Genomic DNA, 72089 nt, shown 5'->3' with positions numbered 1-72089 from the left:
GGAAATGAATCACACCAAGTCATGGTTTATAGAAGGATCTACCCTGAATTGGTAATAAAAGATTTGAAAAAGATCAAAGGGTTGTTAAATCTTTTGGAACGTTTTTTTTTTCCGGTATTCCTATGGTAAAAGGTATTTTTCTAAAAGTTTAGAGATACTTCGTACCTTTGATCCCTAAGGTATTTTAATCGCTTGTTTGTTTTTTATAATTTTTCCAGCTCAGAATTAGGAACTCATATGAAAACGCTCCGTATATGATATTGATGTGTGTCAATTCCATCAAATTAAGAGACTAATCAGTCATTTTTGTTTTTATCATATGCATAACATAAGTACTTTTAGAACCAACGATTGCAACAAGCACGAAGTCATTCTAGATAACACTTCAATTGCATGTCTATGACAAAGGCAAATAAAAATCATCCCCTGATGCAATTAAACTATGAGATCTTAGCCATCTTTAGAGACGAACACTAGTTTTATCTTATTGGTAAGCTAGATTTCATTCCACATTAGAAGCAAGCTGTTTTTTACATGCATGCTAGCTACTACCAAACTGACAAACTTAACAAAACCATTTCCTTTGACAAAAGTTTATTTGATCATTAGTTGATAACGGGAAATTTTGGCGATAACATGCCTCCCAAACTAACAAACGTCAAATTTTTGATCCATTGACCCCCCCTACATCGTGCAACAGATCAAAGTATAAGGGGAATTAGGTAAACATGGGAAGATAAAGATTGGGCGGCAAAGTTCATGCTCCACATCAACATCGTTCAACGTAGGAAAAATTAAGAGAATCCATCATTTCCCCAAGAGAATCCAGCATATGAAAGTAAATCTTTTTACTAAAATCCGTAAGTAATAAAAAATTAGACCAGCACAATGAACTAATGAATTAAGTATATCTTTTTATTCATGGCATGGCTTACCTGGCATTACAATAAATTCAAATGCTAGTTGATCGAGGATCTGAGTCGTTTTTAGAGAATGCTTCCCATACTATCTTGCTTTGTATGTTGGGCTTCATTTATTCTGCCAGCACTACTGGGTGATCTCCGCCTCTGAAGAACAAATGAGAAACAAAAATTAAACACACATAAACTGCAATCTAGATTGTGTTTCTAAACATCCAAATGCTTGTGTTAGATTCGTAGATACTACAGGTGATATGACGCATGTCCCGTTCAGTTTGAAATACTGATTCTGAATGCATGGACTTGAAACAGACGACAACTAGAAGAACATTTTGCAATATCAGCCCCTTCAAAAAAAATTACTGCATGAAATTTAATCGGATAGCCGTAAAATAAGAAATAGTTACACATATACACATATATATTGAATGCTCATGCAAACACATTTAGATCCTCGGTCACTGAAGGCAAGAAATGAGAAATAAAAATTTATAAATGATTCTCATATGACTTCAATCTAAAAAAAAAACATTTATATATTCCTGCCACAAGCATAAATTTTTTGCTCCTAAGATTCTAAGACCATTTAACATAAAGTATGCTGAAAGGCGTGAAAGCATATACAGGTCTTGCAGTATATACATGGTTTTTACTTTTATGTAGCCATAATTCATTGATCATACAGCTTAAAAACGCTCTAAATTCCTGCATATGAATCGTATCTCTGAACGTGTTGTTCTAGCTAAATGGACAATGGGTCCCCCCATTTAGATCCTCGGTCACTGAAGGCAAGAAATGAGAAATAAAAATTTATAAATGATTCTCATATGACTTCAATCTAAAAAAAAAACATTTATATATTCCTGCCACAAGCATAAATTTTTTGCTCCTAAGATTCTAAGACCATTTAACATAAAGTATGCTGAAAGGCGTGAAAGCATATACAGGTCTTGCAGTATATACATGGTTTTTACTTTTATGTAGCCATAATTCATTGATCATACAGCTTAAAAACGCTCTAAATTCCTGCATATGAATCGTATCTCTGAACGTGTTGTTCTAGCTAAATGGACAATGGGTCCCCCCCCCCCCCCCCCCCCTCACACCCCCACTCTGCTAAATCATTCATGAAGTTACATCAAAACAAGAAACTAGATAAATGAACGAAAAGGAACAAGATAGATGACAGATGCATTAGTGTGCCTCTAGTTTTTTAGGGAAACTATTTTGATAGATGGGTATTGTGATTAAGTGGTGGTGTTGCCTGACTAATGCCTAATATCCTTTTTCTTCTTCAACGAACACCTCTGATTGCTTGCAGAACAAGGGATCCCAATATTCCTTAGAGAGGTGTTTTGGCCTTTTGGAACAGTATTTAGTATGTTGAGGGTAACTTTTGTAGTTTTCATCATTTCAAAAATCCAACTATGATATTGATGTGTGTTCAGTAACTTCCGTAGTTATACTCCATTTTTCTTTGTGGTATTTCACTTCTTTTTTCAATATCTACACACCCTCTTCAGGAATTAAGGCATAACCACTCATTTGTTTGAAAAAATATAAGGTCCTAACACTGGAAATAAGCAGAGATAAGCATGGTGTGCCATCTCCCCCCCTAAAAAAACATTCTTATGGGAGGAGGATATTGCATTGGAATTCTTAAAAATGAATTCCATTGAAGCTAATAGTATCAATAAAGAAAGTAAAATTCTTGTGTTTTCACCAAAATAATTAACAAGCACTACATCCATCAACCCTCAAACATTACAGCTGACACGAATTTGTCCTATAAACTAAAAATGAGCATTACATCCAACCATTTTAAAAGGTTTTAGCCATCAATAATACAACTTTACAAGGTTCCATGTGCGAGTGGAGCAAGATATATATCCTACAATTTAGGCTTCTACCCACCAAAAAGGGAAACCATACATGTATTGCATGTGGTCAGAGGCGGAATCAGAAATATGTCAAGTTAATGAAAGCAACGGCCTCCGCCATTATAATGTATAGAAAATTTCTAACCTAATTTTCTTCCTTAGTTGTATCTAAGATTTTTTTTCGTTTTTAAAAGCATATATTAAGAACCTTCACGAGCTAAAATATAAGTCTTAGCTAGTTAAATCATAATAATCTCAAAAGATGACAAGAGTTATATTTACTAGGACAGATACTAAGCTTCAACATGGATGATATGGTTAAAACACAGACTTACTAGGATACTTCATAGGTTGCCGCAAACATTTTCTGATGAAGTTAATAAGCATGCCCAACACCTATTAATAAAGAAGATCCATTCATCATTAGATCAAAAAAAAGTTTCCATGGAGAAATACATCATATGAAACAAGTAATTCATTTAACTCAAAAGAAGACTAACCACTTTGCATTTTGTATCATACTAATAAGAAATAAGGACCAAACTACTTTTTTCCTTCCCATCTAAGAAATATGTATTAAATATTTAACTAACTGCATCGATTAGCGCTACTAATGCATGCTTCTAAATTGTAATAAAGGACATAAAATCAGGTGTTAAATTTAAGAATTTATCCACATGTGTATAATGCTTTAGCTATCCAGATTTCGTAGTCTTAATTGATAGATCTATGTTCCTCAAGTTCATTATTTGCTGACATTAATAAACCAGAAAAATGCATGATGGGGACTTACTAAATCTTGAGTCATGAATCATTTACACACAACAAAAAATGAAACCAAAAATCTATTATGCGAGTTACTGCATGCCTCTGTATCTGATCGATTATCTGCAAGATATATTTATGATGACCTTTAGACTACATAAGCCTAAGTACTACACTAGTACATTGTCCTTGTGAAACTTTAAACACCCTGTAATGTATCGGGTATAGCCCGTAGAGAGGAATGGCACATTAGGAAGTGTCATAATAATGCTGTTAGGGATAGCTCAAAGCAACAAAAAGAGGGTAGTTTGTTAGTCTATAAATAGAGGAGTATATAGAAAGATGAAGCATGTTGATTATTCAGTTGTTTCCATTTACTCTTTCTGCCTAAGTTGTATTCCATAATTGATGATTTAATTGCATCAACTATTAAAAATACTATTGGCTCCGATCTAATCTTACTTACTTAAATCAGTGATTAAACAATATACAGGTCCAATCTATTACACACTCTTCTCCGTTTGAGCAATAATATCTCACCCCCACAGAGTTACCAAACTCTACACATGCAAATCATTAACACAACTAATAGACCACCATAGTAATTTGAGGTACTTCGATGGCGTATAATTTACAACCAAAATCATTCCAATTACCACCACAATCATATACCATTGCAGATTTGCAGCGCCAAATGGGATACAAAAATTGTTAAAAATAAACTCTACGTTCAATCTTGGATTTTCTTAACCACGTCAAAATAAAGTTTACCAATATGTAACCAACCCTCCTACTACAGCCATCACAACCATTAAATGGATCAAAACCAACTACAACAACTTACTAACCAAAGAGTTTAATGAACAGAGGATCTAGAGATGGCATCCCATTTGGAAGCAAAGTAACAAAGACCCAATATTAGACCAAATAGAAACTACAATCATAGCTTGACATTGAAGGGTAGTCCCTCAATTATTGGAAGGCATCTTTGCTAATCAAACTTCAGCTATTGGTCGTCAAGACATCGACATATAAAGATATACACAATTCCTTGAATATTAACACTTAGGAGGTGTTTGGTTGGGGTCTTCAGAAAAGGGTATGAGAATGAACTTGTATGATTCCCTTTATGATTGTTTTTTTTAGTGTTTTTTGTCATTTCCTTTACCCTATTTTCCTTTTCAGCTTTCCCTTTCTTCGATTCATTCTCGTTAACCCGTGTGAACCAAACACCCCCTTATAGTTTTCCTTGGCCCTAAAAAAACACTTCTAGAAGAAAAAAACGCATACAAAAGGGTTGACACATAAACAAACTAATTCACCAGCAATTTCAACAAAGAATGTGAAGCACTATCTAATCGCATTCAAAATCTTACTAATTCTTCAATAAAATTAATGATAACCAGATTGCATCAAATCGGGAAAATTAGTCACTGAAAACTAATAACATTACTCAACTATTATCAAATCATGAAAATCACTTCAATAAATTGTTTAGATAATTGATTTTTCCGGACATAAATTAGTTTCGCGTGATTCACAACTTTTAATCTCTTCAATTAGTAGGTAAATTCACAGACTTTACTGTAAACTCTATCTCCTATATAACCCTAAAACAATTTATATAAATTTCCCTTCAATTCAAGGCTTAAACTCATAAGTATGATCCACAAAAAGCATAAAATCAAAATCTAAACAAGTTTCTGTTTCTTAATCAAAGAAAGAAAAGGAGAAAGTGGAAGAAGATCAGTACCTCGGGTTAATTTGATTGAAGATCAGTACGGTGGCGATAATGGCGGAGATTAGAAACTGTCGGGAACACCAAAACTGACAAACGTCTTCGCGCTACGTTGCGGTATAGTGGCGCGCGAAACATTTAGTGATGTCATATCAGGAAAGGAAAGGGGTGAGGGTAATTTCGTAATCACATTTTTGGTGTCCCCTAAGAAAAAAGAATAATACTCTTAATTAATTCACAATTTAATTAATGAATGCCACTATTAATTACAAAGTTTAAATTACTACTCCATTAATTATAAGACCCTATTTGGTTCATTATTAATAAAGGAAAAGAGATTTTATTTTCTTGTTTTTGGTTTAAGGGAAAGAAAGGAAGGGAAGAGAAAGAAAATATAAATGACAGTATTTAATTTTCTCTTTCCTTCCAAATTTCTCCAATTTTGGGAGGAAAGAAAAGTGAAAATTTTATAAAGGAACTTTCCTTCCAATTCCCTTCCTTTCCTTCCACTTTCCATATAATTATTTGAACCAAATACAGGAAACCTTATTTTACCTTTCCTTTCTTTTCTTTTCCTTTCAATTCCTCCCAACCAAATAAAGCCTAAAAGTCAATATAAAAGGCAAAAGAGAGTGTTTAAGACTTTAAGTTGATAATCAATCTCTTATAATTACGTTAAATTATTAAAAAAAATTGGTGAGAATATTAGTTAATTACGGAATTATTATCGTTTCGTTTTTAAGTTTTCAACTTATGCATTATTTGCGTTAGTTTTCAAACTATGATCATGCATAATTGTCTCAACAAATTTGGTGGATCTCAATCTATCGTTTCGGTTTTAAGTTTTCAACTTACGCCTTTTGTTGCTATAGATCTTTCATACCATTTTCTTAACTATTCGATTAGTTACTAAGTCTTGAAATAGGTATTAAGAAATTGGTTAAGATGCTTTCAAAAGAAGAAAAAAAAAGAGGTAATTATTTTACGATAGTAAATATTAATTTATCAATATCGGCCTACATGCATTCTGTTGTGGGAGTTTTTCCTTGGATGATGACGAGGAGGTATCAGGTTCCACGTAGTGTCGAGTCCAGTCCACGTCGGCGGCGTACCTACAAAACAAGAATATTCCCGAAGGAATATTCCCTCTGATGCTTAAGTAAGACACGGGTTTTTAGGAAGATATATGTAATTAATAAACATAAAGCATTAAAGTAAGTAGAAGAATGTTTCTCTATCTAGAATTGTGTGTCCATTTCTTGGGAAATGGGAATATTTATATTTCCCCCCCTTTTGGGGGAAACCCTAAAGTGAGCTCATATGATTGGTTGGTGTGTAAGATGGTGACATGTGTCACCATCATAACTCCCTATGGGCCATGGCTTTAAAGTGGTTGGCACAATTAGGCCAGTCACCCATGAGCACATGGACGACTCCTAAGTGGCAGCCCAATAGGCGGCCAGCCAGTAAGGGAGTGCCACGTGTCTTGCGGCAATTGGGCCACGTATGCGAGGGTATTTTTACCCACATCATTTGCCCCTCAAGAAGGGTATTACGGTAAGACGGTTGGCTTGGTGCCCTTCCTTGACCCCTGATCTCCTGATTGGGCGTTTTCGAACCGAGGAGAGTGCGCCCCGTGGCGACCTTTCCCATTCTGCCCTCCCTATATATATGCGAAGGGGGGTAAAATTTTCATTTTTCACTTTCCAAAATTCACCTCTGTGCTTTTCTAGAGAGAGATTTTACAGAGATTCTTGGCGCTTTCTTCGATTCGGCCCATTCTTAAGACGAAGGAAAGACCGGACAAGCCTTTCGTCTTCTTTTCGCGACGCTCACCTGTGACGCCATCATCTCCGTTATTTTTTGAGGTAAGGGCCTGATTTCAATAAGTTATTTTTGTATTGTTTTTTTTTGTCAGTGTTGGCATCGTCTATTTTTCTTTTTGGAACAATGGCCTATGTTTCTCGAGCCGTTAAGGTTGGAGCTCCTGGATTTGGTGGTCTGATCTGCGCCGCACCAATATCCCTCATTGTTTCCTTTTAAGCCCGTCGTTAAGTTCGGCCTCCCATTGCGTCTTTATGCAGGGCACGATGGCGAGGACAAAAAGACGGCAAACATTGCTGACTTGCGGCTTAGAGGTCAGCAGATGGACCCTTCTTTCTCAGGAGGGAGATCCATCAAGGTGCCGGCGGGGGAAATAAGTCGGACTCCCCCAGGTGAGGCTAGTAGTGCTCGTTAAGGAGGTACTTTCTTTGACGAGTTTTGGATGGAAGAGATGGAAGCTGGTCCATCAGAACAGCCTGCCGTTTCGTTCGATGAGTCGGAGCCAGATGAGAGCGGCGGCGAGGCTGTGGGTGAAGAAGCTGGAGAAGAGGTGGCTGGAGTGCCCCAGGTTGTTGCTGGGGGCGTCCAGGGTGAGAATGCTCAGATCGATGCGGGTCATATTGGGGCTGACCCGAAGTGGCTTAAATGGCTGGAGAGGCATAAAGAAAATTATGCCGCTGGTATGAATACCGGCCCGGGCTATGAAATGAGATTTTCCGAAAGTGAGGCGTCCACTATTTTTGACGTGGGCACAGGCGAGTTCCCTATATATGCTGGAGCCTTTAAGAGTGGACTACGCTTTCCAGTCCACCCTTTTGTGGAGGAGGTTTGATGGGTTCGGCATTGGCATCTGCCAATTGTCCCCCAACTCTTGGACGAACGTACTTGGGTACGTCGCCAAATGTGAGCTGTTGGGCCTGAAGCCGTCTTTCAACGCATTTCTTAGACTGGTGCGTTTTCAGAAAGTGAAAGGGGCCGAAGGTTGGTTCCAGTTGGCTAACAAAGGGGAGTATGCCACCACTTTTGACAAGCCGTCAAAACATCACTTCTGGAGAATGAGGTGGGTGGTGATGTGGACCGCCGACGAGGAGGCAGAACTAAAGTTTAGCCGTTGGCAGCTGAATCCTCGTTTTCAGGAGGGAACGAGGAGTTGCCGGCCTTAACGGCGCAGGAATGGGACCAGATCACGGTCCATTTCCAGGCTGAGGTTGTGACGGCCCAGGCCAAGAACTTGAACATTCCCCTATCCTTGCTTCCGTCGTGTTCTCAGCTCAGGGACTCCGTGTTTCTGGCAGCGGCCGGTCTGGACCATGGGTTGGACCAAGGTACCTCGGATTACTGCCTTTTGTATTGGATATTACTTGCTTACTGACTTCTATAAAATCTCCTTTTGCAGCCGTCGCCATGTCCAAGCATCCGCCGCAAGAGAAGGGGGTTATTAACACCAAGGAGTGGTTAACCCAGATGGTTGACCAGAAGCTAAGAGGACTCGGCGGAGGTGCCCCGGCGAAAGTAAGTTAGTTCGTTTTTATTGATGTTGGTATGTTAGTTCGGCATTTTCTTTATGGTGTCTGTTTCTGTTTTTGCAGAAGGGTGAGAAGGGTCCGACCGGCTCAAAGCGCAAGGCCGAAGAGGGGGATGCTTCCGCAGCGGGGAAGCGTCCTAAAGTCAGGGCGGGGATTAGGCGTCCCAAAAAGGAGGACGTGCCGGAGAAGTCAGCGGACTCTCCTGTGGAGGTTGTCCCCATGGCTGTAACTCCGTTACGGCAACACCCTCCCCCTAAGGGTTCCGCCAGGCGGGGGGACACCAGGGGCGGAGCCGGCCCCAGCAAGAGAGCGGCGTCTCCTACGCCGGTGGAGATCCTCGATGGTGAGGACGATCCTCCACGGGCTCAGGCGGCTCGGACTCCTGAGGCACCTCGTCCTCCTCCCCGCGGCAGAGACGATCTAGGTATGCTCAGGATCCTTTTAGACTTGGTTGTTTTTGGGTTAAGGGCTTACATAATCTCTTGCTTTTTCTTTGTATAGCTTCTGGTCGGCAGGCGACATTGGACGGAGAGGTCCGCAATATTCCTCAGTCCCGCCACTTCTCTTCCCGGGATAAGGCTAAGATCATCTCTTCGGTGATCAAGGCCGTGCCGAAGGAATATGTGGACCAATTCCCTCCGGTAGCGGACGCGTAGTTTGGAGCTATGCAGGCGGTCCTTTTGGATGTAAGCGTCCAACTTTTTGTTTCACCCTTTTGACTTAGTAATTTTATCCCCTCTTACTTGTGTTTTTCCACAGCTGCTCATTAAGGCTGAAGGCTTTAAACGCTGGCGAGCTGACGTCACCAGTCAGCTTCAGCGGCAGGTGCATAAGGCTACCGATGCCGGCGACTATGCCATGGCGACGGTAGAGAAGGTTCGGCTGGAGATGCAGGAGACCATTGAAGCTCAGAGCAAGGAGCTGGCCGTCCTGAGGAGTGACAAGAGGCAGTGCTTGATCAAAATAAATGAACAAGTTCTTGCTATTGAGACTCTTAATGCCGAAGCCCTTTCTTCCCAGTCGTTCCTCCAGGAGGCCGAAGCCATGGTGAAGGAAGCTGCGGGCTTGCGTCAGCAAGTGGCCAGCCTTGAAGAGATGGTCTCGGCTTCTCAGGCCGAGGTTTCTCGGGTCAAGGACGAGGCCCAGTTGGCTGCGGAGGAGGTGAGGGAGAGAACTCGCCGTGCCTGGGACGCCTGTATGGAGGACTTCTCATTCGCCTGGTTTGAGCGGGAGATTCAAAAGCAGGGTGCAATTATTGAGGCCGAGAAACAAGGTCTTTCTCCTCCCGTTTTTGAGGATTCTGACGCCGAAAGTGAGGAGGTGAACTCACCGGCTCAGGAGGAGGAGACTTCAGCTCAGCCAACCTCAAAGCCTGCTGTCGACGGTCCAGATGGTGTGGGCACGTCGACCTCCGCTCATTTTGCTGCTGCTCGTCCCGCTGGGTCCTAACTCCACTTCCCCTTATCAAAATCAAAATCAGTTTTTATGGCGCCTAGAGCGTCTGTAATGAATAATTTTTTATTTGTGTTTCAACGCCTTAGGCGTTTGTTTGGATAATTTTTTTTATTTGTTGAATTTGGCGCCATTTTGAGCGCAGACCAGTGGTGATTCGTCACCTTTTTATGTTATCCTTTTCTTGTTAGACTTTTAAATGCCTTCTCTGTTTATGTCGTGTGTGATTAGCCGTCCATTTTATGCCCCAGAGCAGGTGTTTGCATGTCTTTGAACCAGACTCCCATGCCCAAGTTTATTTTAGTTGATTGATTGACGCAAGTCAATCAATCAGTATGATTGCCGCTGAACTTGGGTATGGGGATTATTGTGCGGCTTCTCGCAATTGGACTACTTTTTGTTTCGGCATGTAGGAGTAATCCTACTTGCCTTAGAAAATATTCATTGTTTTAAGAAAACCATAAATTGTATGGGGTTTGCCCCCGTCGTCAATGTGAAGCAGCACGTTTGTTGCCGCGGCATATAGGGAATGAACCTATTTGCCTTAGAAAATTTTCATGTTTTTTAAGAAAACGACAAATTGTGAGGGGTTTGCCCCCGTCGCAAATTGGGCGCGGCATGTTTGATGCCGCAGCGTATGACTTATGTGGGGGTTTGCCCCCGTCGTCAATGTGAAGCAGCACGTTTGTTGCCGCGGCATATAGGGAATGAACCTATTTGCCTTAGATAAATAGACGCTCGTGTTTTAAGAAAACGACAAATTGTGAGGGGTTTGCCCCCGTCGCAAATTGGGCGCGGCATGTTTGATGCCGCAGCGTATGACTTATGTGGGGGTTTGCCCCCGTCGTCAATGTGAAGCGGCACGTTTGTTGCCGCGGCATATAGGGAATGAACCTATTTGCCTTAGAAAATTTTCATGTTTTTTAAGAAAACGAAAAATTGTGAGGGGTTTGCCCCCGTCGCAAATAGGGCGCGGCATGTTTGATGCTGCAGCGTATGACTTATGTGGGGGTTTGCCCCCGTCGTCAATGTGAAGCGGCACGTTTGTTGCCGCGGCATATAGGGAATGAACCTATTTGCCTTCGAAAATTTTCATGTTTTTTAAGAAAACGACAAATTGTGAGGGGTTTTCCCCCGTCGCAAATTGGGCGCGGCATGTTTGATGCCGCAGCGTATGACTTATGTGGGGTTTGCCCCCGTCGTCAATGTGAAGCGGCACATTTGTTGCCGCGGCATATAGGGAATGAACCTATTTGCCTTAGATAAATAGACGCTCGTGTTTTCGGGAATGGTTTTTAGAATTTAATAGGTGATCAGCCTATGTTTATGCTAATCTGGGCCACTTCTTAGTCTTCAAACAATTAGGCTTGTCAATGTTGTGCTAATCTAGGGCCACTTCTTAGGCCTTTATTCGATTAGGCTTTTTGCGTGCATATGTTAGATAAGTTAGTAGAGAGTAATAAATAGGACGAAGCAAGAGTAGTATTATTTATACTTTGTAAGGCGAATTTAGCCGGTTACAAGAGAGACTACTACTCCATTAGGACCATTAGCGGCCGTTGTCTAGATCACAGATTCTTTAATAAAAGATAGTCAGAATACACCCTAGAAAAAGTATTTTTTGAAATTGTCTGCATTCCAGGTGCGTAAAATTGGCCGGCCCTGCATGTCCTGAATGCGATAGGTTCCATCTCTGACTTCGTCATAGATCTCATAGGGTCCCTCCCAAGTGGGCGTCAGTTTACCCTGTTCATTGGCTCGTCCCACAGATTCCATTTTCCGGAGAACAAAGTCTCCTACTTTGAGCACCCTTTTGGAGACTTTCTTGTTGTACTCCCTCGCCATCCTTATCTTGTACAATTGTTGCCTCAATGCTGCATTTCCTTTTACTTCAGGTAAAAAGTCAAGGGCCAACTTCATCATTTCCCAGTTGGCATTCTCGTCATATAACATGACCCTTAGTGTAGGTTCACACATTTCTATGGGTAATACGGCCTCAGCTCCATAGGCTAACAAGAATGGGGTCTCGCCGGTTGAGTTCTTAGCCGTGGTGCGGATGGACCATAAGACGTTTGGTAACTCATCGGCCCATAGACCCTTGGCTTCATCTAGTTTCTTCTTGATCCCCTCTGAGATGATTTTGTTAAAAGCTTCGACTTGGCCATTGGCTTGAGGTCGTCCCACAGAGGCAAAGCAGCTATTTATGCCGTGATCTGCTAACCACTCCTTCAGCTTAGGCGTCTCAAACTGAGGCCCATTATCAAAGACGATAGCTTGAGGTATTCCAAAGCGAGTCATGATATTTTTCCAGATAAATGCCCTCACATCACTTGTCTTTATATTCTTGAGAGCCTCTGCTTCAACCCACTTGGTGAAGTAATCAACATCCACTATCACATAGCGCCGGCCTCCAGGGGCCGCTGTATATGGCCCTAACAGGTCCATCCCCCACTTGGCAAACGGAATGGGACTCATAATAGGAGTAAGTGGGTGGGCCGGCCTGTGGATGAGATGAGCAAACCGTTGGCACTTGTCACATTTTTGCACCATGGCTAGGGCGTCTTCTCTCAAAGTGGGCCAATAATAACCAGTTCGCAAAGCTTTCTCTGCCAGGGCTCGTCCTCTAATGTGGGAGCTACATAATCCTTGGTGCAAATCATCTAGAATTTCCTTTCCTTTCTCAGGAGTGACGCACCGCAGGAGAGGTCTAGAAAATGACTTTTTGTACAAAACTCCATTCCACCATTCAAACCAAGAACTCTTCTTTTGTATTTTGGCGGCCAGACTTGAATCGTCCGGAAGCGTACCGTCCATTTTGTAAGCAATGATAGGGTCCATCCATGTTGACGACCGATCCAGGACAGCTACTATAGGAGCGCACAATTCTTGCTCAATACTTCGCTTATCATTTACTTCCCAAAACACGTGACGCGGAGTATCACAGGAAGCCGAGCTAGCTAGTTTCGACAGGGCATCGGCCTGATTGTTCTCCGTTCTGGGAATCTGCTTAGCTTCGAAGCTCTTTAGATGTTCTATTTCTTGATGCACAGATTGCATATATTTGATCATGTTAGGGTCCCTTGCCTCATAGTCCCCATTTACTTGGCTCACAATGAGCTGAGAGTCGGAGAAGGCAAGTATCTCTTGAGCTCCAGCGGCTTTGCACATTTTTATGCCGGCTAATAAAGCTTCATATTCTGCCTCATTGTTGGATGTTTGGAAGTTGAATCTCATGGAATACTCATACTTGTCTCCTTCAGGATACTGACATATTATGCCGGCTCCACACCCGTTCTGGGTTGACGAGCCATCTACATAGACTGTCCAGTGAGTCGCCACATTCTTTTCAAAATTCGGCCTCGTCATCTCTGCAATGAAATCAGCAAATGCTTGTCCCTTGATAGCTTTTCGAGGCTCATATGAGATATCAAATGCATTTAGCTCAATTGCCCATTTCAGCATTCGTCCAGCAGCGTCTAGCTTAGTAAGAGGTTGTTTCAAAGGCTGGTTTGTGTGCCAGAAAATAAGGGCGCAGCTTCTTGCTGGCCATAAACAGCGCAAGTGCGAACTTCTCAATTGGAGAATATCTTAATTCAGCGTTTTGCAGGTCATGGCTCACAAAATAGACGGGGAGTTGCACTCCTTCCCTTTCAGTCAACAAGACAACACTCAAGGACCATTCGGAAATGGCCAAATATGCATACAAAGTTTCCCCCTGAAGAGGACTGATAAGCCGCGGTAAGGTGTGGAGGTGTTCCTTTAATCGAACGAAGGCAGTTTCTGCCGCCTCAGTCCATTCAAATTTGCTCTTTTTCTTGATTGTGCCGAAGAAGTAATGACACTTGTCACCTGCCCTTGATAAGAACCGCCTCAGGGCCGCTAGACATCCCGTCAGTCGTTGGACTTCCTTGACTGATTTTGGCGACGTCATATCTATTACCGCCTGTACTTTATCAGGATTGGCCTCGATCCCTCTTTCATCAATAAGGAATCCCAAGAACTTCCCAGCCGTTACCCCAAAAACACACTTCTTTGGATTCAACCTCATCTGATATTTTCGGAGCGTCACAAAAGTTTCTCTTAGGTCAGCCAGGTGTTCTTCGCGTTGCTTGCTTTTTACTATCATATCATCAATGTAAGCCTCGATGTTCCGTCCTAACTGACAAGAGAAGAAAGTGTTGACTAGAGGTTGAAATGTGGCTGGAGCATTCTTTAACCCGAACGGCATCACTTTGTAACAGTATAGGCCTTGCTCAGTAACAAATGACGTCTTTTCCTGATCGTCTGGCCACAAAGGAATTTGGTGAAAGCCCGAGTATGCGTCCATGAAAGACATCAAAGCATGGCCAGTCGTTGAATCTACCAACCGGTCTATCTTGGGTAGAGGGAAGCTGTCTTTTGGGCAAGCCTTGTTTAGATCTGTATAGTCCACACACATTCTCCAGGATTTATTGGGCTTCGGCACCAACCCTACATTTGCCACCCAATCTGGATATTGACTTGGCCGAATGAACCCAGCCTCCAACAACTTCTGCACTTCTTCAGCTGCAGCTTTGTTTCTTGCTTCCCCATGATTTCTCTTCTTCTGATGAACAGGTTTTAAGGACTCATCTACATTGAGCTTGTGTACAGCTATGCTTGGATCGATGCCCGGCATCTCTTCCACAGCAAAAGCAAAAATGTCATGGAATTCCCTCAGAAGAGTGACTAAATGTGCCCCAAGCTGGTCGTCAGGAGAGACCCCTACTAGCACCGTCCTGTCTGGGCGTGCTTCATCAAGGATGATCTCATAATGCCCACCAACCGGCTCAGGCCGCCTAGTTTCCATATGAGTTGTGGCAATGGTAAAGGTCTCCTTCTTGACTTTTTCTTCCATCTCATCTAGTTTTCTTTTTGAGCTTGCTCTGGCTTCGTCAGTTTTCCCCCAAGCCTCGGGACTTAGCGTAGTGAGATAACAATCTCTTGCTAGCTGTTGATCACCATGAATTATGCCGACCTGACCTTTATCACAAACATACTTCATGAGCATAAGATGAGTGACGACCACTGCCTTGGCCTGATTCAAAGTTGGACGACCCAGTATGATATTGTAAGCAGTGAGGTCCTTCACAATTAAAAAGCGGACGTTCAAGTTCTTGCTTTGATGCCGGCCTCCAACTCGTAGGGGCAGGGTGATTATCCCCTGGGGGTCGATTATACCGCCTCCGAATCCATTGATAGGATAATGTATTTTCTCAATTGTCTTCGGATCATGCTCAAGACGACTTAGACAAGCTGTGCTGATAATGTCTGACGAACTCCCCGTATCCACTAGAATGCGCCTTACCTTAAGGTTTGCCACCTTCAATTCAATGACCAAGGGGTCGTCATGTGGAGTGGCGATCTTACCCCTGTCAGATTCACAAATGTCTACTTTAGGGATATGGTCAATTGGGGCTTTTCCAGACAACATGACCTGTCCCAACCGGCTTGCATAGTCTTTTTGTCCTCTCATGGTTGGTCCCCCAGCGGCCAAACCCCCTGAGATGACGGCTACAATCTCTGGATCAGTGTCATTGTCATCACGTCGGTATGACGGTGACTTGCTTTTCTTGTAGAACTTTTTACCACTTCCTCCTGCACTCGAGCTGAGATATGACTTCAAGAATCCCTTGGCGGCTAACCCATCAAGGGCCCTACGCAAACTCTTGCAATCTTTGGTTTCATGTCCCACGTCACAGTGGAATTTGCAGTAGAGAGAGTTGTCCCGCGTTTCCACCGGCGACTTCATTGGGAACGGACGATCAATCTCATACCTATCACTGACGTCCAGCAATATTGTGTACAATTCAGTGTTATACTCAAACCTCTCTTTGTCGTAGGGGGGTCCCCTCCTCTGTCCTTGGGAGGCGTTTGCTTGATATCCTTTCTTTTCAATGGCCCACGTCCCATTCGGACGGTTGGACTTTTTCTCCGATTTGTCCTTCCGCTGGGAGTGGTCTGCAATCTCTGCTCCCTTAGACTCCTTGGGGACTGAACAGATTTCAGTGGCATGAATAAAGGATTCGGCCTCGTCCAAAGCATCAGCCATTGTTCTCACGCTCTTCTTCACCAGATCGAACTTAAAGGACCCCTTCTTAAGTCCCCTAAAGAAATTATCAAACGCCACCCCATCAGGCAGGTCTGGAATCTGTCCTGATTCCAAATTGAAACGTCGAACATAGCTTCGCAAAGATTCGTCTTTTCCTTGCTGTATTCGACCCAAATGCATGCTCGTCTTTTTCTCTTCTTTGTAAGCCATAAATCTTGCTGAAAATAACATCTCCAATTCGGCATATGTGTTGATCGTTCCCGCAGGCAACTTCTCGAACCATTTGGAGGCAACTCCTTTCAGAGTGGACGGGAAGTATTTGCACCATGTTGCATCAGTAGTCCCCTGGACATACATATGATGCCGATAGGCCAAGTGGTGTACATCAGGATCAGACGTGCCATCATAGGCGTCAATAGCAGGTGGTTTTTCTTTAGGCTCCTTGGAAGCATTCATGATATCAGCACAGAATGGGGTAGTGTAATCAAGGATAATGCCGGCTACCCCTTGTTGAATATGGCAAATTGGATCTTGCCTTCTTTTCTGGGATGTTCTACGCCGCTCGCTGTCCGCGCGGCTGACATGACTCCTGGTGAGACGGCGCGAAGGGGCAGCGAGGGGTGAATCTTGCATGACAGGAGTGGAGCCTGTATCTGACAGCTCAGTTTCTTGAGGCCTATCTAGCTGAATGATCGGTACTCTTCGGGACGGTTCAGGCCGTGAAGTTGGCAGAATCCGACGTGGAGCTATGGGCTGGAAGGAAGTTCTGGTTCTGTCAAAGCGTCTGTCATGATCGTCATTTCGCGCTTGGTCTTGCCGCCAGACATTAGAACGAGTGAGTCCATTAAAGAATGGAATTCCCGTCCCCTGAGACTGAGAACGGATAATCTTGATCTCATCTTGAAGGGTGTCCATGTGTGCCTTGAATCCAGCTAGGATATTTTTAAGCTGCCCAACAGACACCGGCAAGTCTGGGTTCTCTTCCATAACTGTGTCGGCATCAGCTCTCAAGTGGCCGCCTGGAGGAAACAAAGGTTGACCCGTCTCATCTTCCACTTGAACCTGCTCAGGTTGCGACTCAGGAGGAGGTTCAGGACGGCCGTCCTGCCCTACAGACTGGTGGCTTCTGTCATCCCTCCCTCGAGGAGGACGATCACCATTGATTGTGGTTTCGTCATTTTCTTTTCGACTGATGGGTCCGTCTCCGAAGTGCTGGACGTCTACAATGTTACCTTACCTCCCCACAGACGGCGCCAAATGTTGTGGGAGTTTTCCTTGGATGATGACGAGGAGGTATCAGGTTCCACGTAGTGTCGAGTCCAGTCCACGTCGGCGGCGTACCTACAAAACAAGAATATTCCCGAAGGAATATTCCCTCCGATGCTTAAGTAAGACACGGGTTTTTAGGAAGATGTAATTAATAAACATAAAGCATTAAAGTAAGTAGTAGAATGTTTCTCTATCTAGAATTGTGTGTCCATTTCTTGGGAAATGGGAATATTTATAGTTCCCCCCCTTTTGGGAGAAACCCTAAAGTGAGCTCATATGATTGGTTGGTGTGTAAGATGGTGACACATGGGCCATGGGCTTTAAAGTGGTTGGCACAATTAGGCCAGTCACCCATGAGCACATGGACGACTCCTAAGTGGCAGCCCAATAGGCGGCCAGCCAGTAAGGGAGTGACACGTGTCTTGCGGCAATTGGGCCACGTATGCGAGGGTATTTTTACCCACATCACATTCTAAAAATCCATAAAAGACTAGTATAATAGACTTGAATAAGGGGACGTGATCAACTATGGCCTGATTCGACACGAAAAAAAATTCAAGTTTGAGTAGTACCAAATACACATTTTAAGTCCAAAATCCGAGCCCGGACCATACAAATCGGAAGAAACCCATTTTGGCCTGAAAAACCCGTACTAAAATTTCGTTTTGGCGCGCAAACATTTAGTGATGCTGTATCGTATAGTAGACCAGAGTCAAGGTACTTGATGAATCATAGTCTGGTCCGACACCAAAAAAAAAATCACGATTGGATAGCCTTAAAAATATATTTTTAGACCCAAAACCCAAACCAGGCCCATACAAACTCATACTAATTTTTGGGTTTGAGCATGAGTTTTTACACTAAAGTCTGGCCCAGCTCGAATCATATTCTAAATTTTTAGTTTGGGGCTTATTAGTTACTACTCTCGGTCTTAACTTAGCACCTTTCCGTTAAAATATTATTTTTTAGGTCAATTATTTGTAAAGGAATTAGTTAACTTAAGTCATCATTAAATGTGACAGAGGTGAAGCCAGACTTGATTCTTAGGGGGTCGAAGAGGATACACTAGTATCTACTTTATACTCCCTCCGTCCTTAAAATATTGTCCGATATAATATAAATGGATATTCCTATTTGTTTTTCCATATCTTATTTAGTGTATAGTCCCCACGTGTCTCTCCTCACACATTATTATTTACGGTTTTTTCATGAAATGCCCCTGAGGTTTGCAATAATGCACCAAATACCCCTGCGCGTTTTAAAATTCATAGAATACCCCTATTTTTTCCAACTGTTCATAAAATACACTTGGATTTAACGTCCGTTAGTCCTCCGTTAGTATGAATTTACGTTTTTACCCTTATGTGGCTTAAATCCCATTCATCTGTATACTTTCTCTCTCTCCCACCCAACCCACCCAAACTTTCTCTCTCCTCCCACTGAACCAACACCACTCCTCACCCCGTCACCATCTTAGCCCCCGCTACCGTCGCCAACCTCGGTCAGGATTTGACTTTCTCTGGTGCACCGTCGATGGCATCGGTGACCCGGTCAACTCTCTATCTCCTCCATTGGCGTTGTCGACGAGTGAGATTTCATCAAGGTGAGAGGCGTTGATTAAGGGGAGGAGAAGACGGCGGGAGGAGTTGATCCCGGAGCGGAGGAGAGAGAATTAGAAAAAATCGGGTTGGCGGAGGAAGAGGAGCTTCCACCATCGTTGGGCGGAGATGACGGAGGAGGGGCAACACCAGAAACGTCCGTTGTTGGCGTGGTCATGGTGGGTGAATTCGGCGGCGATTTCGGTGGGAGACATTAGGGTTTTGAGACCGGGTCGTTTGCTAGGGATGTTGCTATCATGCTATGCATCTTGAGACTTGGATTGATTTCCCTTTGCCTGAGGATGACGAGGATGAAGGTTTGATTCAACTTTCCTTCTTTATTTATTCAAGTTGTGAACTGCTAAATTGCCAATTGTGTTTTTATCTTTGGTTTGATTCAATTTTTCTTATAATTTCGTTGAATTGTTGAATAATTTGTGCAAAAATAATGACCAGGAAGTTGAATTGCATAATTATAAACGGATAACGGGGAGAGAAAATGTGTGATAGATCCTGCAATGACCTCAGTTTGCGGTGCACCAGGTAATTTTTAGTGTTTTCCAGTTAAAATTTTATAAAATTTCGGCTAAAAGTTCAGAATATTTTGTTAAAATTTTATTGATTTATTGGATTATAATGAATTGAAGCTAGATTGAGTGTGGTGTGCTTATTATTGACAATTTTGATTGTTCATTGTTCTGTAATTTTGTTTTTCCAATTTTATTACTCATGTTAGGGATAATTTTCAAGCAATTAGAACTCAGAAGGAGATTTCTTTTTAGGATTAGGTTTGTGGTTTTTCTTTGTGTTTTGGGTTGTATAGTTAGAATTTAGGTTGAGTTTCGTGGATGCGACAGTATGAATGTATGATCATATCAATTGCGCAACCTATGGTGCTTTTGGGAGCATTGAAGTATTGTGCTCGAGATGAATGCGGTTTAGAGACTCTGGACGCTAGTTGTACCTATATCTTCGACCAATTGGGACTGCAGGACTAATTTGCGTTCTACCGGTGTGGTTCTTTCTATTTAAGGGTGGAAATGGCTCAAGCAAGGTAACCAAGAATGTGATGCATTGTAGTACAAGAGTGATTTTAAATGTTCATTGCAAGGGTATTATTACCGGCTTACTTTGAATTTTCAAGAGCTTTTATAGACTTTCAAATGTAATGGCAATGGCAATATAATCAGAGTTTTTGTAAAGCTACTCTGCAAATTAATCGGCTTTTTATGGAATATAATTCCTATTTATTGCTGGAAATTTGTTACAAACGGTTCTACTTCATTGTTAGGAAAATTAGAAATTCAAACTAGCCGTTGAATTCAAATTCTGCAGTTTTAAAGGAGTTTGGGTATTTGGTGCAAAGAACTTTATAAATTGGTGTATATTATGCAATAACTTTATATGTAGGTGTATTTTATGAATTATAAACATGACTTAACGGAGGACTAACGGAAAGTCACAATAGGGGTATTTTATGAACAGTTTGGAAAAAATAGGGGTGTTATATGAATTTTGAAACGCGCAGGGGTATTTGGTGCATTATTGCAAACCTCAAGGGCATTTCATGAAAAAACCGTATTATCTATTACTATATACTAAAAGAGACACCAGGAATGACACATGTCATTTCCTGTTGAAAAATTTTCCCGCCAAAAACTCTTTCCTAAAAAGACATTTATTTTATTCTGTTTTTATTTTCTCTCCTTTTGTATAAATGTTTATGTATGGAAAAAAAATATAGGATTATGAAATATGCCCATTATTAAAATTTTGGTAAAATTTTAGTCAAACTGCCTTGCCAATAATTGAAAATATTCTTACTCGATATTTTGGTCAAATTAGCATATTAAATATATCAAATATTTTAGTCAGATCATCGTATTAAACATATAAAATATATAATACGTAGTACGTTAAAAATTATAAAATGAGTACATTCGAGATTATTAATTATGCAATAGATATAAGGGATAAATAATTCAATTAAAAATTTTATAAAAAATATGGTCAAATAATAATTTTTAAATATCCGTGCGTCCACGGGACCTAATCTAGTTTAATCTAACTAAAAGATAAATTTACTTACCTATTTCATTTTGATATATCCAATTCTTAATAAAAATGAATTTTTTTTATGCGACAATCTTTTAGAAACAGAGAGAGTACTATCTTGATGCATGCTATTAATATGAAAATTTAGGACATCGGGGGGAGCATGGCTTTCTTTGGCCAACATAAAGCATGCCCCAGCATATCATATGCAAGTACGGAGTATATCGATCGTTTTACTAAAATGCACAAGTAGGAACTTTGTATTTTCAAGATATCATTGCTTCCCCTAGTAAATTTTGAGTATATCACGGTATACTGGGGTAATCCTCCGTTTTGCATTGGGTATAACCGTATAAGGGAGGGTTGGGTAGTCACGGTTCGTAACTGGAGTAGTTTGTTAAAATTAGCTTGGAAAGATGAATCCTGTATAAATAGTTGTTAAATACAGGTTTGGGCCGCATCCATCATCAAGAGAGAGGGTACATTTAACAAGTCCAAATGAGTTTCCACCTTAAAACCGTATAGAAATAGAGGGGAGTGACCTCTTGGCCTTATTAAGTGATTACTCTCTCCGTCCCGAAATACTTAAACCAGTTTAATCAGCACATAGTTTAATACAAAGTAATTGACTTATTATTTAATTATATAGTAATTGATGGGGTATTTTTTTTAATATAGATAGGGATATGTGTCAACTTTTTAAAGGGGTCAAGGGGGTAGGGTGCACGGGACCACAAAGTGACATGTGAAGGGAGTAGTCGATAATATTAATAAAATTTTACCGTTTATAGAAACGATGCAAGTAATCCGGGACGACTTTATAAGGAAGCGGTGCAAGTATTCCGGGACAGGGGAAGTATATCTCATCTCTTTTATCAATGTGAGACTCTCGCACGTGACGTTTCATGGATCAGATCTTAACACTTTTCCTCATATATGAGTTCCGTTCTTCAATATGGGTCACACGTGATGTTTCATGGGTCTTAACAACAGTGGAGATCATAGGGAAAGAAATCATAACGAAAGTTATTGTGTCTTTTATGAGTTTCATTTTGCATTTGAAGAGAATCAAACCTTTGGAAAGCTTAAATGTCCTCTTAATTTCTGCAACTTTGATATCGTTAATTAGTCATATTCATCATCCTTTCATTTTCAAAGAAGTTCGTATTAAACCAAAAAGTTATTCCAACAACATCCACCAACTTCATCAAATCACTTTGTAGCATGATATGAATAGGATTTACATTAAGAAAATTAAATAAAATAAAATAAAATAAAGGCAAATAAGACACGAAAATTTTGCAATAGAAGATACAACAAACTTGAGGTAGCATAAGAGTATCTCATACTAGAAGTCTAGAACACAAAAAAAGTAAATGGGTCTAAATTAAATGATAACATTCATCATATTACTTCAAGATCACTAAAAATGTCAAAGACGAACAAGGACATATCCGATAACGGATAAAATTGACTTTACAAGATTATCAAAATATCATACGAAGTATGTATTTTATACAGCCATATCTACGTCCAACCACTCTAGCTTTTGAATTTGAAACACACATCACGTGAATGATTATCTAGTGCTTGTTGTATACCAACGAAGGCTTCCCAATGATGTTTCCATATTTATTACCATATTTTTTTCAACTTCTTGATGTGATTTTCATACTAAATGATTTTTGTTTCTTCGTTATACGAAGACTTCTCAAGAACTTTGTCAAAAAATATGGACAAAGAAAATGGGCTTTTATCACAGGGAAGATGGTGGGTAGAACGGGAAAGCAGGGACAGGGAAGCAATGTCGCGAAAGATGTTTGAGGCCGAGATAATTTCATCGTTCCCTTCACTGTGTTTTCTGCAGTTCTATCTCCATCCTGTCAAAATGGATACAAAATAAAATTAAATATTAAAAGTTTCATCATTCTATCAAAATCACACATAATAACAATATAAACACGACGAAAACATATGAAAAAATTTCATTGCAATAAAATGTCATCATTCTAATGTACAAAACTAGCCTAGTTTTCTTTCTACAATGCGTAAAAGAAAATCATATGAAAATTTATCACTGCAATAAAATTAGTAAACCTGAATAAAGAAAAAACACAGTATTGGATTACCTATTTCAGGTAATTTACTGACTTGATTGAAATGGGACAATTCCAATCCCATTATAGATCTTTCTCTTTCTCTTCCTCTTCCTCATCGAGGGAAAGGGATATATCGCTTCTTTTTCTCTCTTAGACCCCTCACAAAGCTTTTCGCTCATCTAACCAGATGAGGGCCGGGTATGTTAAATAATGTTTTTAGCTTGGTGAATGCAGAATAAGGGATTCAGAGCCTCTTTTTATAGAGCCTATGAAGCTAATAAACTAGGGTTAGTCTTTTTTTTTTATTCAAAAAATTATTTATTACCATTAGTTGTTCAAGAAAATCATGATGTTCTCACATATTAAAGGAAAACAATCACACCAGATTCGGAAGAAGATATCCTCTGATATGGTAATAAAAAATTTGAAAAAGATAACAGGGTTGTTGAATCAATCACCCGTTTTGCTTATCATTGTGAAGTATATATATCTGTACATGCAGCTTGGACTCTGCCATAAAAATATGATGAGTTGAAGCAATCCTGACAAGGAAAAATCAAGAGATTTATCAGTCGTTTTGATCAAATGCACGTCATAAGTACTTTAATAAGAACCAAATATTGGAGCAAGCATGAAGTCATTCTAGATAACCCTCGTGTAATAATGTCTATAACAATGGCAAATAAAAGTCATCCATAAATGAAATTGAAATGACATCTAATTATCTCAGTTATATCCTATTTGTTAGCGGCAGTATATGAAATAGTTACTCATGCACACATTTAGATCCCCGTTGAAGGTAAGGAATGAACAAATAAATTTTAGAAATGATTTCTCATCATAGTTAACACAAAATATACTAAAAGCAGGAACTGGTTTCTTTTAAGTTCTTACTTTTCCGCACCCATAATCCACTGATCATGTAGCTCAACAAGTCAATGTGTATAGACAGTAAAATTAACAAATCACCAGAATGATACATGAATTTACTAATCTTCATTCATCTCAGCTAATCATTGTCAGATGGAGTAGTAAGCTGAACCATTTTGCTACTTGTGAAACTGTTTAAACTGTTTTCTAAACCATAATCAACTCAATGTGTAAAACTTCTTTCTTAACCATAAGTTGAGCCATTGTAAAAAAAAAAATTAAGAATAAAAACATCACAGTAAGCACTTGTCCTAAGAAATCGAACATGTATCCTATCAGATTTTTTAATCTAAAAGACCATAAGCTCAATACTAAAATGAATATATTCTCTCTATTACCGTCTAGTTTGTCTTTTGTTAAGATTCTAAGGTTGGTTCAACAATATTTTGACTCGTTTTCATGTTCACTCCAAACAAGAGATCAACTTGATGTATGGCTTTTCCATGAAAGATCTCCCCTCATCTTTGCCAGTATGTATAATTTGACTATGCTGTAAAGAGGACATATTACCACTCTGCCACCAACCACCTCTGAAGTCTGAACTTGTTCTTTGCTAACATCATAAGATTTTAGTAACAGCCTCCTCGATATCTATCTCAATCACCATTTTACAGCTCCATGTTAAAGAATGAAGTTGTGGTGTCTCAGCAGGCAACAATTTTAGACACGCTCTTACACTTCTAACTTCTAAGAAAATTTTCAAAAGCACAAGAAGACCAATTCCTCAAATAAATGTATAGAGAATCTCGGATTGTAAATTATTTTGAAGGAATTAATAGAATAAGAGATATCAGGTAAATATGAGTATACAAAGATTGGGCCAAGTTCATGTTCCACAAGAACACTGTTCCACATACGTATACAATTAAGATAACCACCAAAATCCAGAAGTAATGGGAAATTAGACCAGCATATAGAAGTATATCTTTTTACTCATGGCATGGCTTACTTGGCATTCAAAAAAAAAATCAAATGTTAGTTGAGGGACAAACAATACAATTATGATGACAACCGTTCAGCATGATCTAAATGAGACATCTTCCAGATCCCAACATGATCTAAATCATTAAGCATTTTGACTGCTAGCTAGCAACTAGTGACAATTAATGATTTCAGGTAGCATTTAGGCTCAATAATACATAACTTAGCATCTCGTACAATTAAAGGTGCAATGCATTGCAATAATAAGAAAGGATGTTTATGCTCAAGAAAGCAAGAGTTGCAAAACAACAAACTATACAAACATTGTATTTTTTTTCATTAACTTGGTTTTGTAAATTTCATGCTACAACAGTTTTAATGAAGTGACTTCTTAACACACTGATCCATCGAGAATTCTACTCCCATTGACCATAATGAAATAATGGGGTTCATCTCATTGAAAATACCAAGAGCCTTATTAACCCAATTTTAAGGATTTATGCCTTTGATATGGAACGTAGACCGTTTTCTCAATTTATAAATATACTTGAATACTTCCCCCGTTTCTTTCACTTTGGCTTTGGCACTACTGATATACTAACTTCGACTTGAATTTTTTACTAACATGTATTAATCAAATTTTATTATGTAAAATATTGGATTAGTGACAATGTATATTTTCATAAAATCAACTTTTTTTATAATTTTTACACATAGAAAAATAGAGACAATTATTGGTAACATGATACATTGGCAAGTGTGCCGCTCCAAGTGGTGCATTTAAAAAGAAACGGAGGGAGTATTACTCAAATTTAGTGAAATGTATTTGGTATTGTAAGGTGGCATTAAATATGTAATAATGTTATAAATGACATATACTAACGTAGTACTGGTATTCTGAAATTTGTATTGGTAAGTAAACAATTTCATGCAAACTTTGGATTAGGAAAGTCACTAAATAGGATTGAAGGAAATAACTGATCATAAGGAGCATGCGCGCACTCACTTGGATAAATTGATGTATTTCTGTGAGTACTAAACAATCAGAAAACAGAAAAATCTTATTATCAAATTTATCATTACCACAGTTTTGAATTATTTTGCTCAATATTTTCTAACATTCTTCTTCAATCTTCCGCTAACAGTATGCTAAAGTAAATCGAAGAACATGAATAAAACAAATTGATATTGGGTTCAGTAGGAAAAAGATGAAATACAGAATCATACCTCCATGTGAACTTTTTTAACTTGATCTGAAAATTCAAAAGTGATTAGTGAATGGTGATAGTGTCAGTAATATCTGCTGAAACTCTGAAAGTGGTTGAAAAGCTTCTAGAATTATTCCTGCAACAGTTAACAGATCAAAGATATAACTCATATCAGTTCCACATATATGCAAGTTTAATGGACTAAAAGAATTGAATAGCGGAATAGTGCATACTAGCTTTATGTTGGTGTCTATCTTCTTAGATCATATTTTGCAATGCAGTTATTATTATGTTGGTGCTGCTGCTAATTAGTTATACATAGTTTGTTCCAAAATACTTGCAACGTGGGTGGAGGAACAACATTACGGAGGTCACATGATGAGGGGAGAGAGATAGAGAGTTATAATGTAATGTAATGTTGCAATAAAAACCACCTTAAAAGGAAGTGATGCAAACTTGCAATTATTTATGATATAACAGAGGATATGAGGAAGTAATGAATTAAGTTCAACATCTTAATGCCAATATTACTTCATGTTTTCAAGATATTATGGCTTCCCCTGGAAATTGCTTAGTAGAATACAATCCCTCAGCTTTTAAATAGAAGTCAAGCGATAAGGGAGGGGTACTCGCAGTTCATAATGAGTTTGTTAGCATTAGCATTAGCTTGAAGAGGCAGCAAGGGAGTTAGTTAGAGCAGAAAAAAGGGATAAAAGACGGATCATCAACACATCTAATAGACCACCATAGCAATTGGAGGTACTTTCATGACGTATACTTCTTAACCACAATCATACCAATTACCACCACAATCATATACCAAAATGGGATACCAAAATTGCTTAAAAATATCTAATCTACATTCAATCTTGTACTTTCTTAACCACGTCATAATGAAGTTTACCAACAAGTAATTAACCAACCCTCCTACCACCGCCATCACAATCCATTTAACATATCAAAACCAACTACCATAGCTTACTAACCAAAGAGTTTAATGCAAAACAGATTTAGAGATGGCATCCCACCCCCATTCAAAGCAAAGTGACAAAGACAAATAAAGGAAATAGAAACTACAATCACAACTTAATATTACAGGGTAATCCCTCAATTCGTTGAGAGGCATCTTTGCTAATCAAAATTCAGCTAAACACGTACATTCCTCGAATATGAACACTTGCCGCTTTCCTTGGCCATAATTCTTTTTTCCAAAATAAAAGGCTAAAGCATACAAAACATAGAAACAAACTACAATTAACCAGGAATTTCAACAAAGCATGTGAAGCAGTATCAAAATGTACTTGAAACCTAAAAAATCCTTCATTAAAACGAATCATATAATCTGATTGCATCAAATTGGGGAAATTAGTCATTGAAATTTAATAATCACTTTGATCAAATCACGAAAATCTAACGAAAATCACTTGAATAAATTGTGTGGATGATTGATTTCTCGGACATAAATTTGATTTCGCATAATTCACAACTCAAAATTATACTTTAGTTTCTTTAATTAGTAGGTAAATTCACATACTTATTGCAAAATGTATCATAACCCTAAAACAATTTATATAAATTTCCCTTCAACTCAAGGCTAAAACTCACAAGTATGATCCACAAAAAGCATAAAATCAAAATCTAAACAAGTTTCTTAATCAAAGAAAGAAAAGGCGATAGTGGAAGAAGATCAGTACCATGGCGATAATCGGACAATGGCGCAGGTTTAGAAACCTACGGGAACACCAAAACTGATAAACGTGTTCGCGCTACGTTGTGGAGTAGCGCGAGAAAGTATTTATAGCGTGTTTAGAAAATGAAGTAGTTACTAGACCCGTTTAATTAAAAATGGACCCGACTCGACCCGGAAATTTTGGGTCTTGTCAAATATTTTATGACCCGTAATTCAATTTTAGCTGAACTCGAACAATCTGAGAAGTAATGGGTCAAAATCTGACTGAACCCTTTTTTATTTGACCAATTAAAATCGTTGTATTTTATAGTAATAAACTCTAAGCACAATAAACATGTTGTTACTATTGTTGGTTTAATATTATTTTGATTGAAATATACATCATTTTATGGTTGAATGTGACTAAATATAAACTTGTATTTGAAAATTTGTTAATTTGTACGCATATTTTTATTACCAAAATTAATAAAAATATGATATGCGTTTTAAAATCTCTCAGCCCGTTGGGTGGATCCGAACCCGCAAGTTTTGGGTCTTAAATAAGTATTTGTAAATTCGAATTCAAAAGTGACCTACCCGAATTAACTCTAATCCGAAAGTAAGTTTTTATAACCCAACTCGACTAACCCGTTTGACAGGTCTAGTACCAGTAAAGTAAGTAACTCAGTAAGCTACTCCGTATCAATTAGTACTCCGTACAATTTATTCGTACATGACAATAATGTCGCTAGGAGGAATAAAGAACATCTTGTACGTTACGTATGGCTCAAGGAGTCAAGGTTCATTCTTTTATCTACTACTCCGTACACTTCATAACAATCGTATACCGTAATAAAGATAAATCTACTAAAGCAACCGCGCGAGTTTCTTTTCCTGCAAAGATTTCCTCAAGATTTAAAAGTGGTTGCATTTCGAAAAATGAATAAGATTGTACCATTAGTCATTAATCAATAAAAGTTTTGGTTGAAATTTAGATTAACATATATTTTACTGATTAATTCTTTTTTTCATATGTATAGTAAAAATTAAGAAAAACAAACATGGTTTAAAACTGTCAAACTAATGGCAGCATTCATCATGTTATTTCAAGATTACTAATAAAGTCAGGTCAAAGATGATTTGGGTAAGATAGGTTAAATATTCCTTAATGATCGACACACTACATGAACATAAAAAATTGTAAATTATGCACAAACACGAAGATAGTAGGAACTTTGATCATCTACATTTAAACAGAGTCCTCTACCAACAAAGGCAACAATGTCTAAAGAAAAAACACTTACAAAACACTTACAAATTAGGTTAAGGGTTTAATTTATAGGAAACAGTATTCCCATGAGAAACAATACTACCTAATTTCATTTCATAACCACTATGAGAAAAAACACTTACAAATTAGGTTATGGGTTTAATTTCGCAACGTGTAGTACTGCAACACAATTATTTGTGTCGTAAGTGTGACATGTCAGGTGACGTGTCGTATACCAAAATAAAAAAATTAGAGATTTTTTAATCTAATAGGGACATGCACATTTTGGGAATTTTAACGTCTTTTAACATTTTTGCGGAGATTGCTCAGTAATTAGAACCATATAATTGGATATGCGGTAGCGTTTGAGGTAGCGGGTAGTTTCAATATGCTACTTGTAAAATTTGTAAGTATTTGGCAAATAACGGTTTAGATAGCAATTAGTGGTTGAGGTATAATAACGGAAAGTTGAATAACAAAAAAAAATATGGATTGAAAATTTTAAAACATATTTTCAAAGTTGCTAAATTTTAATCAATATAATAAATATGAAAAACATCACCCTTTTTTTTCCTATGATTCTTCTATTCTAATCATTTTAATAAAAATAAAAAACTTTAGTTAAAGAATATTAAACCATACACTTTATCACTTATAGGGAGTATTTAAAAAAAAATATAACTAGAAAAAAAAAACATTCTAAACCCCTTCTCTCCATCAATAAGTATTGTTATATTATCAATATTGTTAGGCACTAACCAATATTCAATTCGTGTCATTTGTAGAATGTATTGATCTTTGTGTCGTGGATGTCGTGGATGGGATGAGACAATTTTCATCGACGAGGGAGATTTTGATTGTTGTTGAGTTGGTTATGGGTTGGTTTGGAAATTTTTGTGGTGGTGACTGGTGAGAAGAATTTTGTAGTAGTTGGGTAGGGTTTGTTGTTGGTTTGGTCGAGCAATGGTTTCTCATAAGTACGATAGGAGCTCGATCCAAACCACTTTGTTGTTTTTGTAAGGAGAAAATTAATTTAACAAGATCAAATTAAGCTTATCATCATTGGCGAGACTCAACTGAGGTCTAAACAAATTAAAACTACTCATTGTCTCATTTCTAAGACCATTTTAACTTATATTATAAAAATAGAACGAAATAACATTCAAAATCCTTCTCCCCTTTAAAAAAAACCGTATTGTTGTCTTTACCAATATTACTACACACTTCGTCAGTATTCAATTCTTGCCATTTGAAGAAAATATATATATATATTGTTATGAGAAACATGTAAGTAAGTAGATAGTATAACATACATATAGTACTCGAAGAAAATCTAGAATCTCAGAGGAGGAAAAAATCAAAGAGGATTTAAATGTGTAGAAAATGACTACACTAAAAGAACAAAACATTATTGTTAACTGAGCAATATGGAATCTGGGTATAGAGATCATATAAACAAAGAAAATATGAAACTCATTCAATAAAATGTAATCTAAATGATTCATACTCAAATTAGTATAAGTAATAAATCATAATACAGTTACAGAAATTCACACATTAAACTACCAAATGACACATAAAAATAAATGACCAATCTGTATAAAAAAAAATAAAAAAATTATAAAGTTGGCTAAAAACCATAAAATAATACAATATCATTAATTCAACAAAGTCATTTACCATCTGGTATAAAATATGTTATGACATTATTTGAGCATGACATTTTTATCTTAGACATCTAACAACAATTTAATTATCTAATATTGAGAAAACATTATTTATCATATACTGCGTAAATGTTTATGTCCTTGATTAATTTCATAACTACTCGATGTTTATTGTCATTCCCATTACACATAGTACTTTGTAATGGTTTTATCTAATGCGCGCATTGCATTCTTTTAATATCATTTTAATTTTATAGAAGTCCCGTGCATTAGCACGGGCACAAACTAGTAAAGTTTTAAATAATATACAAAGCTTTTATTTTATTCTAAAATATCAACCGCTACTTTTACCGAATACTAGACTAGTTACTACACTTTCATAACCACTAGGCAGCTTTGTTACGTTCTCTTTTTCTGTTATGAGCTAATCTGATTTTTCTAGTTTATGGTATGGTCTATGAGTGTTTTTTTGTATTTTCTGATCTGGTATAATCAAATATGGAAAAGAATAGCTGCTCTTATCTATTATTACTATATACTAAAAGAGACATCAAGAATGACACGTGTCAATTCCTGGTGCGATTTTTTCCGCCAAAAACACTTTCCCAAAAAAGTGTACTCCGTATCTGTTTTATTTTATTTTTATTCTCTACCTTTTTTTTATAACAGTAGCTTTCCTGTCAGACCGCCTGACAGCGACGCGCCTGTCAGACGGCCGACGTGGCCCACGCGCGCGTGATATCACGCGCAATATAAAAGATTTTTTTTTTCTTTCCTCCCTTTTCATTTCCATTCAGCCTTCTTCTGCGACTCTCTCCTTCAGCAAACCCTAGTTTTGCTCTCCTCTCCTCAACCTCCGCCCCTCTCTCCTGGTTCAAAACTCAAAACCTCCACTTCTTTCTCGGGCACTCTCGCTCTCCTCAGAGTCGATGGCCTCCATGGAAGCTCTCCCTCCGCCTTCCATGGAAGAGTTGCGAATCTAGGTAACTCTTCTATCTCTCTCTTCCATTTCAATTCTTTGAGATTTTTTAGGATTAATTTTGTTGATTTATAAGTTAGGTTTTTTATTATTTTCATTGATTTTTTCGATTTTAATATTCTAGCTGGAGGTGGCGGAGGTGGCGGTGGCGGTGGTGGAGGTGTGGCTTGGTTCTGCGATAAAGGGCGGCGAGTTTCAGCGGTGGAGGTGCGCTTGGATTCTGCGAGAATGGCGGCGAGTTTCGGCGGTGGAGGTGCGCTTGAGTTCTGCGAGAATGGCGGCGAGTTTCGGTGGTGGAGGTGCGGCTGGGTTTTGCGAGGAAGGGCGGCGACTTTGGGTGGTTGGATGAGGCGTCGCAAGGAAGGGCGGCGAGTTTCTTCAAATATGCAGGGCCATTGATTTGAGTGTGATGGGAATTTTCATTTTACCATTGATGAAGAATGTTTGCAAGTGTGATTACTCTGATTGTCCAATTATTATTGCATTAATTTAGTTTATATTTATATTTTGTTAAAAATTATAATGATTTAGTGATAATTTTCTCATATTTAGTTATGAAAATAAATAGTTTAGTTTCAATATTTTGTTTTTGCATATTAGTTATATAATTAGTTAAAAATACTTCCGTTTTAGTTAAGAACAGAGGCGTCGATTCCCCTATGGCTGGTGGTTGATTGGTGTTGTTTATGTTGTGGTTGGTGCAACACTACAATCCTCTCCTCAGTCGTTGTTGTTGATATTCCAGGAAGACGAGCCATGTATAATTGGGTTGTTAATCATGTTAAATGATGGTATGGGGGTTGTTAATCGTATTGATGTTCCTCCAGAGTTTCTTTGAGATCTGTTTTTTCTTCTTTTTTTAATCTTTAACTAATTCGTTCAATTGACTAACTAATTGGATTTCAAACTTAACTAATTAAATTAATTGATTCTGTTGCTTTAACTATTTTGTTTAGCTGTTTAACTAATTGGTTTCATTGCTTAACTAATTAGTTTGATTGCTTAACTAACTAATTCAGGTGCTTAACTAATTGGTTTCATTGCTTAACTAATTGGTTCAAATGCTTAACTAATTAGTTCGATTGCTTAACTAATTTGTTTCATTGCTTAACTAATTAATTAAAGTGCTTAACTAATTGGTTTCATTGCTTAACTAATTGGTTCAAATGCTTAACTAATTAGTTCGATTGATTAACTAATTGGTTTCATTGCTTAACTAATTGGTTCAAATGCTTAACTAATTAGTTCGATTGATTAAATAATTAATTCCAGTGCTTAACTAATTGGTTTCATTGCTTAACTAATTGGTTCTAATGCTTAACTAATTAGTTCGATTGCTTAACTAATTGGTTTTATTTTTTAACTAATTCGTTCAATTCACTAACTAATTGGATTTCAGACATAACTAATTAAATTAATTGATTCTATTGCTTTAACTATTTCGTTTCGTGGTTTAACTAATTGGTTTCATTGCTTAACTAATTAGTTTGATTGCTTAACTAACTAATTCAAGTGCTTAACTAATTGGTTTCATTGCTTAACTAATTCGTTCAAATGCTTAACTAATTAGTTCGATTGCTTAACTAATTTGTTTCATTGCATAACTAATTAGTTCGATTGCTTAACTAATTAATTAAAGTGCTTAACTAATTGGTTCATTGCTTAAGTAATTGGTTTAAATGCTTAACTAATTAGTTCGATTGATTAACTAATTAATTCCAGTGTTTAACTTATTGGTTTCATTGGTTCAAATGCTTATCTAATTAGTTCGATTGATTAACTAATTAATTCTAGTGCGTAACTAAACGGTTTCATTGCTTAACTAATTGGTTCTAATGCTTAACTAATCAGTTCGATTGCTTAACTAATTAATTCAAGTGCTTAACCTATTGGTTTCATTGCTTAACTAATTGGTTCAAATGCTTAACTAATTAGTTCGATTGCTTAACTAATTGGTTTCATTGCTTAACTAATTGGTTCAAATGCTTAACTAATTAGTTCGATTGCTTAACTAATTGGTTTCATTGCTTAACTAATTGGTTCAAATGCTTAACTAATTAGTTCGATTGCTTAACTAATTAATTCAAGTGCTTAACTAATTGGTTTCATTGCTTAACTAATTGGTTCAAATGCTTAACTAATAATTGAATTTCAACGCTTCACTAATTAGTTACAGTGATTAACTAATTGGTTCCAAAACTTAACTAATTGAATTTTTGGCTTAACTAATTGGTTTTGGTGCTTAACTAATTAGTTTCATTGCTTCACTAATTAATTCCAGTGGTTAAATAATTGGTTTCGTTGCTTTACTAATTAGTTTCAGTTAATGATAATTGATTATGTTGCTTAACTAATTGAATTTTAGGCTTAACTAATTGAATTTCAAGCTTAACCAAAACTTAAAACATCTTAACTAATATGTAGAAAATCGTAACTAAAGCCCATAAAATCTTAACTAAAGCCCTCAAATTCTCTTTTTAAAACTTAGAAATATGTAACTAAAACTCAAAAAATCTTAACTAAAACCAAGAAAACCGTAACTAAAACTAAGAAAATCTTAACTAAAACTCAAAAAATCTAAAACTCAAAAACACGTTACTAAACCAAAATTATTTTTAACTCAAACGAATTATATAAAAGTTTAACTATTCAGTTTATTAGTACAACTATTTATATTACATTATAACTAATTTATATAAAAGCATAACTATTTGGTCATAAAGCACAACTATTTGTGTATTACCGTAATTAGTGTACACAAAATTATAACTAATACATATAAAATGTTAACTATTCTACTTACAATTGTAACTTATGTTGTTTGATCATTTAATTAATAAACCAAAAACAATTCTTAACTAAGACAAATTTAACCTTGATTAATCGTAACTAAACCCAAAATATTCTTAATTAAAACAAGTTTAATATTAACTAATACAAATTCATTCTCAACTCAAACAAATTATACAAGTCATTCTTAACTCAAATAAATTTAACCCAATAATTGGTTTTATTTCTTAACTAAATACAACAAACGTATAACTAAAACAATGATTGAGAACAAATGTAACTAAACCATTTCATTTTATAACTAAATATAACAAATATGTAACTGAAACAATACAATTTTAAACTAAGACAAAAATGACAATGTAATCAAACAAATTTTCTCATAACTAAATATAACAAAAGTTTAACTAATATGAAACTATTCTTAACTAATATTGTTTTACATTTACAAATACATATTGGGAATATAACTAAAATGAATTGATCATAGGTTCATAACTAAAACAAATAACAACACCACCAAAGCAACAGCAGCTGACACTACTCTTCAAAGATTGCATAAACAACACGAAACAACAACAACAACTATGAAATTCTTAATCATCGACGGCAAATCGATTGAAATACTCGGCACCACCATAATCGGCGTCGGAAACCACACACAACCACCACTCTAACCGCTGCATCCGCCGCTGCTAGATTGACCTAGTTTCCGGTAATTTGACGACAGTCGATGTCACCTAAATCGCATAACAAATAAATCAAATCCATATCCAAATCGCATAAACCGAAAAAAAAACCTAATCGAAACAAAATTTGGAAAACATAAATGTAAAATCAACTAAGTTAATAAAAGAAAAACTGAAATAAAAACCTAGAACATGAATAAAATGGAGGAGACGAAGGAGAATTGAGGTCGAAGTGATGAAAACCTAAAAATAAAAACAAATCAACGAAATTCATTACCTTGTCGTCGCAACCATGAAAGATCTAACGCATCGAAAATCGGATCTGGTTAGGGTTTGATCTTTGAATTCTTGGTCGTCACGATCCTTTGTCGTTGCCGCCGCCGCCCCATACTTCAACCTCCACCCGATCGGTTGGCCATGGAAGGGAGAAAGAGGAGAATTCGACAATACATGGAGGTCGGCGAAAATGAAATCATGAGGAGAGAGGGAGAGCAGAGAGATCCCGAGGGAGAGAGAGAGCGCAGAGAGATTGTGAGGAGAGAGAAAGTGAATTACGAGGCAGAATGAGGGCAAAAACAAGATTATATATTATGATCCAAATAAAAAATCCGGGACCCAATTACGCTTCACTTGACCCGCGACTTTAATTCGGGTATAAGATGGTCTGACGCGTCAGACCGTCTTTTTAGAAAGTTTGTATTTTTACAAACTATTTATGTATGGAAACAAAATTTAGTTTATAAATTATGGCAATAATAGATACGACGTAATAATAATTATTCTAAATTGGTAATATTTTAGTCAAATTGCTATATTAATAATGGAAAATATATCACTCAATAATTTAGTCAAATTAAAATATTAGCATTTTAAATATGCATATTAGATGAATAAATTAAAACGAGTATGTTAAAATGTTATAACTATGCAGTACTTTCGGGGATATTCATTTAAATATTTTGTGAGATTCTATGCAGGGCACCAATTTAAGAAAATCTTCGTCAAATTTACCATCAACCCAATTCATATTTGTAGCTTTACACAATGACGGTCGTGGGGAGGCCTGATCGGGCTTCAAACCGGGCCCACGGAGAGTGACCTAAACGGACCGGGCCCCTACTGTATCGTGGCGGGGTGGGCCGGCCAAAAAGTTCAAAATAGGGCCTAGACCTACAGGATTTCGTGTCGGGCCATCGTGTCTAAGCCTAATTTTATTAAATTTTTACAATGTCATGTCTTGTCGTGCTTTTTCCACAAAAAAATGTAGCCCAGGCCCACGGCTCACGACTTCATGCTCGTGTCGGGCCGTGCTTTTTTCGGACCGTGTCTGGCTGGGACTCGGGTCGGGCCGGCCCGACCCACGACCATCTTTAGCTCTACATGATGCTGGGAAATTATATTGGTGGAGAGATGGATGCATGAAATGGCGCCCAATCATAGTGAAAATAAAATAAAAATTGTTGATATAATTCATTACAAGAATGATTTTTTGGCTATAGATGATAAAGGAAGTCTTTTTAGGATCATGATCCAATTGAAGAAACTCTGAGGAGAATATGAATGGTCATTTTGGTACTTGTTGTACATGGAATACCACCGGCTAATTCATTTGGCCGCGAACATTACTTGGTTGAGTGCGATGGAGACTTGTGTCTGTGACTATAATGATACGAGTGTCTGAGACTCACATATATAATAATATCGTATAATAGTACAATTACGAATATACCTTTAGTATCATCTATTAGTGTCATTGTGTGTGGTTCGTTTTGAGATCGGGATAACATGGTTTAGGAAATTAATGGAACTAATTATTGGAGAAAAATGAGTAACTTAGGTGGTAAAGTTATCTTCTTGGGGAGTAATGCAACATTATCAATTGAAGCGAGAGATCTTGGATTGCAAGGATTTTTTGTTATAAAAAGAGGACTTATAATTTAGAAGATGGCACTATTGAACAATATAAGGTATAGAGATGGAATTCTATATTTTATTAAACTAGTTTGTGGGCCAGTTCGATGAACGGGATGGTTGTATGTTGGTAGTGTAATGGAGTTTAGAAGTTATGTTGTTTTTAAGCAGGTGTTTAAACCAAATGACAATAATGAAACTTTACGACCTATGAAGTCTTGTCTTTTTAATCATTACATTTTTCTACTTATGTTCATCTCCCCTGAAAAAATAAGTCCACTTTAAATCACATATTATCGCCAATAACATATCATTGGTACAAAAATCAAACAAAAATGTTACATTGTACGACTATAATCATGATATTCAATTAAGGAAAAGGCTTAACAAATTCTAACTATTGAACTATACTGACAAAACTTTTCTTATAAGAGAACTAAAACTAATTGTAAGTCCCATAACAAAAAAAAAATATACAAATAAAACTCACTTAAAAGTCTCAAAATGTTGATGAAGATTTATCTACTTTTAATCATTTGCATGGAAACCATACATTATAAGATTCTCCTTCTTTGCAAAATGAATTGCAACTAATTAAGCAAGAAAAATAAACAACATACTTTCAATATGCTTAAGAAAAATCAAGAACAACACGCTTAGAGAGAGAGAAAGGGGGGGGGGGGGATGGTACTACAACTTGAATTGCATGCATAAAAATAAAAAATCGAAATGTTGAATTAAAACACCCTATGACCTCCTAACATTACAAAAAGGATCAGCAAAAAATTATATTAGTAGGAGATTAAATTTGAATGAACGCCACAGAAGAATGAGAGAAGATTTGAGGATTGGATTAAATTGACATTGAAAATAATTAAGGTTGGAGAGTTAATGGGAAGTTGAAGAATAGGGAAGGTTGTTTTGGCATAATCAAGTTAATTATTGATTCTAATTTTTTGGTACTCCCTCTGTCTCATGCTATAGTCCTGTTTTTATTTTGAGCGTCCCGAAAAGTCAAGAACAATGTGCTTAGAGGGGGGGGGGGGGGGGGGGAGGTGGTACTACAACTTGAATTGCATGCATGAAAATAAACTATCAAAATGTTGAATTAAACACCATATAATCTCTTACCATTTTAAAACGGACCAGTCAAAAAATCTATTAGTGAGAGGTTAAATTTGAATGAATGCTACATGAGAAGGGTAGAAGATTTGGGGATTGAATTAAATTGACATTGAAAATAATTAAGGCTAAAGAGTTAATGGGAAGTTGAAGAATGGGGAAGATGAAGTAAGGGACGGTTGTTTAGGAATAATAAAGTTTAGTAATGATCCTAACTTTTGGTACTCCCTACGTCACATTTTTATAGTTCGGTTTCTATTTGAGCGTCCCAAAATTATAGTCATGTTTTTGGCCATTAAGTTTTCCACTTTTCCATGTGCTATATTAATCTAAAATGCATTGAAAGCCCAAAAAAACTTTACCGTGTACTATATTTCAATTCTTTATGTAATATATTCCCTTTTTTATGTACTATATTCGAACTTTCTCATACAAATCAATTATCAATGTACTACTCCCTTCGTTCCTTAATACTCGCACCGCTTTCCTTTTCAGGTCGTCCATTAATACTTGCACTGCTTCTATAAATGGAAATCTTTACCAATATTATATTATTTCTCACACTTACCTACTAACCCACCTACAACCTTACTCCCTACAAAAAATCATTTAAAAATTCACACCCCCAACTCACCACTCCTCACCCCTTACGCATTTCTCACTAGCTATATTAAAAAAAAATACTACACTACCAACTAACAATCATTGAATTATAAGTCAATTCAAATGTCTTAAACTCGCACCGGTCAATCCGGTGCGAGTATTAAGGGACGGAGGGAGTGTATTACAATTTCCCATATAATATATTCCATTTTTATTAAAACCCGTGTTTTTTGTCAACGGGGCTATAAACATGGGACAGAGGGAGTACAATTCTAATAAATTAGGGATTAGTAGTATACTACGTTAAAACTAATGGAAATAAAGTGGAATAATGAATGTCCATTATTTTTTTATAACAAAAGTAAATAGAAAAATTAATAAGATGTGGACACGTATCTTCAAGATGAAGTGGCTTATGTATCATTAAAATAATCATAGTTATGTTTTTTAAATACTAGGTATTGATTGATTAATTGAGGCATTAGATTATGATTACATTGATTCTCAAGGCTGAAAACCCTTAATGTCAATTTGTCAAGTACGAATTCATATAATCTAGGTTTGTTTTTGAGTAAAAAATCTTTGATTATGTTTAGTGGAAAATTAAGTTGCTTGCTCAAATTTCTTTTTTAATTAATGCTACATTTCTTTCCTTGATGATACTTTGTTATGTGGCCATATAGCGTTACCTATGCTTTGATTCTATACTAGTTAGCTCCGTGTGCAATGTACGAATCTATTAAATTTTTGAAAGTTGACAACAAAAAAATGGAAATTATTTTTTTGTAGTTTCGATATTTTTGTTTTTAGTTTTCTAAAAAACATACAATAAAAAACGATATCGAAAGGAACTTATAAACTTTTGATTTCCAATGCAAACAGAAATTATACTTAGATTCAATAAAATAGTAAAAAGAATATTATCACTTCGTAATTTACCCACAATAAATGTTTATAATACTAGTGTGTGCCCGTGCAAATGCACGAGGCGGTTGATAATGTTGCATTAGCATGTGCCCGTGCTAATGCACAGGATATTAATAATTAGAAATTTCTAGTATTCTCTTTTGATTGTCAATAATAGTAGGTCACTTATTTATTTTAGGTCTTTTCATATTTAAGATAAAAATACTTCTGGAACCAAAACTGAAAACAGGTTAAAACTATTTCATTATGCAATTGTTTGATAGTATTGATTCAAAAAAAGTACTTTGTACATTTAATTTGGATTTAAGAAAATACATTTCCCATATGATATGATACTCTACAAACGGTTTATACATCTATATTAGTCAAAATTTCCATTAACATCATCCAACACTTCCATAGTAGCTAGTTTTATCCCTTACAACCGATCTATCGTGAAAATAACTACGGAGTATGAAAATAGATACTTCCAGTTTTATCCCCTACTATCATGAATAAGCAAGAGAGAGTACAATAGTAAGTGACATTTTTAATCATTATGTGATGTAAGAGTACAATATTAAATATGTATTTTCAATCAGGGTTTGCAGTGCGTTTAAGTAATAACTTCCTTCTAACTGCTAATCTTGCATTTTTGTATTGTAAATACTCTTCGTATCGAATATTACGTGCATCCATGTCCATTCTAATTATAGATTCACCGCATAATATGTACTACCTCCGTTTCAGAAAGTTCTTTACGCTTTGGAAAATGTGTCCAAAGTATAAAAAATTTGACCGTAAATTCTCACCATTATATACATCAAAATGTTACATGTAAGATCTTGTTACATTGGTCTCGGGATATATTTTCAGAATATCAAATTTTTAGAATTTTTTCACATACGAAATTGGATATATTAGTAGTTAAATATTGCATTGAAGTCCGTGCAAATAGTAACTGTAAAGATCTTTTTGAAACGGAGGTAGTATTAATTAGAGTACGGAGTATGTTTTAGTTCCAACAAACTAAAAGAAAATGCCTAATTAGAAATGGATTTAAATCATATCTTTAACATAATTTGTTCTCTTGTAATCTTGATAATATATTACGTAGGATAAAAAAGCCTAATTAGAAATTGATTTAAATCACATCTTTAACATAACTTGTCTTCACCGCATAATATGTATTAATTAGAGTATGTTTTAGTTCCAACAAACTAAAAGAAAAGACCTAATTAGAAATGGATTTAAATCATATCTTTAACATATTTTGTTCTCTTGTAATCTTGACAATATATTATGTAGGATGAAAAGGTCTAATTAGAAATTGACTTAAATCACATCTTTAACATAATTTGTTCTCTTGTTATCGTGCTAAAATACATTATGTTAACTGCGCAATTCTTATTCAACGAATGTCATAATTGACATATTAAAATCAATTCAATCAAACTAATTATTATTATACCGTTAGTTATTGTTCTTTACTACTGGATTCCCTCCTCAAAACAACAAATAAACCACTAAAACATACAATAGTATATAAACAAAAATAATATGATCGAATACATGACTTCAATTACAACTATTAACTGATTATAAACTAATCAGATAAAAAAAGAACACTAAAACAAAGAAAAAAAAAAATCCAACAGAATACATTTCAGACAAAATAGTATCAGACAAAATCCATAATCGCCACATTAGGAAAAATACGAAATGGATCTATAAGAAGCTAATTAGTGAAGGACACAAAAAGGAGATGGTGTTATATTTGGAAGTTATTTGTCCTGCATTATAACAGTTTTTGCTTATGTTATAAAAAATTGTTGTATTCATTTTCTAACTAATATTTAAAAAAAAAAGGGTAGTATATGTTATCTGTTAGGGATTAGAATTACACTATAATTCTAATACAACAAGCAGTTAGAGTTTAGCCTAGACTACTATTCCTAAGTCTTAGGGATTAGGAATTACGTAATGTTAGCAGTAGCAATTTATAACAATGTTCTAAGTCTAGTTGCATTAGGAAAGGTTTTTACGCATATCATTGTACTATAAATATAGCCATTGCTCATCAATACAATTAAAGCTTTCTCCCTCTATTATATTTTACATTATCTGTTGACTAAGATGCAAAAAAAAGAGAGAGAAAGAAAAGTGACCCTCATATATAGGAGCTTCGACCCAGCACCAACCATATTGCATAGGAAGCGTCAATTCTTAACAAAACCAACTGAGCGTCAATTCTTCGACTATATTTTTTTATTTTCTAGTTCATAGTCATTGTAAAGCTTTAATTTACTAAAGTCAGGGACTCAGGGGCACATTCATTTGTTGTTCAGATCATAAATTTCCCAATCATTGTAAAGCTTTCCTAGCTTTTCGGTTATCATTCGTTGATCATTCATCATTTAACATTAAATTAAATAATCCTATATAAATAAGAAAAGTGTACCCTTGTTCACGGCGTTGCAGTGGGTGTACCAGAACTTCTACTCGTACTCGGCGGCGTCTCCGTGGAATGCTGGTGAGAATGATCTTGTGTATCGAATATCCCCTCCTTCTTGACCTACAAATCAAAAATTGTATGTATTATTATGTAGACATTATGGGTAGGTGAGTAAATTGAAGAGAATAATAATTAATAAAGAGAAAGAGTAGAAGAGAGGAGGTACCATAGGATAAAGACTGGAGATAATGGTGAACGTTGTTGAAGAAGCTGTTGAAGACGGGGGTGGTTTGGATGCTGTGATAATGTTGCTAATGTTGTTGTGACTTGTGAGAAAGAATGGAGAATAGGAGAGGTAGTTGGAGTTTCTATGGGGGGTACGTGTTGGTTACCATATTACGTGGGAGAATAGGAGAGGTAGTTGTATTTTCTATGGGGGAGTTGGTTACCATATTACGTGCATCATTTATTTATTTATTAAAATCTATTTGAATTTTCGATTTTAGGGTGTTTTCATTGTTTTTGGAGGGAGTCAATCAGAATGCTTAAATGAGGTTTTGGAGGCCTCACAATAACCAATGACTTTTTTATTATTATATAGGATTTATTATTTCCTAGAAAAATTTATGGTATAACTTAACTTACAAAAAAATGAAATAAAAAAAACATGTGCAGTTTTGGAGAGAAAAAGACAATTGTGTTTTAGTATAATATATAGATGCTCTGTTATGCCCATACTCCCTGCCTTTTATTTTTTATGGTTACACTTTGTTTTTCACGATTTTCAATACACAAGTTTGACCATCAATATATTCAATTACATACGATTTTTTTTTTTTTTTTTTATGACTAGTAAGGTGGAGCAAGTGTTTGTAAACAGTTTCCCTTGAGAGAATTTACTCTTGGGGAATCAAAACTCGAGATTTTTCATAACCGAAAACGTACACACCGCTTTAGAAAACTTTCTTTTACAAGGATTTAGGATTGGTTGTGTGAGTAACAATCTAGTGTGTTTTATTTTTTTTCCTCTTGATTTAAAATGAAAGTTTATACGGAGTAATATAATTAGGACAAATTATTTTTTACCACCTAAAAAAATCAAAAAATTATTTTTTACCACCTTAAAAACTAAAACTTGTATTTTACCACCTAAAAAAGTTCAAAACTTGTTTTCTACCATCTGAAAATTGGAAAGTAGATTAAAATGTTAGGGAGGGCGCCGCAATAACGGTAATATTTCTATTATTTTATCTTTTTCTACAATGTCATGTACTTAACTCTTTTCTCTTCCCCCGTTTCCTTATTTTCCATAAATTCACTTAATTTTTCACCACCATTAATTCATAAAATTGACAAAAATTAATGGAAGTAAAGAAAGAAAGGTAAAAGAGTTAAAGAAAATCACACAGGAAGTGTAAAAAATTAGAGGGGAATTGAATTAGGTAGCCATACATAAAGGTTTCATCTATTTTTTCATTTCCAGGCGGTAAAAAACAAGTTTTAATACTCAACAATTTTTTTAGGTGGTCAAATACAAACTTTAATTTTGTAGGTGGTAAAAAATAATTTGTCCATACAATTATGCTAAAGTTTCACCAAATATTTTATCCAATATTCACATTGTACTTCGGAGAGCCTAAAAAAATTCACAACCAGAATCAAAACCAAACTATTGAAGCAGATATCCAGATGAAACCAGAAACTAAGTTTATCCATTGTTTACAGACAGTGGCATTAGAAGTTCTACCGAGGCCATACTAGTATCGGAAAGTACAGCTTGATGCATTACAACATCAGTCTATTAACAGTAGGTTAGCAGTTTAGCACCAAAGTTGACTTAACTAGATACTCTGTACTACAAAATATAGCCACTGTAAACTTACTTGAAAAGGCCTATATAGAATAGCATCCAAGTGAGTTCTTCAATGGCCACCTCAACCAAGGGTCACTTCCAAAACATAATATTAACTGAATACTGCTTCAGCTTTTGACATTGTTGGCTATGATCAAGGCAAAATGGCATTAAAACCAATCGAACGTGCAAACTTTTAACAATGCAGAGTCCTATCCCTGCAAAAGACGAGTAATTTAATATTAACAAGACATATCTTGTCTTTTGAAGTATATGCAAGTAATTACAAGGTTTTTCTTTCAAAAGATGAATAGGTAGAACCTCAAAAGGCGTAAAGAGTACATATCAACTTATGCATAGTATATCAACTAATTACTCATATGCAATCACATATCATCAAGCCAACTGCACTATTCAAATACCCAATACCAAATATAATCAGATTTTTATAATATGTACGACAAAAGATAGCCACTAAACTATAGGTTACTTGTAAGTTGTTCATACTGAATTCACCTATCCGATGCTCCTTGATCCAATATGGTCGCCTCCACCAAAGGTCACTTCAAGGACAGAAAGTAAAGAAATAAATGTTATCAGCTTTTTGCACCAAAGCAAAATGGCCAAAAAGTTTATCACAAGTGCAAATTTAACAATGCAAAATCTCAACACTGCTTAGAGACAAGCAGTTTAATATCAGCACGAGCAGTACAATATTCATATTTCTGAGGAAATCATCCAAAAGAATGTTATTCCCTCTAACAATGAACATGCCACTAACCTGAAGAAAAACTGCTATATACTAGTAAGTTATTCAGAACCTCGAAGCCAAACCTGAAACCTTTCATGCTGCAGTCATGGCCAAACTAGCTTAACTCAGGGATCTTGATTCAGTAGTGGTATGTCAATCAATGTATGGTGTAATTGTGTAAGCCGCAGCTCTATATTGGGAATACAGATCAGCTACTCTGGCAATACAGATCTAAAACCCTAGATACAGAAACACCACTGGGAACTAGGAACTAATAGAAAAAGAAACCTTTGATGTATAACAGTGTATCACCACCAAAGGGTAGAGAGATCATACTCAACCTAAACAATTCCTAGTGTTTGATAATATTTCTCATACAAAAGGCTCAAGTTTTGCCGGTTTTATCCATGACTATTTATAGCCTTGTTTCAAGTACTTCAATGGCAAAAACACACAAGGTAAGCATTGTTGTGCTAACGGATAACAATTCTACCGTTGAAGACATAAGGATGGCTTATGGGGTGTGGTAATAGGGAGGTGCTACTTCGTAAAGAAGAATAGCTGTGTTTTTCAGTCAAAACTCTGTCAAGTTGCAGAGAGGTTAAATGTCCTAAGACATGGAAGCATAGATAAATGACTAATTTTTAAATAGTCATAGATTAACTTGCAAATCAACAAAAACGCTAGAGGCTAGCATATTTATGCTAACAAGTCACATGCCACTTAGGCTCCGTTTGGTTTGGCGTAAAACGTTTTTTCATGGAAAACAATTTTCAAGGAAAGCACGATTCTAAACTAGTTTCCTTTGTTTGGTTCCTTACAAGAAAATTAGTAGAAAAGGGAAAATAGGAGAAGATAGATGGGAAGAAGAAAGAGGGAGGTGAGGAGGTAAAGTGGAAAAGTGGAAAAGTGGTTTCTCTTCCTCTCAAATGGAAAATGTGTCTCCACCTTTGAGGAAGTTCTGGAAAATTGTTTTACATCCTTTGCCAAACCAAACAACGTAAAATAATTAAAAAGGGAAAATTCGTTTTCCAAAAAAACGTTTTACGGAACCTTAAAGGAAATATCTAGTCCTCAAAAAGACTGATTGTTGTGATAAGAAGAAAATTTCAATTATAGAAGAAATAATACAATATAAACCAGAAGTCCACCAAAAATCCACGCAAATAATACAATGAAAACCAAAGAGGAATCTTGGGAGGCCTGAGTGAGTCTCACGACCATAGAAAATTCTATCATTCCGACCCATCAAAAGCATCCCTAACTGACCATTCCTCTAAAAAATCGTGTGCCCCTTTTGCCTTCCAAACTTGATATACTGTATATACAGATGACCCCGTAGATTAAAGGGGCAACCCAATTAATCCCAACCAGACCAAATAATCTCAGCAAAAGACACATCACCGCGTGACACTGCATAAAAAACATAAACTCCCAATCTCCTCACTACGAACACATAAATTACGCAAATAACAGGAAAAAGCCTAGATTATGACAAGTATTGAACTTCCTCAAACCCTAACCAAAGTTCTCATCTGCTTCAGAACCATTTTAACATAATAAGCATTGTTCAAACAAGACCTAAAAACCAAAAGCCACCTCATTATTCAGTGAATATTACATTTCGGGGGAGGAAGTATAGGTTAGGGCTGAGCAAAACTATACAAAAAACCAAAAACCCGAAACCTGAACCAGTATCCAATCCAAAAAGTGGGTACCCGAACCGGTATGCTTATCGGTTCGGGTACCCGATCCGAAATTCGGGTATTAGATATGGTTATGAATATCATTTTATAAATAACAGGTTCCTGATAACGATCAGATAAGCCCTTTTTCTCAATTTAAATATTTTTTACCAAGAGTTTAAAATCCTAATTGTAATCAGTGTATAATTTTAGTAAATTGTAAATTCATTAGTAATGTAGTCAAAATCATGTGCTAATGTTGGTATTAGTGTTGAATAATATTACAATAATCTAGTTATAAAGTCTATTTTTTCTAATTGGGTATCATAACGGGTATCCAGTACACGATTCGAAAGTAACTTTGGATACCCGAACTTAACGATTTGGTTCATGGATATCAATTTTTGCATTATTGGTTTTCGGTTACCCGATCCGATAGTATAGGTTACTTGGAGCTTATAACAATTAGCGAACCGAATTGCAGTTCCAGTCTATGAAGCCTGGGTACGGCTCCTGGGTACCGTTTCCCGTACCGGGTACGGATACGGTACGGGTACGGTACGGGTACGCCCAGGATACGTACCCATGGCGAATCCAAACCGGCGGGTACGCGGGTAGCTTCTGGGTACGGTTTAGGTAAAGTTGGGTACGTATTTGAATAGGAATGGACGTACCCAACAAACCAGCAGTCAAGATCTCGCGATCTCGCCGGCCGTTGCAAGCCCTCGTCACCGGCTCGCCGGCCGTTGCACCCCCTCGTCACCGGTTGATTAAGGAAGAAGACGGCTTTAAATTTTAACAATGGCGGTGGAAGATAAGATTCAGAAGTCTGGTGTGAAGAAGACGAAGAAGACGACGTGAATAAGGAGTTGATTTCAAGGCCCATTCAAAAAAAAAAAAACTTTACTACTTTTATTTATTGCTGTTTTGTCCTTTTTAAAAGGAAGAAAAATTCCTTTATTTATTTTTCATGGACAGCTGTTAATAAAGTCTTTTTTAAATTTTTTTTTGGGGAAGCATGCCAGCATTGTTTTGTCTTTATCAAGAATAGTACATGATACATTTCTTTATTTATTTTTCTTTATTTCTTTTTATTTTGTTTATTCAGAGTTGTTTTTTTTTTTTTTTAATTTTTTTGCCGAATCCATGCCGTACCCGTTTTTTGCAATTTTGAGTTTGCCGTTTTCCGTCCCCGTACCCGTCCCGGTACCCGTTCCCGTACCCATATCCGTGCAACTTAGGTTCCAGTTCAATATTATAAATGACAAACCACAGGTTTGACCAGATAACAAAGTGGTAGCCCTGAAAACTATAAAGTAATTAGTTTCATAAATGTTCGGATTTTTCGGATAAAACCACCTTTTAAAGTTCACACTTTTGAAATAACCACCTTATAAGTTATTTTTTAAAATAACCACCTTAAACTTTCTCCGTTAAGGAAATCGCCACCCAATTTTAATTTCTGTCAAAGTTGCCGGTAATGGGGCCCACATCCAACGATTCTTTTTAACTTTTCCTCTTTTCTTCCTTCCTTCTTCCTCCAATTCACTTGTTCCTCCATTAACAAACCTAGCTCAAATATTTTTTCTCCAAATTCCCCAAATTTAATTAATTTCTCTTCCAATTTTCCAAATAATTTTATTTAACTAACAAATTAACATCTTGTTAACATCTTTTAAGAACATTCTTGGCGCTATTGCCACAACCCCTTTCTTTGCTATACACGACCTAGGTTGCACCGATACGGGTACGGGTACGGAAAACGGCAAAATCAAAAATGCAAAAAACGGGTACGGCATGGATTCGGCAAAAAAAAAAAAACAAGAATTTAGCTAAATTAAACATCCATACATAAATAGTTCAAAATACCAAAAACACAATAAATAGTTCAAAGTTCAAAATAACAAAAACACAATAACTAAATTTAATGTCTTATAGTAGATAAAACTTAGACAAAGCACATCAATCTTCAACGAGCAACACATTTTCTAAATCCGGCTCATCTAGTGAGAGTTCCGCAAACTCTAGAAACCCAACATCCTCCAAGGAATCAAATGCATCTCCACCAACATCCCACATCTTTGTATAAAGCTCCGCATATTCTTCGGAATTCCTTGATAAAAGGCGAAGATTGTTGTGAATGAAAACCAAATCTTGGGCACGACTTGGATTTAGCTTGTTCCTCCTAAGTGAGTGAATGAAGGCATATGTACTCCAATTTCGTTCACTAAAAGATGATGAAGTAGGTTGCCCAAGCACTTTAAATGCCAAAGATTGGAGGAGAGGAGTTTGAGCTCCAAAGTTTGCCCACCAACTCTTAGGATCCATAGAATGCATCCTTGAGATACAAGTTAAATCCTCAAAAGGTCCACTCTTCATAGAGAATTGAGCATATTCTTCCATCACTTTACCAACATCATCATTAAGTGCAAATAATCTACGAAAGCACTTCATTCTCTCTCGAGATACTTCACCATCTCTATGAGGAGCAATTCAAAATTGATCACCAAGTAGCCATTCATCACTGTAGAACCTTCAATATTTTTTTTTAAAAAAGAGTTATAGATTTGTGTATAAGTATAATAAGATAAAGAAAATGTCAAATAATAGAATATATACCTCAGGTTCAAGGAGTGAGCTAGACAATGGAGAGGAGTGTTGCTTTTTGCCCAACGAGCTACCAAGATTTCATAAACCACATGGAAAAGGGACTAAACTCCGAATTGGGACGACCTTCTTTCTTGTAAATCTCAAGCTTCACTTGTTCAATCATAGAATCCCACATCTCATACACTAAGTGAAGGCATGGTTTATCAGTGTCACAAAGCCTAATCATGTCATAGATAGGCTTTGTGAAATCAACAATGTAAGCTAGTTTGTCCCACCAATCATCATTCACAATCTTGTCTTTCACAAAGTTTGCCTTCCCCGTGTCTTCTTCTCTATAAGAAGTCCACTCATCACTTATAACCATGGCTTGAAGACCTCGTTTAATAAGCTTAAATCTCTTAAGCATCACAATAATGGAGGCAAAGCGAGTATCGGCCACGGAAAGCAACTTAAGAGGAGAAAACTTTTGGAAGATAGCCAATCTCATGTTGTGGTTCATGATGAAATTTTTAATTACCATTGCATCCCCATGGATATCAGTGATCCAACTACATTCTTCATAAGTTTCAGAATTGTTACTCACATTCCTTGCCGCACAAATATTCTTCAAAGCAAGATTAAGGGTATGAACAACACATGGTGTCCAATAAATGTGAGGAAACTCACTCTCAATTAGCTCCCCAACCCCTTTGCAATTTACTGCATTATCAGTTATGACTTGCACTACATTTTGATGACCCACTTCTTGAATAACTTCTTTCATGAGATTAGCAATGAAATATTTATCTTTTATTTCACCAAAACAATTCACAGCTTTAAGAAATATTGGACCATTACCAGAAGTAGCCATGAAATTAATGAGAGGTTTTCTTGTTGGATCACTCCATCCATCAGTCACAATTGTCACCCCTTTTTCTCTCCAAGTTGACTTTAGTGGAATCATTAGGTTCTCTACATTAGCTTTTTCTTGCACAAGTAATGTAGTTCTAAGCTTATTGTAACCAGGAGGTTTGTAACCTGCTATATTATAAGTGGCAGCAAAAGTATAAGACCGCATATAGTGTGGATTCCTAGCAAGATTAAATGGCAACCCTCCTGTGTAAAACATCCTTGCAATCTCTTGATCCAATTGATCCCTAGTTTCAATACCAAAACATCTAGTAATTGGTAATTTTTCAGACTTCCTTTTCTTGAACATAGCATCGGAGTCCAAATGAGAAAGAGATTCACTAGGCAAAGGAACTTCTCTAGGGCCCGAATCAAGTTTCTTATTCTCAAATTCATCATCAAGTTTTTGCATTTCAAGTTTATCAGCACGAGACACTTTCTTACAACATGCAATGCCTTGACCCTTAATTTGAAGCAAATGGGCCCTAACTCTTGAATAACTAGATGTTCGGTTTTCATTACAAAAATTACATCGATATTTCCATGTTCCACCAACCGCCCCTTGTTTTTCAATTCTTGTTACAAACCTCCACAATGGAGGAGAACCCTCACTAGACAATGATTCCGCACCAATTGACCCACTACCCGTGCTACTACCAATATAAGTACTTTGTGTTGTTGAGATTGAGATGAATCCATATTGATCCTAATCAAATGAAAAATAAACAAATTCATTCAACACAACCATTCAACAATTCAACACTCAACTAATTAATTAAGATTTTAAACATTAAGTTTCCTAATTAATTATTTAATTCATTCAACTAATTAATTAAGATTTTAAACATTAAGTTACCTAAATGACTAAATCACAATATCACATTATCATTTATCACAAAACATAACAACATTTAATTATATAAAAACGAAAATAAAAATTTAAAAAAAAAAACGTCCAAAAAAATTAAAAAAATAACAGAAAAATATAAGATAATTAAACACTTCATATTCCAAATTTCCAACACTAAAAAAAAATCATTCAAACACAAAAGTACAAAACAAATAGAGAAACAAAAAAAGGAAAAAAGAAAAGAAAAAGAGAAGTGAAGTGATGTCTCACCGACACCGAGTCACCGGCGGCGAGGAGAGAAGGAGAGACGGCTGCGGTGGATATTTCTGCAGACGACGAGCATCCGGCGCCCGGCGGTGGTACCAGTGGTACGCACTTCCTCCCTCGACGTCGCTGCGACTGCGAGCCTGCGAATTGAATTCAATGCGTTGCGACGCTGCCTCGCTGGTGGCCGGCGGCAAGGAAGAACATCGGCGGCGAGGAAGAGACGAAGAGACGAAGAGTCGAACCAGGTGAGAGAGAATTTAGGGATTTCAGATTTGGGGAAAAACCTTAAAATTTCGAATTTGGGTCTTAATGGGTGTTGGGTACTTCGTTTTTGTCCAAATACGTACCCACCCGCGTACCCACCCCGTACCCAGCCGTACCCATTTTCGGCCCACGTACCCAGATTTCAGATTCGTTTTGGGGACGAATCCATGGCGTACCCGTCCCGTACCCGACCCGTACCCGTCCCCGGTACGGGAAACGGGTGTCCAGTGCCGTCCCCGTGCTTCATAGTACACGACAATGCAAGTTGTGCAAACTCGTTGAATCTCAGCCCTAATTGCTTCTCCCAAGACTTCACTGTCAATTACTCCATCATGCAATTCCTTTCCACAACTGAAACAAACACACCAGGGTCATAGTTTTCTGCAACCTGCTTGATTTCCCTGCTTGAGAAAATTTCCAGCTGCCCTGCTCCTTTGTATTGGCCTTAGCTCATAGCAATTTGTTTTTCCAGCGAAATTCCTCCATTTTTAATAAAATATTCCTCCTTGGACTCAAATTTTGGCCTTTCCTTGTTCTTAGAGGCGAAGATAGGGGGGGCGGGTTGGGGCGGCCGCCCCCCAACAATTTTAAAAATTCCTAATATATAGTAATAAATACTAAAATATATCACTAAATACTACTTGTCTCAATGGTTATTTCTACTTTAATAAGTCATTTATACTCCTTGATCTAGGGTTCAAATCCTTATACCATATTATTTCTTTTTAGTTTTATTTTTTTCCTCGCCCCCCCCTTATTTTTAGTTCCAATTTTTTTCTCGCCCCCCCAAACGTTGAATTCCTGGCTCCGCCACTGCTTGTTCTTAATCTTCTTCTCATACTTCACCTGATTTTGACCCATCTATATATATCTTGATTACTTGATGAATGATTCCTTATTCCGGCTCTATTTTCGCTCACCCTTATGAAAGGAAAATATGTTTAGGAGATTGTAAATGACTAAATACTAAAAGGTAGATGATTCACATTCAACCCCAATTGGGATCATCTTTTCTTTTGGACATATACACAAACAGGTTGCAAGCATGATAAGGCATGATAAAACTATTGAGATACAAATCATCCCAAGATCTAATTTTGACATTTTTTCCCCTAAGTTGTTCTTCATCATCTTCTTCCCCCGGTGGATTTTGACCCAATTTGTTTTGAAAATTGTTTCTATGTTTTGAGGAAAAATTTTAAATCAACTGTAATGAACCCAACTAATGAGGCCCAAGAATAGCAGCCCAACAACAATAGCAACACAACAACAAACAACAAGGACAACATAACAATCAGTAGGGAATGTGAGGATAAATAGAAGAAGAGAGGAAAGAAAAAGGGATGGAATTTTGGTGTTAGGAATAGAGATTTGTAGCCTAAAGCTACTGACTTGGAGATTTGTAGCCTCAAGCTACTACTTTTGTAACCCTAAACTCTATTCTGAGTTCTTCCCTTAATCAAAGCAAGCAACTTTTCTTCCTGAGTTTACTTGTGTCTGTTAGTAGATGTTTGAGTTCATCTCATCAACATGAAGAAATCTCCCAAGACTATATTCGTAAGCATATTGCAAATCAACAGGAAGAAATCTGACATTTTACCGTTAATGAAATTATTCATTCAATTGCAATAAGAATTTCAGTATAAATGCAGAGAATTGATCTGTGATTGAAACATTTTAAAATTGGAAGAGAAATTGATTAAATTGGGGGAATTTGGAGGTGAAGAAATTGAGCAAGGTTTGTTAATGGAGGAACAAGTGAATTGGAGGAAGAAGGAAGGAAGAAAGAAGGGAAAGTCAAAAAGAATCGTTGGATGCGGGCCCCATTAACGGCAATTTTGACGGAAATTAACATTAGGTGGCGATTTCCTTAACGGAGAAAGTTTAAGGTGGTTATTTAAAAAAAAAAAACTTATAAGGTGGTTATCAAAAGTGTGAACTTTTAAAGGTGGTTTTATCCGAAAAATCATAAATGTTCTTTGCAAAGTTTATGGAAGGAAACTAAAAGGGCTAGAAATTAAGTGGATTATGGTTTTTGAAGATACGGAAGTTCATGCGATCTTGTGTAGTTTGACCTAGACATAATCTCATCAAGTTTGAGAGTTCTAATATCAAGCTTACAAAAGGTTTCTGCTTCATGACTGGTCCTGTATTTTATATATTAAAAACAAACCTTCTATCAAATTTAACTGAATCTATTGTAGATTACAAATAGGAACTGATAAAATTCTCCGTTCAGCCAACACAAGTCAACGAGATATGACTATAAACATATACAAAAAGATGAACCAAAGAGGTGTGTAGAGAAGTTTTAGATCACTGCAAGACGACTTTCATACTTACCATTACAAAGTTCTGAACTAAGTCTCAGCAGTAGTCCAATCCGGTCATAGCCTGAGCTTGAACCCCTTAGAAAGAAAACTATCCAAATCACCCCTGAAAAAAGAAGGGAGAGCTTCAGAACGTGCAAAACTGATTATTTTCGATGCTTAAGAAGAAAATTTATCAAAAAAGTTCAGAACACCTAATAAATGATTACCAAATATCAATAGATGCAAAACTAGAAAACATACATCTGTTTGAATAATAACATAAGAAAAGGAAAGAAAGGCTGGAGAAAAAAAATTACACCAAACTAAAACAGATGTAACACGATTTCAGAAGAGGCAAGAAATCAGGATTGTCATAGTAGATTAATAGTAATGTAGGGCTCCATAAGTCGATATTCTAGATTAGATTATAATAGGAATATAGCTTGACGAAATATTCAGGATTCAACAAATATAAGCCTCTACTTAGGCGAAAATGAGGGCAATGTGGCAGTGGCCTCTGTTTCTCAGGGTTACAACAGCAGCCATTAAAAACATACAACTGTAGTAATGTATAAGTATAAAACTTCAGACAAGTGTAAGTTAAATGCAATTAAAATAGAAGTCAAAATAAAACATACAGTGATAAAGGTAACTCAGATGAAATAGCTTTTTACAAACCGCAAAGGCCAAAGGGTCTCATACTTTGCATTGTGTTAAACAGTTTTTCTTACTTAAATCAACCAAATACTGCTTCTCTCGTGTCCTATTCAGGATAACAGGAAAACCAGAAGGTTTAGTCAGAGCTGCAATAACCACTAACAACCAATTGAAGTTAGACTTTTTGTGAGTGTTAAAGTCATTAGAAGAATCTGATATGGATAGCATAAAGATCACATCCAAGTGACTAAACCCGTTTGAAGTGCTAGAATGCTAGATAAGTGTGAGTGTGTGACACAAGGGTATAGAAACGTAATTGGAGAGTTTGAATAATAGAGTGAGAAATTTGTCCGGTACTCAGGTAGTGGTGAGAACTTTGTAACTCTAATGTCAAAGGTGCATAACAAAGGCATCGTAAGTCTTAAAAATCACACTTTGAAAGAAGGACCATAATTCACAAGCTATTGAGGATTGTTCCGGCTGTTGTTCTAATATTCAGAATCCCAATTAGCAGCTACAAACACATCATTAGGGCGAGCAGATCCTATGACTTTCACGTATAAAAGAAAATCCTATTTCATGATAATGGCAATGCTTAGTAGATGCAAAAAAAAAAACTCTACTTGGGTGAGAGAGAGAAACCTTGGTAGTGGCCTGCTGGCCTCTGCTTTCTGGATTTCTAGCAGAAATCATAATGAACATATAACAGTGAGTAAGTGTAACATTATCTATATAAATGCACTTTAAATAGGTTACCTAAACATGAACTAGCAATTAGCCACATGTATACTACGACACTATGAAAGTATGACTGTCACCTAGCTAAGTGCATTAGGCATTCATTTGACATCAATAATAAACCGCTAACTCTGAGAAATTTACCCTACACAGCAACCACGAAAAACACAAGTATAGCACAACACATAACAGGATTATAACTAGGATATAAAGACATTACTTTAAGCAAAAAGAACATGCATTTGAACTTGACATAAAAGGAAATGCAAGCAAGATAGTTTAAGAAATCTGTATACTTGTTTTTGTTCTTCCATGGCAAGCTCCCCCTTGTCTTCAAGTGAAACAAGGCTTCCCATGAAACACAACATCTCCCCAACTCCTTCTGGCCGCCCATGAACCGTGCATCTAGTATATTTGTTGGAGCTATAATCATACCATCCACATCTCACACCATCTATCTCCAACAGAACTTTCCGCCCATCTTTGGAATAAACAACAGGCTTAATTTCTAGATGAGCCTCAAACCTCTCCGGATCACGAATACTAAACAACCTAACCCAGGACTCTTTCTTCCCATACTCCTTCATCACCCACAAATCAACTCGGTCCACATATTGTTCAACATTCAGAATCATAGGGGACATATTAGCAAGATCACGAGTATGAATATTAACCAGCAGGGACAAACACCCACCCAATTCAGACAAAAACAACATCAAATCACTCCTTAATATATTATCATCTTTGGGGCATTCAATCAGCGAAAAGCTCTCAGTACGAAGATTGAAACCAGCAATGAACTTAATTGGCGATTCCAATTGCTTGACAACAATGTAATGTAAAACCTCATTAACAAGCAAACCATTGAATCCTCTATAGTGGAGAAAATATGGAACATCTGCAACAGACTTCCATGAATTGGTGTTCAAACTGTACACTTTCGCTTCAGTGTAGAAAGACTCGGTATACACCAACCCCTGAACTAACTTCAAAACTTTGTAATCGTTGTTCTTGTTGTCGTACCCAAACCCTAACAACGCAAAATTTATGTTAGGGTTAGGAATTCGATTGACGGGGAGCTTACGACGTGATTTTGTAAGAGGATTGTATAAGAAGACGTCGTTTTTGGATTCGTCGGAGATGCAAACGACGCCGTTGCAGGAACCCACCAATGTGGCAACTTTGTAGGGTTTGAGAGGGTGGTGGAGCTCCGAGAAAGAGAGGCGTTTACGGTTGAGGTCTGGATCGGCGGAATAAAGAGATGACCATGGTGATGAGACGAGGAGACGGCGATCGGAATTAGAAAGTAGGGTTTTATTGAGGTGAAGTTTGATGAAATTAGGGGTTTTGATTAAGGAATCCCAGGATTTGCAGACACATTTGAAGCGGATAATCGATTTGACAGGCAATCTTGAGAGAATATCTGCGACTATATCAGTACGGAGTGCCGCCATTGTTGCTCGAATTCAAGCTCTGAGGTTCGGGTCTTTGAAATTAATGGCGCGATTGTTTTTTTTTTTTTTCTTTTGGTGCGAATGAATCACTAGTGGAAAAAATACCTGTTGAGGGGGCTTTTTGGGTTTATTGAGGCGAACAAGGCCCGCTGCGACAGACGTAGCTTCAACAGCTCAGTGATCTGTTGAGGCGGGCTTTGTTCGCCTCAACAGGTGATCTGTTGTGGGGGGCTTTCAAAAGCCCGCCTCAACAACCTCTACAGAAACGCGAAAAATAAGGACCTGTTGAGGGGGCATTTAAGAAGCCCGCCTCAACAGCCTCCTCTGTTGAGGCTCACTTCTTAAATGCCCCCCTCAACAGGTCCTTATTTTTGCGCCAATACATGTACATTGGCGCCATAAATTCATATGTTGTTGAGGCGTACATTAAAAGCCCCCTTCAACAACATTAATTTTTTTTTTCCAAATTCTTTTAAAATATAAAATAGGCGGCAATAACCACAACTAGATATATACTCCATTGAGTATTGAAACCTGTACCCAATCAACACCAAAATAGCAAAGGTATGAATCTGCTTATCTTTGATAAATAAATCATTACATTAACTTCATTTATATTAACCCAACAAAGCAAAGCGTATATATAGTACGTATGTTTACAATTTTTAAACACCTAGCTAGTCTAACAAATTACAACTAATATTAACAACTAAAGACAAAAGGCTAGAGAGCTAATCTAACAAATGTCTCTAATCCAGCCACTTAGGTCCCTTTAGATCATGCATTACAAACCTTAAGTAAGGTCGTGTTGACTTTCTTCCAATCGACTCGATCCCTAGCCTGCAAGTTGCATGGAAGGAAAATATATATGAGTACCAAAGTTTACACTCACGATATTGTCTTTACATTCCATTGAAGCATAAAATTAAAAGATATAGTTGCAGACTATAGAGATAATTAAGTACGTTGTTGACCTATAACGACCCAATGAGCCTTAAATGTGCATACGTAGATTAGAATGAGTTTTAGAAAGTTAAAACTATGTATATTAGTCATGTAATAAGAATCAAATGAGTCCTTAGGTTCTTTAGTTCAAAGTTGTGAGCGGAAATGTCATTTTAGCTCTAAACATGACCTATAACGACCTAATGAGCCTTAAATGTGCATAAATAGATTCGAATGAGTTTTAGAAAGTTAAAACTATGTATATTAGTCATGTAATAAGAATCAAATGAGTCCTTAGGTTTTTTAGTTCAAAGTTGGGAGCGGAAATGTCATTTTAGCTCTAAACATGACCTATAACGACCTAATGAGCCTTAAATGTGCATAAATAGATTCGAATGAGTTTTAGAAAGTTAAAACTATGTATATTAGTCATGTAATAAGAATCAAATGAGTCCTTAGGTTCTTTAGTTCAAAGTTGGGAGCGGAAATGTCATTTTAGCTCTAAACATGACCTATAACGACCTAATGAGCCTTAAATGTGCATAAATAGATTCGAATGAGTTTTAGAAAGTTAAAACTATGCATATTAATCATGTAATAAGAATCAAATGAGTCCTTAGGTTCTTTAGTTCAAAGTTGGGAGCGGAAATGTCATTTTAGCTCTAAACATGACCTATAACGACCTAATGAGCCTTAAATGTGCATAAATAGATTCGAATGAGTTTTAGAAAATTAAAACTATGTATATTAGACATGTAATAAGAATCAAATGAGTCCTTAGGTTCTTTAGTTCAAAGTTGGGAGCGGAAATGTCATTTTAGCTCTAAACATGACCTATAACGACCTAATGAGCCTTAAATGTGCATAAATAGATTCGAATGAGTTTTAGAAAGTTAAAACTATGCATATTAGTCATGTAATAAGAATGAAATGTGTCCTTAGGTTCTTTAGTTCAAAGTTGGGAGCGGAAATGTCATTTTAGCTCTAAACATGACCTATAACGACCTAATGAGCCTTAAATGTGCATAAATAGATTCGAATGAGTTTTAGAAAGTTAAAACTATGCATATTAATCATGTAATAAGAATCAAATGAGTCCTTAGGTTCTTTAGTTCAAAGTTGGGAGCGGAAATGTCATTTTAGCTCTAAACATGACCTATAACGACCTAATGAGCCTTAAATGTGCATAAATAGATTCGAATGAGTTTTAGAAAGTTAAAATTATGTATATTAGACATGTAATAAGAATCAAATGAGTCCTTAGATTCTTTAGTTCAAAGTTGGGAGCGGAAATGTCATTTTAGCTCTAAACATGACCTATAACGACCTAATGAGCCTTAAATGTGCATAAATAGATTCGAATGAGTTTTAGAAAGTTAAAAATATGTATATTAGTCATGTAATAAGAATCAAATGAGTCCTTAGGTTCTTTAGTTCAAAGTTGGGAGCGGAAATGTCATTTTAGCTCTAAACATGACCTATAACGACCTAATGAGCCTTAAATGTGCATAAATAGATTCGAATGAGTTTTAGAAAGTTAAAATTATGTATATTAGACATGTAATAAGAATCAAATGAGTCCTTAGGTTCTTTAGTTCAAAGTTGGGAGCGGAAATGTCATTTTAGCTCTAAACATGACCTATAACGACCTAATGAGCCTTAAATGTGCATAAATAGATTCGAATGAGTTTTAGAAAGTTAAAACTATGTATATTAGTCATGTAATAAGAATCAAATGAGTCCTTAGGTTCTTTAGTTCAAAGTTGGGAGCGGAAATGTCATTTTAGCTCTAAACGTACATGACCTATAACGACCTAATGAGCCTTAAATGTGCATAAATAGATTCGAATGAGTAGAAACAATAACATACAGAGCAGCAACAGAAGCAAACAGAGGAGAAACACACAGATGGAAGTGAAATTCTAAAGACCACCAGATCAGAATTCACATGCAGCAGCAGCAAGACCAGCAGATTAGTATTCAAAGCAATAAATTAGCAAATCCAGCAGACTTGTATTTATGGAAAAATTAAAGAACTTTACCAAATCCATGAAGATATAAACGCTTCCATCTTTGTGTCTAAACAACCTAAGTAAATAAATACTCGGTTGTAAAAAACTTAGCCCATTGCTCACGAACCACATCTATTTCCTCATCGGTATAAGGCGCATTTCTTGGAGTGTAAGCCTGAAATAAGTAACATGATAAGTAATGCTACTTGTAAATTAAGAATTCTACTACGTAAAAGTACTAGTATTAGTAGTTCAACTAACATATGGTAAAAGAACGAACATTGTCTAACCGCTCATCAGTGTTATGGTGTAACGTGACTATTTCATGCATGAACTTCATAACGTAATAGCCACACTCGCGGGCGCCGACTTGTTGAGCACACTGATTTGGAGATAAATCATAAATTATATATCCAAGTAGTTACCAAAAAAAAAAAAGTAAAGCTAATTAGTAAGCATGATATACCTTTACATGGAAGCCTTTCAACCCCTGCATAGTCGCTCTATTCGGACAAATCCCATCATTAAACTTGTACACTTGGTATGCCCTGGAAGTTGAGTAAAACTTCATGAATCTGATTCGGCACGAAAAGAAATAACTTAAAAAGAATTGAAAGTAACTTACAAACACAAGATTCCCCATGCACTATTTTCTCGGTTGGAACCTATCGCAGAGTCGAAAATATACGCACAACCTCTACGTAGGTCTAACACGTACAAAATCCAATGATTTCTGCATTATATATAAATGTTATTGCAACCTTATGCATGAAAATAACAATAACATAGCTATTTACCAAATATCGATCAATCTCTAACACTTACTCTTGATGGTATGGGATCAAAAACCACTTGGTAATGTTAGGATCACCCTTCTTCTCCTTTTCAATTTCAGCATTGAAAACTACTTTCAAATACATTGATGCAGCCTGAGGGTTGGCCTTGATTCTAGAGCTTGACATTGCCTCGGGACAAACAAACCCAATCTGAGAGTTGTCAAATGCAAAGGTGTGTTCGTGGAATAAACACCTACAAAGTAAATGTATAATGCAAAAATTTCAAAAACTATTATAGTTGACAAAACCAAAAACAAAAATATCGATGGAAAAGTTTACATCATATAGACTTGGATCACTGAAATGTTGAGGCACGCCCCTCTAAGGAACTCTTCAACGTCAACCTCATTTACATAAGTTTGTCGATCTTCGTCATAATGCCAAACCGAAGCGGGCAATGGGATTGAAGTATTTTTATATACATCACCGGGCGCCGTATTGATGATAAACTTCAAATAATTGCATGATGGGCCAAGACCTTGAATTGTGTCGTCTGCCAAATTTTGCTTCTTACTTTTGGCGGCTGATTCTTCAGTTTTACGATCACAACTACCTACCATCTCTTTGGATTTCTTAGAGTTCTTCGACTTCGATTTCGACTCCAACTTATTTGAGCATGAATTTTCCTGTAACAATAATGTTAAGCTAGCATGAAAAGTTCAGTTTTGATTTCAGTGTTGAAGCACAGGGGAGTGGGAAGCATATGGTTTACCTTGGCCGTTAACTTCAGTGTTGTCTTCTCTTTGGACCCTAAATCAAGTGTTGCCTTCTCTTTGACAATTAATTCTGTTGTCTTATCTTTGACAACTAATTCTGTTGTCTTCTCTTTGACAATTAATTCGTTTTTCTTCTCTTTGGAGCTACCAACCACCTCTTCAAAAATCTGACTCCTGGACTTCTTTGTTGGGCGTGGAGTAGAGTACTCCTAAACAGAGGTAGAAACCAAAGGAGTTCAAGGCTCTGAATCTAATTCTAAACAGATGCATAACGCAATGAATGACAATTAATAATAAAAAAGTTATACCTCGTCTTCTTCGAAAATCACCAAGTGAATTGGCCATTGCACAAAACTAGCAAGAGCCCTGCCTAAGTTATTGAATCCATCTCCAGTAGGTACCGGAAGAGTGTCATCATCATGTCCGTCGTGAATACAATCAACTTGGACCTTATAATGACTAGGCTTCATCGATCTAAAGTGTTGGTGCAACGAACCATCCAATGGGTACGCCATACCATCTGCCACTATCACTTTGTTACCCAAAACTTTATCCTCAAGGGCAAGACGACATGGAGTTATGGCCTTCACAAATAAATTTACAAAATTTCAGAAATCACTACAAAGTACAATATTAAAAACCTAGCTAGGGGTGTTTTGAGTGTATGCACTATAGAGAATATATACCTTCAGCTCGCGTGGTTGCTGCGATGAACTCGGACAACAGGTTACGAGTGCACGGTTAACATCAAACTCATCACTTACAAGAGCAGAATCAAGTGCGGGGGTAGAGAGGGTGTGTAGTTGACCGATTGCTTTCAATGTGGCTAGTTGGTTTTGGAGGGCCTCCGCCACCTTTCTCTCTAATTGATCTTCAAACTCCCTTCTCACCGAAGCTCTGATTGATTCGATAGCCTCCGGTGATGGTTCAATATGGCCACATCTACTACTTCGGTCTATTGGACCGAAAGCAACTTTGTAACCGACATTAACTCCACCTGTTGCCTTGACACGCCCACGGTGATCCTTTTTTCCCATAGCCTTGGTGAGGGCATCTTCTCCCTGGGTGAATGAAATATTTCCTTTTCCCTCTTCTTCTATGTACTCCAACTATAAGAATTAGGAAAGTAAAAATTAGATGGTATACATGATGGAAAGGAGAAGCAATCTTAGCAATAGAACTAGGAATTAGGAAAGAAAAGGATATAGAACGTAAAATTTCATATGCACTTACAGCCATCTTAGCAATATTTACGGCTTCTTTATCATTCGGGTCAACTTCCCACTTTCCCTCTTTGTTTTTAACTTGATGAGCCAAGATCCACTCTACTGATCTAAACTTCTTAAATCTATCTGGCGCTGTGGTGAGTGATGAGGTCACTGAGGAGGAGCCACTTGAGAGGGTTAAAGCTGCCTCTGGCGGTAGTCGCCCATCATTTATCCACTCTGGTCTCTTTCTAACATAACCCTTTTGGCATGTGCGATGTGGGTGCTTGTTTTGTAATGCACTTTTACTTGCTTTTTCTCTACGAACCTGTCAAAAAACACATAAAGAACATGTCGAACATTTAAAGATGGCAACAACAAACTAATCATATAATTATATAAAAAAATATCTAGCAAAGTAAATTCATTATTACCAACATCTCCGGCTTGTTTCGTTCCATCACAAATGTTTTCCAATCATCCTCTGTGATTTGATGGTAGATGTCCCAAGGCATGTCATTTGTCTGATGTTTCGGCATTTTTTCTTTCTTAGTTATCCAACGCCGCGTTAACCTGGACTTGAAAGCTCCAAAGCGTTTCGCCACACACATATGAAAATATTTTTCTCTCCTTTTAGCCGGATCATCAATAATGTGGAACAGAAGCTGTTAATTTTATGGATAAGAGATTGTTAGAAACGTATGCTACACAAATAGATAATCTAGGAGAATACAAATCAAGTTTTTATTCAATGTTTACCTTGGTCTCCTCCCAAAACCCCTTCTTTGTGTGTTCATCTAACGTTGAATATTCTTTCACATTAATGTTAATTCTAGCAGCACAAGACCCAACTTGCTTCCCGTATTCTCCTGACCATTCTCCATCGGGGATCCCATATTGATTATACTGAAGATGCATAGGCTTTTTGGCTTGAACTCCTTTTGACGGACCACGGAATTTGGTCTTTTTACTAGTGTTGGTACCTTGTGATTCCCCCGTAGAATGACTAGCTCCATCAATTCCCTGTATTTCATTATCACGATGATCATCCATGGTAGCTACGGTCCTGCAACAAAGAAAAGAGAGCAATACTTAGTAAAGGGAGCAATACTTAGAAAAGAGAGCAATACTTAGAAAAGAGAGCAATACTCAGTTTTCAGTTATAATAAAATTGATACATGTTTCAAATGAAGACTATGAAAGTCTGCCTACAAACGGGTAGGTTGTGTATACATTATGTCTTGTTTTTTTATATTAAGGGCAAAATGCTACAATTGGCCATTTACAAAGCTATACCTAAAATAATGGCCTTATGGTATTACACCTAACATGCAAAACAATCCCAAATCAAACCTCACCTAAAAAAACAACCCAAAAAAAAATCATAACTCACCAGTTCTACGCACTGATCTGCACAGCTCAGATCAGAACTGTGCAGATCAATGCACAGAACTGATCAGAACTAACCAGTTCTGTGCACTGATCTGCACAGTTCTGATCTGAGCTGTGCAGATCAGTGCACAGAACTGATCAGAACTGACCAGTTCTGTGCACTGATCTGCACAGTTCTGATCAGTTTTGTCCACTGATCTGCACAGTTCTGATCTGGGCAGTGCAGATCAGTGCACAGAACAGAACTGATCAGTGCACTGAGAAGCTAAAACAGTACTTCACTGAGTTGATTAGTGCAATTGGCCAAAGAATCTCTGTTTATGTCTTGTTTTTTTATATTAAGGGCAAAATGCTACAATTGGCCATTTACAAAGCTATACCTAAAATAATGGCCTTATGGTATTACACCTAACATGCAAAACAATCCCAAATCAAACCTCACCTAAAAAAACAACCCAAAAAAAAATCATAACTCACCAGTTCTACGCACTGATCTGCACAGCTCAGATCAGTGCACAGAACTGATCAGAACTGACCAGTTCTGTGCACTGATCTGCACAGTTCTGATCTGAGCTGTGCAGATCAGTGCACATAACTGCACAGTTCTGATCAGTTTTGTCCACTGATCTGCACAGTTCTGATCTGGGCAGTGCAGATCAGTGCACAGAACAGAACTGATCAGTGCACTGAGAAGCTAAAACAGTACTTCACTGAGTTGATTAGTGCAATTGGCCAAAGAATCTCTGTTTATGTCTTGTTTTTTTATATTAAGGGCAAAATGCTACAATTGGCCATTTACAAAGCTATACCTAAAATAATGGCCTTATGGTATTACACCTAACATGCAAAACAATCCCAAATCAAACCTCACCTAAAAAAACAACCCAAAAAAAAATCATAACTCACCAGTTCTACGCACTGATCTGCACAGCTCAGATCAGAACTGTGCAGATCAATGCACAGAACTGATCAGAATTGACCAGTTCTGTGCACTGATCTGCACAGTTCTGATCTGAGCTGTGCAGATCAGTGCACAGAACTGATCAGAACTGACCAGTTCTGTGCACTGATCTGCACAGTTCTGATCTGAGCTGTGCAGATCAGTGCACATAACTGATCAGAACTGACGAGTTCTGTGCACTGATCTGCACAGTTCTGATCTGAGCTGTGCAGATCAGTGCACAGAACTGATCAGAACTGACCAATTCTGTGCACTGATCTGCACAGTTCTGATCTGAGCTGTGCAGATCAGTGCACATAACTGCACAGTTCTGATCAGTTTTGTCCACTGATCTGCACAGTTCTGATCTGGGCAGTGCAGATCAGTGCACAGAACAGAACTGATCAGTGCACTGAGAAGCTAAAACAGTACTTCACTGAGTTGATTAGTGCAATTGGCCAAAGAATCTCTATTTATGTCTTGTTTTTTTATATTAAGGGCAAAATGCTACAATTGGCCATTTACAAAGCTATACCTAAAATAATGGCCTTATGGTATTACACCTAACATGCAAAACAATCCCAAATCAAACCTCACCTAAAAAAACAACCCAAAAAAAAATCATAACTCACCAGTTCTACGCACTGATCTGCACAGCTCAGATCAGAACTGTGCAGATCAATGCACAGAACTGATCAGAACTGACCAGTTCTGTGCACTGATCTGCACAGTTCTGATCTGAGCTGTGCAGATCAGTGCACAGAACTGATCAGAACTGACCAGTTCTGTGCACTGATCTGCACAGTTCTGATCTGAGCTGTGCAGATCAGTGCACAGAACTGATCAGAACTGACCAGTTCTGTGCACTGATCTGCATAGTTCTGATCTGAGCTGTGCAGATCAGTGCACAGAACTGATCAGAACTGACCAGTTCTGTGTACTGATCTGCACAGTTCTGATATGAGCTGTGCAGATCAGTGCACATAACTGCACAGTTCTGATCAGTTTTGTCCACTGATCTGCACAGTTCTGATCTGGGCAGTGCAGATCAGTGCACAGAACAGAACTGATCAGTGCACTGAGAAGCTAAAACAGTACTTCACTGAGTTGATTAGTGCAATTGGCCAAAGAATCTCTGTTTATGTCTTGTTTTTTTATATTAAGGGCAAAATGCTACAATTGGCCATTTACAAAGCTATACCTAAAATAATGGCCTTATGGTATTACACCTAACATGCAAAACAATCCCAAATCAAACCTCACCTAAAAAAACAACCCAAAAAAAAATCATAACATGTAAATTACACCATACTGTAAGCAAAGTATCAAATTGTAAACAAAGTCATCTTCAAAACGGTTTTTATGTACTTATCCATCATCAACCACCAGAAAGCAAACATCAGAAACTAAGTTACCAATCACAAAGCCATGCAAACAAGAACAGGTAATTGATATTATTAGACAAAATGTACTGAAAACTAACCTAGGAAAATTCAACTGCAATTTCTGCAACCTGTGCTTGGAACCTGGCTCACATAAGAGGATACGACATTCACCAAGTTTACACCTGTGCGAAAAAACCAGATAAAGTTAGTCAAGTTATTAGAAGTATCAGACTCTCAGTAACTTAAATAGGAGGGATAAAGTAGGAGACTATCACTGCAATTCCTCTTCACAATACAAGTGGCAATTGATTGGGGTTGAATTTTTAGAAAAAAAATATGAATTAATATCCACAAGTATCCTTCACTATTCAAATTTAAGTAGTCAAGATAACAAAAATTCCAAGGCGCACAGGCTTTCAGATATGAATAGAAAGAACAAAGTCAAAAACTTCAACAATGCATCAGAAGTGAAGCCCGAACTTACACATGTATGTTTCAATTACGATTCGTAACCCATATTCCTTCCGTATGATCTGTACGCATATGATTAGTATTATTTGCATCCTCCTCTTCTGGCAATGGTTGAACAACCATTGGTAACGGAGGTGTGTCATCATACTCGTCATACTCATCTTCATCTACAACATCATCAATACCCAAAATATGTCTTTTTCCTTGGGCAACAACACGCCATCTAGGATCAATATTGTCAACCACATAAAAAACTTGCTTAGCTAGTGATGCTAGAATGAATGGCTCGTCACTGTCACTTAGTCGATCAAAGTTCACCAAGGTTAAACCCGGGAAAATTTCATCTCGCTTCACACCATTTTGGTTGTTAGCCCACTGACACCGAAAAACAGGGATCACAAAATAGGTATAATCAAGCTCCCATATTTCTTCGATAACACCATAATATGATTGTGTTGAATCAACCGGCCTTTTATCCTTAGCGCTTGCATAGACCCTAGATGATGCAACAACCTTTACTCCACTATTTTGCACTACACTCTTTTCATCTTGCCTTCTAGTGTAGAATGTGAACCCATTGATATCATATCCTTCAAAAGATCGAACACATAGTCGAGGACCTCGAGATAACCACTTGATCGTATCAGAAACATCATGGTCTTGTTTCTTTCCAACTTCCTTCTTAAACCATTCAATAAATGTGCGATTATGTTCCCGCATCAACGCTCTTTCCTTCAACTTAGGATTACAATGTTGCAATTCAAGCAGATGCTTTTCTAAATAAGGATGAACCTCTGTAAGATGCTGCAACACACAAAGATGTGCCTTCTTCTTCCTCTCCGATGGAGGAGATATCACATTTTTACCAATTACTCCCTCCCCTGCGAGCCTACCAACATGTCGAGATTTTGGAAGTCCTATTGGTTCAAGGCTTGACAAAAACTCAGCTAGATATCCAGAAATCTCTTCTTTAAGGACTCCCCGAATGATACTACCCTCTGGATTAGCCGGATTCCTTGCTTTGTCCTTTAAAGTCTTAAAAAATCTCTCAAAAGGATACATCCATCTTAAGAACACCGGACCACATAACTTGACTTCGCGAACTAAATGGACAATCAAATGCACCATTATATCAAAGAAAGAAGGCGGAAAATACATTTCAAATCGACATAGAGTTTCAACAACATCATTGTGCAAAGCATCCAAAGTCTCCGGATCAATCACCTTAGCACATATGGAATTGAAAAACAAACAAAGTTTTGTTATAACATGTCTCACGTGTTTCGGCAATATCCCACGAAGTGCAATTGGCAAAAATACATTAATCAGTGCATGACAATCATGAGACTTCATACCAATCAACCTAAGGCCCGAGAGAGACACTAGGCGCTTAACATTCGACGAATATCCCGAGGGAACCTTAATGCCATGTAAGCACTCACAAAACTTCTTCTTCTCCTTTCTCGACATTGTGTAACACGCTGGAGGCAGAAAGGTCTTTGTACCATCCTTTTTTTTAACAGGCCACAAATCTGGTCGAATATTCTTCTTTTTCATATCTTTCCGCACATTCTCATTGTCCTTGGTCTTTCCTGGTATGTTTAGCAAAGTCCCGATGATAGCATCGCACACATTTTTCTCAATGTGCATTACATCGAGACAATGCCTAACCGACAAATCTTTCCAGTAGGGAAGATCCCATAATGGAGACACTTTCTTCCATAAAACACCCTTTTTAGACTTGGACTTGAAGCACTTACCGTATTTGGTTTCAACATTTTTGATACCATAAACTTGTGATCCTGTCAAAGGTGTACGAGCTACTCCTTCCTCGGTGAACCCATTGAATTCCTTCTTCTTCTTACGATAAGGATGATATCGACTAAGGTGCTTCCTGAAATCTGGGTAGATATTTTTCTTGAAATGATCCAACCGTGTGGGCTTCATGTCCTCTTCACATATAGGGCATGCTTGTTCTCCTTTGGTTTTGTACCCAGACAAGTTTCCATAGGCCGGAAAATCATTTATGGTACAGAAAACCATTGCCCGCAATGTAAAGTTTGAGTTGGTGTGAGCATCGAACATTGGAACACCTTCATTCCACAACAATTTCAAATCATCTATGAGTGGAGCGAGATACACATCTATATCATGTCCTGGCTGCTTAGGCCCTGAGATGAGGAGTGACAACATGATATACTTGCGTTTCATACACAACCATGGAGGAAGATTGTAAATTGCAAGAAGAACCGGCCAAGTGCTATGCTGACTACTCAGAGAGCCGTATGGATTCATCCCATCTGTACATAGAGCAAGTCTCAGATTTCTAACCTCCTTGCCAAATTCAGGATACTTCTTATCAATAGTTCTCCATTGAGGAGAATCAGCCGGATGTCTAAGGAATTCATCTTTCTTCCTCCCTTCCGCATGCCACCTCAGATACTTAGCATTCTTCTTTACGGAGAACAAGCGCTCAAACCTAGGTATGATCGGAAGATACCACAATACCTTGGCGGGCGGTCCCCTCTTAGCTGAATTGGCCCCTTTACGCTTGTAACGCGACATAGAACACGTTGGACACTTATCCAAATTTTCATACTCTTTTCTGTAAAGAATACAATCATTTGGGCAAGCATCTATCTTGACGGCCTCTAAGCCTAAGGGATTCGTCAATTTGTTGGCATAATAGGCAGAGGTGGGAATGTCATTGCCATCGGGAAACCAAAGACCTAGTCGTTTCAATAATTTCGTGAAACTTTCTTCGGTCCAACCACTCTCCGCTTTCAAGTTGGAAAGTGATGCCACACATTCTAACAATTTGAATTTTGTACACCCAGGGTACAAAGGCGTCTCAGCAGCCTTTAATACCTGCTCGAGTATGTGAGGTCGTCCATTTAAGTGATCTTTCACCGCATCCATCATTTCATTTATTTCATTATCTTCTTGCTCATCATCATCCATCTCATTATTCTCAGAAATATCAGAATCACTCTCATCACTCTCATCACTCTCTGCCAGAACATCAAATTCATTCACACTAGAACTTGGACGATCAAGTATTTTCTCACCATGCCAAAACCAGACATGGTAATCTTGCTTAAACCCACGACGAAATAAATGATCCTCAATTTCATCAATATCACCTAACCGCCTTACATTGTTACAATCACGGCAAGGACAATAGATCTTTGCGGCTTTCGTATTCCGTTGGTGTGCTAAAGCACATCTAAGGAACTCCTCAACCCCACTCAAGTATTCCACCGTAGTATGGTCACCGTACATCCAACGACGACTCATTTCTAATAACACAAGGTTTTACACAGAATTAGATAAATCAAGCCACAAATTCTTAATTTTGACACAAGAACTATACATCAGAAAAATGGTAAGACCTCATCTCAATTTTAAAACCAAACAAAACAGGAATATGTGTCAACATTAACATTTATTAGCTTCACATAAGATTTCACAGGAATAAACTAAAATCGATTTAAGTATAAACTAGCTTGGCATAAGATCTTTGTTCTCTAATGATGCAATCTTATCCAAAGATAAAATATCAGTAAAAACCATCCTCCAGTACTCAATCAATAGATCCCAGCGATGCTCATGTTTAGGTTTTAAATTAGTTACGAAACCCGCATTCAGTGTAAATAAACCCATTTGCACATTAGGTTAGCGGAATTGGGAGACTACACTTTGAAACACTAACAGGGTAGAAGAAAAAAGGCAACGTATTCACTTGGATTGGGTTCTGTTCGGGTTAATTCGGTTTACTTCATATTCATTCAGCTAAAATCAGATCAATCTAGCGATATCCTCAAACTCTGACTACCTTTTTTCAAGTACAATACAGGTCCAATAAGAAATCTTGAAGTAAATAATCCAGTGAAGGCCAGGTTTATTACCACCAAGTCATATACAAGTAACCTCGTAGATGTCATTTTAGCATAATATCAAGGCAATCTGGCAGACAGTCAGTCAGCTCTAAGTATCAGAGAATAGTGATAAACAAAAGAAAGGTGCTACCTCATAAACAAAAGAAAGTATCAGAGAACCTCATAACCTACCTCTACAACGGGTGCTATAGCATTTGAGCCACTATTTCCTCCCTTCCCAACATCAAGTTGAATTGAGATGTTGGCCTGAGACAAATCCACCCCAAATTCAGTCGCTCCTGGGTACTTAAGTCTCTTTAGTAGTCTGTCCAATGCCAAAAGCCAGACATTAAATCAAATGGCATTTCACCAAAAGCCATGTAATCCAAAACAGAAAACTAACCTAGCACGAGAAATTCAAACAAAAATGAAATTCAAGCAGGAATTCAAACAAAAAACAGATGAGCCAATGAGCAAAGATAATGGCCAATGTGCCATGTAATCTGTGCCTCAAATAATACTCAGTCAACTCAAGCCTATAAAGTGCACGAAGGACAACAAAAATCAACCTAACTAGAATTCAAAAAACAAAAACTATCCTTTTTCTTTATTTGAAGCTACGTGAGGAAGTTTAAGGATAATTGAAGTCTGTTTAAGACTTGCTATAAATGCTCTAGCATCACCTGGGAAGTTGTTACCTTCTGTTTAATAAATTGGATTTTTGAGCAATTTTTCCCTAGCTTTTTTTAGTACTGTATCATGTCCTTAGATATCTTAATTCATAATAAAGGATATGAAGAGGGAAGGCTCTCCCCCTTACCCATCCATAAACAGGAATTCAAACAGGAATTCAAACAACAAACAGGGGCAATTAGGTCGATGAACAAGGGAAATCAAACAAAAATGAAATGAAGTGGAAAATGCACGAGAAAAAAGAGGATTATTACCCAAATAATTGCAAATAAAAACTAACCTAGCTTCACAAATCGATTGTGTGAAACAGATGGAGTCGCGCGAAGGTAGGAAAGACGACGGTGGGGAAACTCTCCTTCAGATGGTGGTGGTGGAGCCGCGCTGTGAGGAAGGTGGTGGTGGTGGTTATGGTGGTGGTGGAGTCGCGCGGTGAGGATAGGTATGCGTTGGAAGAGCTAGATGTGAAGTACGACGACGAGATGTGAAGAGAAGAGAAGCTTATCGATCTGTTTGGCGGTGGTTTTATTTTTTTAAAATTTAATGTAGCCTATTGAGGCGGGCAATTAAAAGCCCCCTTCAACAGAGAGACCCTATTGAGGCGGGCAATTAAAAGCCCCCTTCAACAGCTTCTATCTATTGAGGCGGGCAAGGAAAGCCCCCTTCAACAGCTTCTGTAGAAGCGAACACCAAAAAAGCCCGCCTCAACAGAATAGTAAAATATTTGACCCGCGTTGACTAAGTAGCTATTGAGGCGCGCTTATGTATGCCCCCCTCAACAAGGGGGCTACAACAGGGGTTTTTTCCACTAGTGAATTACAAACGGGGCACGGGAATGGTGAGGAATGTTAAACATGTGTCCATATGGACGTAAGTGATTCAAATATAACTATTTTTAGTATCAATATAATATACTTCCTCCGTTCCGCAAAGGATGAATCATTTCTATTTGCACGCATGTCAACAAACTTCTTT

At 37.2% G+C, this 72089-nt stretch overlaps 3 protein-coding genes and 2 long non-coding RNA genes across 13 annotated transcripts in view; all 5 read right to left on the bottom strand.

The window, feature by feature from the left end:
* LOC110800901 (uncharacterized) overlaps window positions 1–5473 on the bottom strand; it is a 7229-nt gene extending 1756 nt beyond the window's left edge. The window contains exons 1-3 of the long non-coding RNA XR_002536777.2: window positions 5319–5473; window positions 3136–3196; window positions 936–1067 (exon numbers count right to left, since the gene is read on the bottom strand). This is a non-coding gene — a long non-coding RNA (uncharacterized lncRNA). The remainder of the gene's footprint in view (window positions 1–935; window positions 1068–3135; window positions 3197–5318) is intronic.
* A 17011-nt stretch (window positions 5474–22484) lies between these two features.
* LOC110800902 (uncharacterized) lies at window positions 22485–28051 on the bottom strand. The gene is made up of 4 exons (XR_002536778.2): window positions 27950–28051; window positions 26275–26391; window positions 23655–23738; window positions 22485–22977 (listed from the first exon to the last, which is right to left on the bottom strand). It is a non-coding gene; the product is annotated as an uncharacterized lncRNA (long non-coding RNA).
* Window positions 28052–34993: 6942 nt separating this feature from the next.
* LOC110776818 (uncharacterized) lies at window positions 34994–56852 on the bottom strand. Of its 9 annotated transcripts, XR_008923058.1 has the most exons (7): window positions 55487–56852; window positions 53827–53919; window positions 44685–44731; window positions 44200–44386; window positions 42323–42436; window positions 35597–41654; window positions 34994–35370 (listed from the first exon to the last, which is right to left on the bottom strand). XR_008923058.1 is itself a non-coding variant. In XM_056831054.1 (3 exons), the coding sequence occupies exons 2-3, from the start codon at window positions 53827–53829 to the stop codon at window positions 49282–49284; spliced, it is 1530 nt and encodes a 509-aa protein (XP_056687032.1). In that variant the 5' UTR covers window positions 53830–53919; window positions 55487–55531; the 3' UTR covers window positions 48461–49281. The 9 variants fall into 9 exon arrangements, 1 of the variants encoding a protein (XP_056687032.1); XR_002530266.2 differs by lacking the exons at window positions 34994–35370; window positions 35597–41654 and having other exon boundaries at window positions 41661–42436; XR_008923056.1 differs by lacking the exons at window positions 34994–35370; window positions 35597–41654; window positions 42323–42436 and having other exon boundaries at window positions 43907–44386; window positions 44649–44731.
* Window positions 48461–49058, bottom strand: LOC110776819 (uncharacterized). The gene has a single exon (XM_021981379.2). The coding sequence runs from the start codon at window positions 49056–49058 to the stop codon at window positions 48567–48569; it is 492 nt and encodes a 163-aa protein (XP_021837071.1). The 3' UTR covers window positions 48461–48566.
* A 2765-nt stretch (window positions 56853–59617) lies between the features above and the next one.
* LOC110801978 (uncharacterized) lies at window positions 59618–71252 on the bottom strand. The gene is made up of 16 exons (XM_056832312.1): window positions 71245–71252; window positions 70617–70749; window positions 66695–66921; window positions 66174–66257; window positions 63118–63424; window positions 62793–63023; window positions 62387–62686; window positions 61840–62262; window positions 61462–61737; window positions 61150–61362; window positions 60717–61063; window positions 60427–60630; window positions 60227–60334; window positions 60068–60149; window positions 59882–59983; window positions 59618–59776 (listed from the first exon to the last, which is right to left on the bottom strand). The coding sequence occupies exons 1-16, from the start codon at window positions 71250–71252 to the stop codon at window positions 59678–59680; spliced, it is 3144 nt and encodes a 1047-aa protein (XP_056688290.1). The 3' UTR covers window positions 59618–59677.
* Window positions 71253–72089: the final 837 nt, after the last annotated feature.

The sequence above is a fragment of the Spinacia oleracea genome, chromosome 6, assembly GCF_020520425.1.
Source record: "Spinacia oleracea cultivar Varoflay chromosome 6, BTI_SOV_V1, whole genome shotgun sequence".
Lineage (NCBI taxonomy): Eukaryota > Viridiplantae > Streptophyta > Magnoliopsida > Caryophyllales > Amaranthaceae > Spinacia > Spinacia oleracea.
Note: the sequence above shows the minus strand (reverse complement) of the source record. Positions and strands in the feature narration are given on the sequence as shown.

What these genes read in the sequence shown, in the direction of transcription:
- LOC110801978 (XM_056832312.1), bottom strand. An exon ending in CACTGAAGTTAACGGCCAAG is followed by an intron (nt 61,064 to 61,149) that starts GTAAACCATATG and finishes TTATTGTTACAG; the next exon opens with GAAAATTCATGCTCAAATAA. An exon ending in TGAAAGGCTTCCATGTAAAG is followed by an intron (nt 59,984 to 60,067) that starts GTATATCATGCT and finishes TCTCCAAATCAG; the next exon opens with TGTGCTCAACAAGTCGGCGC.
- LOC110776819 (XM_021981379.2), bottom strand. Translation starts at nt 49,058, where the DNA reads ATGAAGTGCTTTCGTAGATTATTTGCACTTAATGATGATGTTGGTAAA.